This window comes from Sphaeramia orbicularis, chromosome 18 (genome assembly GCF_902148855.1).
Source record: "Sphaeramia orbicularis chromosome 18, fSphaOr1.1, whole genome shotgun sequence".
NCBI lineage: Eukaryota > Metazoa > Chordata > Actinopteri > Kurtiformes > Apogonidae > Sphaeramia > Sphaeramia orbicularis.
In genome coordinates this window covers 9199952-9272040 of record NC_043974.1, presented here as the reverse complement: position 1 = coordinate 9272040, position 72089 = coordinate 9199952, and the positions used below count along the sequence as shown (strand labels likewise).

Here is a 72089-nt window from a genome sequence, read left to right as displayed (position 1 = left end):
AGGATTCCTAAGAGACCAGAGACGTCTAACACCAACAGCCCTAAATGTACACGACACAAGGGTCTGACACATTAAGTCATAGTTATAGGAAAAAGAAAAAAACAGTCAATTAACGCTTTTAACTGAGAGGTTATAATTCCATCCATCCATCCATCCATCCACATACTTTCCACAACAAAGTGAATCTTAACTCAGTGCTACTTTTGTGGCAGTTCCAAAATGAATTTTTCTCTCCATTTAACATTTCTTACGTGATTTATCATCATTTATTGTAATGTTACCCTCTGTATTTTGTGCTTTTTGGTGAAAATCAGGTATTTTCTATATCTACTTTACGAAACATGTAGCTACTAATAAAACTCAGATTAAAGTTTAGGATTATTGTATAAGAAAACAGAAAAAAATGAAGAAAAAGTGACTTTTTCAGCAATGATATAAATAACTGAACGTAAAAAACAACTGTTTCCATCCACTGTCATTGATCCAATTCCATGGGTTTTACTGGTGAATGTGAACGTGGGTCCTACTTTATAACCTGTTCATAGGTACTAAATTTTGGTTTTCAGAATATTGGTTGGAAGGATTCCTAAGAGACCAGAGACGTCTAACACCAACGGCCCTAAATTTACAGGACACAAGGGTCTGACACATTAAGTCATAGTTATAGGAAAAAGAAAAAACAGTCAATTAACGCTTTTAACCGAGAGGTTATAATTCCATCCATCCATCCATCCATCCATCCATCCATCCATCCAACCATCCATCCATCCATCCATCCATCCATCCATCCATATTCTTCCATTTATCCGGGGCCGGGTCACAGAGGCAACAGTCTAAGCAGGGAAGGGGCCCAGTGGATACAGGTTAGAAGTTGTGAAAACTTTGTGTAGGGGTAGGGATGTAACGATTACCGGCATAATGATAAACCGCTATAAAAGTCCCAGTGGTTAATATTACCATTTAAATTCTAATTATCATGATAACTGTGTTTGATTACTGCACTTTAAACTCAAAAACTGATATGGAAAAATGGTCAAACTAGAGCCATAAGGAACCATCTTTAATGCACATTTGTATGTTTGATGTTTACATGTTAATATTTGAATGTTTCTGCAACAGAAAGTACATTGTGCCTATTATTTTTTTTAGTTTTTTTTTTTTTTTTTAATGCAGCTTGGTTAAATTATTTCAGTGTGCGTATAAGTACTTTTTAAACATTTCGAGCTCATTTCAACAATACAGTGATAATAATGATAGCCATGATAATTTTGGTCACAATAACCGTGATTTGAAATTTTCATATCGTTACATCCCTAGTTAGGAGGCTAACATTGAAAGCATGTTAAGTTTCAGTTTTCTTTTTAATGGAAAGCCAAATGCAATAATTTTTTCTGCAAAATAAATCTACCCATAGGTATAAATAAAGTAACCTTGAACCTCAAACCTTGAACCTGCATTTTCATGGTCTGTCAGACAGCTACCTGCAAAAAAAACAAAAACAAAACCATATAAACTTGACAATATAGGCATTAGTGCACAAAGGGAAAACATGCAAACTAATCTCTAGGCATCCCTCAGTTCATTATCAAAATATTGCAACCCAGGGGCTGAAATATGTAACTATATAAATATTTGAAGTTTGTCTCATAGACATACAGTCAAACCAAAGAGCTGAGTAATGATCAGTAGCATGCTCACTACTTGGCAGAAAGTTGCTCTTAGTGAAATCAGTGTTTGTCAGTTATATCAGGCTTACATCAGGCTGAGAAGTCTGAACTATAAATGTTGCAAAGCAAAAAAAATGGATGAAAGCTGTCAACAACCCAGCTTGAATTCCATCTTTATCTGGAAGAAATGTTCTTCTACCATCATATACATGTGTATGAGTCACACGAGGGGGACTATAGCCCATGCATGTCATTAAATGTAAAGATTGTACTACACTGTAAAAAAAAAAAAAAAAAAAAAAAACCCTGTAAAAAACAGTAATATTCCGGCAGCAGGGGTGCTGAAAAAATACTGTAAAATAACGGAAAATAACCATCTTATAAAAATAAGGGAATTTTCCATAATTAAAATGCAGGTTTTTGCCCTAACTTTACATGAGATTTTGCATATTTTTTTGACTTTTTAATGTTTAATAAAGAATATTTACATGTATTAAAACAACTAAATTACCCATAAATATATATATATATGTAACTTTCAATGAGACCAAGTTGTACAATCCACTGATAAAAACTGTATTTGGACAGTTTATCAGTGCTTATACATGTTATACATTCACAAAAATACATTTATTCAACATTTTTGTTGTCAAACCTCCTGTAATTACACAAGATATTTGTCAATTAACAAACAAGTCTTGTTAAACTTACAGAACAAATACTTCTTCAACGGTTAATTGTCAGTAATTATATCTGGTTTTAATATATATATATATATATATATATATATATATATATATATATATATATATATATATGTATATATTTACAGTATTAAACTTTAAATTAACAGTTTAACATCATAAATAGAAAATAAATATTTGTGAAATTATGATACATTTGCAAATGTATTTTAACTGTATTTTTCTGTGAAAAAAGAAAAAAATTCTTTTAAAAAATTGAAATTTTATGGTTATTCACAGTTATAGTTTTTTCATGTTGTTTTACATTTGACATGTAAAATCACAGTCTATTTTTGTCATTTCATTGATATTTTCCCGGATCTTAAAAATACAGGAAACATCTGTAAAATAAACAGTGAAAATTCTGTTAAATTACAGATTTTTTTACAGTGTTGATAAATTATGGCGCAGATGATGATGCGATCTTCATAACCCGTTTAGTACATTGTTTTTATGACTCATGTCTCATCTGATGTGTTCTTATTTCATCAAGACCATATGTTGTTGAGGATATACTGTGTAAGTGTTATTTAAATTACTTAGACTGACAGTGGGACAAAAGAATGAAAGAAAACAGAGTGAATAGAGTAGAAACATAATGACTGTTATAGATTTATTGTATGGAAGTCTGAGCTGTAGGAACCTTGGAATTTTATAAAACTCAGATTGAGGTTTTCATATAAATTATGAGTTGTTCAATGTCATGCACTTTTGTCATTTTGTACATCAGAAAAATAGAACAGTGTTCCCTTTTACCGTGACGAGGTTGAGTCCATTTACGAACCTTTACTTTCAGTGTGGCAAACACTTTGCCCACGCTGATGTGCAGAGTTTGGTATGTTTGCTCCCAGTGCAACAAATGAAAAGAGGGCTTTATTTTTATGTTTGTCCATCTGTGTGCAAGAGAAAATAACACCTCAGTAATCAATAAACACTAGTGCTGGTTCATCTATCTGCATCAAATGAACATCTGGAACAGTTTGTCTTGTGTCTTGCTTCAGGAAAAACTAAATTATGGGTAAAAATTCACCAGTCACCCTTTTTAAAGTGACGCTGTCAGTGCAAACACTTCTTGCAGTTGATTAAAATTAAAGGCAATGGACACAACTTCTTCATTTCTTAATAAGGCCTTTATTGTGAAATATACAGGAAGATGTTATCCCTGAGAGTTTTCTTGCTACGACGGCGCATTAGGGCCACATTACAAAATAACAACACTTGTCACTACGAGAATAAAGTCGTTATATTTCGAGAATAAAGTCATTAATTAACAAGAATAAAGTCGTAGTTTTAAAAAACTCATTATTCAACTAGAATAAAGTTGTGCTTTTAAAAAAGTCATTATTCAACGAGAATAAAGGCGTTATATTTCGAGAATAAAGACATTATGTAATGAGAATAAAGTCGTAGTTTTAAAAAACTCATTGTTTAACGAGAACAGAGTCATATTTCAAGAATAAAGTCATTGTTTAACGAGAATAAATTTGTTATATTTCAAGAATGAAGTCATTATTTAATGAGAATAAAGTCATTGTTTTAAAAAACTCATTATTTAACAAGAATAAAGTCGTAATATAATGAGAATAAAGTCATAGTATAATTAGAACAAGAAAAGCACTCGGAGAGTGCAGACCTCTGCCAAGGCAGATCAGTGGGCCCCTGTGGCCCCCCCTCCCCAAATCACCACCAAAATGTAATCATTTCTTCCTCGTGCCAGTTTCAACATTTCCTGAAAATTTCATGAAAATCTGTCCATAACTTTTTGAGTTATCTTGCTAACAAACAAAGAAACACACACGCATGCACGCACACAAAGCAAAGCGATCACAATACCTCCTGGCAGAGGTAATTATAATAAAGTCGTACCCACTCATTGAATAATGTAGAACTTGGAACATTTAGTGTAGTTCTACTTTCATTTGGGGTTTACGCACAAAGGCCAAATACTGAGTCTATCCTCCCATCAACACATCGCTGCTTCGCTTGTTGCCTTCACTGTAAAACTGGAAACTGTCGAATTTTCAAAATATTACGACTTTAATCTCATAGAAGTATAACTTTATTTTCGTTAAATAATGAGTTTTTTTTTAAAACTACGACTTTATTTTCATTAAATAATGAGTTTATTCCCTCAGTATAATGACTTTATTCTTGTAGTGACAAGCGTTTTTATTTTCTAATGTGGCCCTAATACGCCGTCATACCTTGCTGAACATCAAAGTATTTATTTATTTATGTTTTTTAAATTGTATGGGCATTTAATACACACGAAACTGACACTCTGAGAGCCCAAATACGCTAATCTTTGAAACCGGGTCCCAGAGTGAACAAATCTCCAAATGCCATTGTTGCATTTGCATGTTTACTACCCATACGCATGTTTTCTGAAATGATGACATCACAGCCCCACCATATGTGCAGACTTTAAGTTTTATGTTCATGCTCTTTGTCATCTTCACTGTTTTTGGTGTATTTCTGTGGTAGTTTTAAAGCACTGCTTACAGGCATGTGACCAAAACCTTCTGTTAGAACTGAGGTCTCATTAATGGAGAAAAAATATGGACCACCAGATCATTTATTAGATGTTTCAGATAAAACAAAGGAGACTGGAATGATTAATAGAAAAAATAATGACTTGGTATTATTAGAAAGAAGTTCATTGTAAGTGTATGGTTGTCAGGGCTTTTTGGACCCAACCCTAGTGGCCATCAATGGTATTACAACTTTGTTGTTGGCTTCATTTTGGAGGAGAGGTCTTTTTGTTTACTAGAAGCGATCACACCATTGGTCTGACACAATCATGTGACAGCCGCTTCACCATTCGAGGGGAAAAATGTTATTACACCTAAATTGAGCTAGTACTGAATTAAAACAACGATCACAAAAAAACTGCAGAAATTCAAGAAGAGGACTTTTAGTTTCAAACTTAACATGAATATAAGTTCAACATTGCATGGCTGCAGAGGGTTTGAATGAGATTCAATTTCTAAACACATTTTCGTGGTTCACCTTACAGCCTATTTACCACTTGCATTTTAACATTACTTTTTATTGAGGAAGTCAGTTACAACGTCCAGGGACTTCAGCTTATCTGTGTTCATATGGTTTTGTTTGCATAACAGTGACTACAGATGGGTCTTTTGTTCACAAACAAAAGCTGAATCCCCTCTCAGTTACATTTTTTATTTCAGTTGTAGAAATACTTTGTGCTCAAATTAATGTCAGGTGAGTGCTGATGCTGAAACACACAGTCCAATTTTCTGCTGCCACTTAAATATTATTAATACCACCAACAATACTCTGATGAACTTTACTGTTTTGTTTTTCAGTCAAGGAGACAAAAAAAGTTTCATTCACTCAACACTAGTTTGGTAAGTTTCACATTTTTAGAAGGCTTTATGACTAAACAAATGTCAAACACATTACAAAGATCTTGTGTGTTGTCACATATTCTTTTATAAAATATATATAGACCTCTATTAAAACTGTTAGTAAATATTTTGTCAGCGCTTCAGCCTCGTCTGTCATATGTTAGAAAGTTATTTCACATTTCAAGAGCCAGTGACAATAGAGTATATTCACCAAAACTACACAAGAATGGGCATAAAACACCCTTATGATTTTCCTTTTTCTCTGCATAAATATGACTAAAATGCAATCGCATTTTTGTCAAAAGTCTTAAAAATTACAGGGTTGGCAGATCAAATCCTGGCTCCAATTGTCCACATGTCAAAATGTCCTTGGGCAGGACACTGAACCCTAAATTGCTCCCAGTCGGGCCTGGCAGCGCCTTGCATAGCAGCAGCCACCCATTGGTGTATGAGTGTGTGTGTGAATGTGCGAATGTGAGGCTTTGTGAAGCGCTTTGAGCACCATGAAGGTGTGGAAAAGCATTATATAAGTGCAGTCCATTTACCATTTATATAGCACATTTACAGCAAAGTGCCAAAGGGCTGTACAAGGATGTCTGTAAAAATGAAAGCTATAGTAAAACTAATTACAATATATGGCTATAGAAGATAAAATATATACACACACACTTGCAAATAGGTGTTTATGGGTTTAACCCATAAAGACCCAGTGCTACTTTTGTGGCAGCTCCCAGAAGAATTTCCCCCTATTTCTACCTTCCATAACTGATTTATCGACGTTTTTTTTATATAATACAGTCACAGAAAAAATTATTAGACCAACAAAAGTCATCAGAAACACTGGTTATGCACCAAGTACTAACTCCTGTGTGTATCACCTGACTAAATCAGACAGAAAAGAAAACATGGAATGTCTAAAAGCACTGTTTTTGGCAGTACATAGCATACAATCCATAGCAGTTGATGTAAGAATTTAAGTGATTTTGGTTATTATCAAGAAAACATGGAAAATGGGTAGAAATCAGCTCTGAAATTAAACTACTATGAGGTATTTTTGTTATTATAATATTTGTCCAAACAAATGTACCTTTAGTTGTACCAGGCATTAAAATGAACAAGAAATTGAAGAAAACAAGGGGTGGTCTAATAATTTTTTCCAAGACTGTATTATCCTCTGATGCCAATCAACACAGCCGCAAAAAGTCTCCCCTTAAATACTCTACCATTTAAAATAGCCCTCGGCCAATTTCCCTACCCCGACTCGTACTAAAGAGGATTTGGAACGTTGGTCCCTACTCCAGATCGCGTTGGTTGCACGTATTAATTCTATTAAAATGATAACCTTCTTTATATTTACCTCCGTCAAGGCTTATGTTTTTGCCCACTTTGGTTTGTCTGTCTTTCTGTCTGTCCATATGCAAGATAACTCAAAAAGTTATGGGCGGAATTGGATGAAAATTTCAGGAAATGTTGATACTGGCACAAGGAACACATGATTAAATTTTGGTGGTGATGGGGGGGGGCACTGATCTGCCTTGGCGGAGGCCTGCTCTCCAAGTGCTTTTCTAGTTCTTTACCTTTTTCAGTGCCTCCCCATCTTTCTCACTCCTGCCTTCTAGATGGTCTAATATTGCCAATTATTTGGGACAAGAAGACCCCCAGGATACAGAAGTGTTACAGCCTGTTCTGCCTCCTCTCCTTCGTTTAGTTTGTCTTAATTTGAATTTGAATTGATTAGTTTGTCTTGTATTGTGAAAGGCTTTAGTCTGGGTCTTCAACTTCCTTCCTCCTCTGATCCTCTGATGTGGAGAACGCTCACTGGAAGATGCCAGCCCCCACCTGAGCCCCGCCTACCAACTAATTACATTTAAACGCCTCCAGCTGACCGCTTGGGGCGGTTGTAGCATGTACCTGGCTCAGTTCGCCCTGGAAGCCTTTGTGTGTGTTCTGCTTGTGTCTCATTGTGAGTTCTGACTGCTGGAGTTTGTTAAGAATAGTTCTTTTGTTTACCTATAGTAGGAAATTTGTGTTGTTCCTGTTTCTGTGTTTCACCAGCTGCTGTGAGTTTTCGTTAATTAGTCTTTTGTTTGTAGATTCTGCCCACTGGCGTCCAGTGTGAGCATACAGTTTTGTTTTGCCCTTTTTGCTTTAGGTTAGGTTATTAGTAACTGTTGGTAAATTTTGCAATGTCAAAGAGAAGCCTTCGAGAGAAGTAGCTGTTGTATTTTGTGTTTTCCTTCTGTCTAGATTAGATAGGTTTAGCCACCAGATACTGCCCCCTCTTTGTTGTTCTTCGTTTGCTTAGGTAGAAGTGGTTCCCTTTTTGTTATTGAATATTTCTTTTGGGTTCACCACTAACCCCTATTAGGATAACTGTTTTGATTTAATTTGACAGTAACTGTGTGGCCCTCTTTGTGTTCAGTGTTTGACTTTGGCTTATTTAACTGAGTGCTACAAAATAAAAGAATTGCACTTAACATCTGCTACCTAACAGTTTCTTTTGTTACTTCCTTTACTTGCTCTAACCCAGGGGTCAGCAACCCTGGTTCTAGAGAGCCACTATCCTGCATGTTTTAGATGTATCCCTCTTCCAACACACCTGATGGCTGTCATCAGTCTTCTGCAGATCTTGATGATGGGCTGATCATTTTGAATCAGGTGTGTTGGAAGAGGGATACATCTAAAACATCTTCCCCTGTAAGTAGCTTTGGAAAAAAGCGTCTGCCAAATGCATAAATGTAAAACATGCAGGATAGTGGCTCTCTAGGACCAAGGTTGCTGACCCCTTCTCTAACCCCTTCCAGAGCTGGGTTGTAACAGGAGGGAATTCCAGCAAACATTTAGACCAGAAGGAGGCCTTGCACTCCCTAATTTCAGATTTTACAACTGGGTGGCCAATGAACTCTATGCGCAGCCCCAACGCTTCCTGAACTTCAGGTGGGTCCTTCATTTCCTGTCTTTAATTGTTGGATACACAGATTAATCCAGGTGTCTGCTACTTGTTGGGACAACTGATTGATTAGGCACACCTGGATTAATCAGCGTGTCCAATAATGAAAGACAGGAAATAAAGGACCCACCTGAAGTTCAGGAAGTAGTGAGGCTGTGCATAGAGTCCATTCTGGCTACAGCACACATACATGACCTCACCTCCGATGTGGTCAGAGATGGAGGCAACCTCATCAGCACCTGTGTCACTCCTCTCTCTTGCTCAATCCTCAAGTTCAGGCCCTTTCTCCTCTTTTCTACAAAATGTAAGAGTGACCATGAAGGTCTGGAACCAATTTAGTCACCATTTTGGTCTTAACAGTCTGATTCTCTGCTCCAAAATCCTCCAACCCCACTTTTCAGCCATCCATATTCAACAATGCCTTTTCACTTTGGTCCAACTGAGGCATCAGTAGGCTCAGCGACCTTTATGTGGATAAAGTATTCACTACATTTGAACAACTTGTAACTAAATTTGGTATCCCTCAAAATAACTTCTTTAGGTTCTTGCAAATCTATAGCTATGCCTATAGCACAGGGTTTTTCAACCTTGGGGTCAGGACTCCATGTGGGGTCGCCTGGAATTCAAATGGGGTCACCTGAAATTTCTAGTGACTGATAAAGATAAAAACTTACTAATAAAAAATATATGGTGACTTGAGAGAGACAATAACAATCCATAAAAGACATGACAAGCTGTGAAACTAAAGCACTGTGGTACTGTTTATCTTTCAAATGTTCATTGTGGTCTGTTTCAGATGCTGCAGCTCTTTCATCATATTCATAGTTTGAGTTCTTGTTTGTTCAGTATTAATTGTCAGCCTTGTAAATACAAGCTGGACTGACTGTACATATCCTGACCAAGAAAAATAACATTTTCACTTTGTGCAGTAATCTACACCTGGCTTTTCTGCCTCCGTCCATAATATACTTTGTATAGACTAAAAATAATCTAAAATTAATGTTTATTTGCAACATAGTATAGTAAACTGTTTTAGTTTAAGCAAAAAAAAAAAAAAAAAAAAGCCTCTGTTTTGAATGTCTGGGGTCGCCAGAAATTTGTGATGTTAAAATGGGGTCACAAGCCAAAAAAGGTTGGGAACCACTGATGTGGCATAAACATTTGCTTCCCATCTTTGCCAGTTTAAACCCCACTAGACACTCTCCTCACCCTACTTCCCTCCCTTAGAGGCAGTCTATTGGTCATTTACAGTCAAATCTGTAATTTACAATCTATCTTGTTGATCAGTATTAAATCCTTGTGTGAGCAGGAACTGGGTGAGAGCATATCAGATGAGCTATGGGAGGCCACACTTAAGGGAGTGCATTCCTCTTCAGTCAGTGGACGACATGGCCACATTCAGAGCAGAATTATTCATGGGGCCCATTGGACTAAAGACAGATAGTCCAAAATTTATAATGCTATCAATTCTAACTGTGTGCTATGTTACCAATCCACAGCTAATCACACCCACATGTTTTGGTGCTGCCCGTCTCTAGGTGGCTTTTGGGTGGAGGTGTTCAATACAGTTTTGATGATACAACCCCTGGCAAAAATTATGGAATCACCAGTCTTGGAGGATGTTCATTCAGTTGTTGAATTTTGTAGAAAAAAAGCAGAACACAGACATGACACAAAACTAAAGTCATTTCAAATGACAACTCTCTGGCTTGAAGAAGCACAAAGAAATCAAGATAAAAAAAAATGTGGTAGTCAGCAACAGTTGCTTTTTTAGACCAAGCAGAAGGAAAAAATTATGGAATCACTCAATTCTGACGAAAAAATTATGGAATCACCCTGTAAATTTCCATTCCCAAAACTAACACCTGCATCAGATTAGATCTGCTCGTTAGTCTGCAGTTACACCGGAGTGATCACACTTTGGAGAGTTGTTGCACCAAGTGGACTGACATGAATCATGGCTCCAACACAAGAGATGTCAAGTGAAACAAAGGAGAGGATTATCAAACTTCTTAAAAAAGGTAAATCATCATGCAGTGTTGCAAAAGATGTTGGTTGTTCACAGTCAGCTGTGTCTAAAATCTGGACCAAGTACAAACAACATGGGAAGGTTGTTAAAGGCAAGCATACTGGTAGACCAAGGAAGACATCAAAGCGTCAAGACAGAGAACTCAAAGCAATATGTCTTGAAAACAGAAAATGCACAGCAAAACAAATGAGGAACAAATGGGAGGAAACTGGAGTCAACGTCTATGACTGAACTTTAAGAAAAGCCTAAAGGAAATGGGATTTACATACAGGAAAGCTAAAAGAAAGCCATCATTAACACCTAAACAGAAAAAACAAGGTTACAATTACGGATGCACCGATATCGATACGAGTATCGGCATCAGCTCCGATACTCAGTGTGTGTACTCATACTCATAAAAGATATCCGATACAAATGCACCGATACCCCTTATGGCCGTTTGACATTCAAAGTTCAGTGCAGCAGGTATGTGACGGTGGAATAATGTGTGGGGAGTGTGAAGAGTGTGGAGATTTTTCAAAATAAATGACAGTGATGAAAGTAGCGCTGACTGCAAGTAACGTTAAAGACACAGACAGATACAGACAGAGCGTTCTGTCCGTCCTCTGCGTACATTCCATCCATTTTCCAGGCGCTGGCGGATGCGTACCCAGAATAAGAATACCATCGGGAGTATGGAGCGGTGCGGACCGCCGCCAGCAGAAGTGAAAATGAAACTTATCACTCATTTCTCTTTTCTCTACCTGTTGAAGCTTCACTTTTAAACCTTACCAGTGAAAACGCTGCAATATTAGTATCACATTAGTGTTGCCTCTGTCGTCTCCATGTTTGTTATTACTGACTTTCTTCTAAACTTTACTTTTCTCCGTGGTATTTGTCCAGTATGGTTAATTCAGAGCGGTGCCCCCTGGTGGATTAATTGAGAAATGCTCATTCCAACACATTAAATGTCAGTAGCAGCACTTTGTTCTAGTCAGACTAATGACAACAACAATAAAGCACATTTACAAAAGGAACTAAGAACTGGAATGGGATTATTAAGTACTCGTATCAGTACTCGGTATCGGCAAGTACTTAAATGTAAGTACTCATACTCTTACTCGGTCTGGAAAAAAGTGGTATCGGTGCATCCCTAGTTACAATGGGCTAAGGAAAAGCAGTCGTGGACTGTGGATGACTGGATGAAAGTCATATTCAGTGATGAATCACAAATCTGCATTGGGCAAGGTGATGATGCTGGAACTTTTGTTTGGTACCGTTCCAATGAGATTTATGAAGACGACTGCCTGAAGAAAACATGCAAATTTCCACAATCATTGATGATATGGGGCTGCCTGTCAGGTAAAGGCACATGAGAGATGGCTGTCATTACATCTTCAATAAATGCACAAGTTTACGTTGACATATTGGACACTTTTCTTATCCCATTAATTGAAAGGGCGTTTGGGGATGATGAAATCATTTTTCAGGATGATAATGCATCTTGGCGTAGAGCAAAAACTGTGAAAGCACTTCTTGAAGAAAGACACATAAGGTCAATGTCATGGCCTGCAAATAGTCCAGATCCCAATCCAATTGAAAATCTGTGGTGGAAGTTGAAGAAAATGGTCCATAACAAGGCTCCAACCTGCAAAGCTGATCTGGCAAAAGCAATCAGAGAAAGTTGGAGCCAGACTGATGAAAAGTACTGTTTGTCACTCATTAAGTCCATGCCTCTGAAACTACGAGCTGTTAGAGAAGCCGGAGGTGGTGCAACAAAGTGGTGTGTTGAAGTGTTCTCTTTTGTTGTTATTGTTTTTTTTTCATGATTCCATAATTTTTTCCTTCTGCTTGGTCTAAAAAAGTAACTGTTACTGACTACCACATCTTTTTTTCTTGATTTCTTTTAGTGTTTCTTAAAGCCAGAGAGTTGCCATTTGAAATGACTTTAGTTTTGTCTCGTGTCTGTGATCTGCTTTTTTTCTACAAAATTAAACAACTGAATGAACATCATCCGAGACTGGTGATTCCATAATTTTTGCCAGGGGTTGTATGTGGTTCACAGGTGGAGCCAGACCCTCTGATTGCACTTTTTGGAACCTCCTCTTCTACACTGTATTAACTAAAACAAACCAGAACATAATTGTGGTTGTCACCCAGTTGGCAAGATGTTTGATCTTACTTAAATGGAAATCCTCAACTCCTCCATCCCATGTTCTATGGATTAAATCTATCCTAAACTGTATACATCTAGAGAAGATACAATACACACTTCAGGACTCCAAGACCAGATTTTATACACCATGGACCCCTTTTCTCTCATATGCTAGAAGTCTAAATTTCCCTGCTTTTCCTGATTGATCAGTTTTGTCATTTGTACTCACATATGTGGCTGTTAACCCGCTGGACTGGAATGAGCTAAACCTAGTTTACTTTAATGTCAAGGTACTGTTTGTTGTCTGGTTTGTTGTTTGTTGAAGTTGTTTTGTTTTGCATATATATGTTTTATTTATTTATTTATTTAGAACATGCAAAGAAACAAAATGAAGCAAATTAAGACAAAAACAACATAACATTTAAATGAACAGAATCTATCTTCAAGTACGTGGAAGTCTGAATTTTGCATTGTCGGAAAGGAGTAGGAGAAAGTATAAACTTATATGTTGGTGTCATCTAGGTAACTGACTTCATATTGTTTCATCTGTGAAGGCATGTTGTATACATGTAAGTTACCTGTGACTGAAAGAAATTCAATAAAATAAGTTGGAGAAAAATATTGTTCACTGTATTTTGCTTTTTTTGTGTGTAAATCCTGTATTTTCCTACGTTTAATTCACAGATCATGTAGATGTTCGAAAACTCAGAGTAAAGTCAACAATTATATCAAAGTAGAGAAAACTGAAGAAAAAGCTACTTTTTCAGCAAAGATAGTGCCAACTGAATGTAAAAACAAGCGTTTCCATCCACTGTCATTGATCCAACTCCATGGGCTTTACTGATGAATCAATGTTGTAGAAGATGATGGTGTTTCCACGGTAACTACGGAGCCTCTGAATGTCCAAATGGGTCATGTCTGATGACCATGAAAAGATGACAAACTGCATTTTACACCAGTTATTTACAATGGATCAACAGGTATTAAACTTTTATATCTGTAGATGGTTTGTGTCACCGGTGGATGTTTGAGATTTAAAGTCCTCAATGGACTATACACGTGACATGATGGGGCAGAGGGTTCCAGAGCCTTGGATGTCTAAAATCAGGCGATCTGAACATTGTTGTATTGCTCTGGCCAATGATTTATTTACTGTGGAAAATTACCATATATATCCACAAGTGGCGAAAGTGTGTGACTGACATAAAACAGTACAAATGGATTAATAATCTTCTTACACATTCACATGCTTTTTCCACAGGATCATTTTTTATTAATAAATAAGTGAGCAAGTGTAAAGTTTTTGAGTATGTTTTCTTAAATTTATGCGTCTTTGAGTAGTTTAAATTCTTGGACTAAAATCACATTTTGCTCATATTTATGCAGAAAAAAATTCACAACTGTCTTCTTTCAGATCCACATGTTCATCATGGGAGAGAGACGTACATCAGAACTCTCTCAGAAAAGGGAGTTGGTGATTATACAATCCTATCCAGACACTCAGATTCAGCGCTGATCGCTGCAGGCCGACTGCAGCCGATGCAGATGTATCTGAGGATCCATAGGTAGATGACGCTGGAGAGGACGGCGGTGAGGACCAGCAGCAAGATGCTGATGAGGGACTGAGGACTAACACTGAGCAGCACAGAGACCGACATGTGGACGAGGTCTTCAGGGGGTTTCTGGGCTGGAAGTAGAAGCAAAGAACAAGAACAAAAAAGAGAGGATAAAAATGAAAAAAAAAAGATATGTTTATTTGGTTCAGAACATTTTACAAATTAAGGTCATAAAATATTAGGAAAAAGTAAAAACTAACCTAAAAAAAAGTAACTACAAACAGAAATTGTTAAAATATGATCATAAATATTGGCAGTGGAATATAAAGTACAAGTACTTTGTCAATCTACTTATTACAGTGGTTTCCATCCTTTTTTGGTTCATTTTTGGCCATTTTAACATCACAAATTTCTGGTGACCTCAGACATTCAAAACTGAGACTTTTTTTTTTTTGTTGCTAAAATTAATTTGTTTTTGATCGTGTAATAGTTTCCTATACTATGTTGCAAATAAACATTAATTTTAGATGACATTTAGTCTATATAATGTTTATTATTATGGACGGAGGCAGAAGAGGCAGAAACACCAGGTGTAGATTACTGCACAAAGTGAGAATTTGATTTTCCTTGGTCAGGATATGTACAGTCAGTCCAGCTTGGATTTACAAGGCTGACAATTAATACTGAACAAACAAGAACTTATGAAAGAGCTGCAGCATCTGAAACCAACCGCAGTGAACATTTGAAGGTCACATGATCGGGTCAATCAAGATATGCCCTCTCATATGGTGTTTTAATTATAATGAAATATGTATTGAATCATTAAAAAATATTTTATATCAGTAATTTTTTAACAAATTTTTTTATCAATTACTAGAAATTTCGGGGTTAGGGTTAGGGTTACCCCAAGGTTGAAAAACACTGACTTAGAATTTTCATGTGTAAGTACTCAAGTACTTATATTTTTGATGACTTTTCATTTTCATTTTATTTGACAGCATCAAAACGTATTTTAGTTTCAATGCATTTGAAAGGAATTATTGATATTTCCTTTACATCATAGATAAAAGATAAAGCAAGATACTGCATCAAGATGAAAATGCAGTACAGCAGATACATACAGTTCAACTTCAGAGTGTCAGAATACAGTGTATGGTCAATGCAACATGTACAAATGAACTAAAATTAGCATGGGTAGAATGGTATGATTTATGCTTCTACTGCACTGCAGTTAGTAGTGTTACCTAATGAGTTATCTGCTGATATATGTACAAATATATAGTGGTGGTAGATAATTTTGTCTTGGTCATTTTAACCCATAAAGACCCAGTGCTTCTTTTGTGTCACTTCCCAAATGAATTTTTCTCGCTATTTAACCTTTCCTAAGTTATTTATCACCATTTATTATAATATTATCCTTTGTATTTTGCATTTTTTCAATGAAAATCCGGTATTTTCTCATATTTAATTCAGTGATCATGTAGATGCTCATAAAAGCTCAGATTAAAGTTGATTGTCATGATATCAAAAACAGAGAAAAAGAAAGAAAATGTGGCTTTTTCAACAAAATATAACATTAACTGAACATAAACCCGGTGTGTCCATCCACTGTCATTGATCCAGTTCCATGGGTTTTACTGGTGAATCAATGTTGTTGAAGATGACAGTGTTCCCATGGTAACTACGGAGCCTCTGAATGTCCAAATGGGTCATATCTGATGACCATGTAAAGATGACAAACTGCATTTTACACCAATTATTTACATGTATTGATAGGATTAGTGGATCAATAGGTATTAAACAGATTAGTTCAGTAGATGGTTTTGGTCGCTGGTAGCTGTTTGGGTCTTCATGGATTAAAAGTATGTCAAAAGCAGAAAAAGTGTGTTAAACCCTGCTGTTGGCTTTAGAATTCAAGGATCAGTTTAGAATAGATCATGGTTTGGATGAGTAATGCATTACTGTGGAAGCATTATGATGTGACGTCTGTCTATCCCAGGGATGGGCAATTAATTTTCCTATGGGGCCACATGAGAAACTTTGACAGTTATTAAAGGCTGGATCAATTCACTTGCAGCTCTGCTCAATATATACACCTCTATAAAAACAATAACAATACAATGATACAATGAAAATGTGGAGTACAGAATACAACTATTTAATGAATATTCAGAAAAACATTTTCGAAAATGTGCAAAACCAGCTCCATGTTAACTTTGCATGAAAAACCATAAATGCAGCTTTGTTTGTTTGCATATCTCAGTTCCTTTTCTAACTTCAGTGAAGAAATACTTAGAAGTCCATGTCTTGTTAAAATCTCTGCATTCTTAATCTTTTTTCTTGGCATTAGCTGACAACTTAATGGTCTGAAACTGACCAACAAACCAATAAGCTCCTCCTGTCCTAGCACTGTGTGATAACGTTGGTACAAACACAGAATCCAAATGCAGAACTCAGACAACAAAAATTAGTTCCAAAAGATTTATTATTCACACACAGGTGAAAAAATATTATGAGTGACAGAATCTTGAGGATAATGGTTGGAGATTTCCTCCTCTGATTCGTCCTCCGGATCGAGGGCAGCAGCCCGTCTCCCCGAGCGGTGTTAGGAGTATTTTCCCCGACTGGGGAAAAGCAAAGGGAGGTCAGGGACGGAAACAGGTCATACACAGGCAGGCTAACAATCGGGCAACAGGACATAAGGACTAGGCAAACTCACGTACCGGTAGTCAGGGCGAGAAGGTCAAAACCAGATCAGATGAGGCAGACAAAAACCGACAGGGATCAGGCAGAAGACGAGAAACCGAGGAATCCAAAACAGGTCAAAAACAGTCAGGCAAACGAACAAACGAGGTCAAGAACGCTGGTCTGAGCTACTGGAGTTACAAACTGGCGATTGACCAAAGGAAAAGACAGGGTTTAAATACACAAAAGGGAGGGAAGACAACTAGACACAGGTGGAGCAAATCAGGGCGGAGACAGGTAATCAGGACAGAGGTCAGGATGAACGGGGAACAGGAAGTAAAGACGACAGACAAGACACATGAGGGAAAACTTAACAAAATAAAACAGGAAATGACAAACAAAACATAAAAGACAGACAAAACCAGACTAGCGTCTGGCAGCAGGTATGACACACTGTCAGACATTCCATTTTAAATACAGTCTACTCTCGTTATACCGCCAACTTCCGTTCACGGCCAAATTGGCGGTATAGTGAAAATGGCGTTACAACGGGTTGCGTCCATAATGTGCATGTCTTTACTATATGATGTCTGTGCTGCCTCCGTTAACCCGTTCTAATTGCGTTTCTAAATAAATCTTGATTCTGTTATGTTGTAAGGGATCATTTAAAGTGGGGAAACATTTTAAGCATTATTATACCGTGTCGGGAAATGACACCCCATCATCTTGAGGCTTTGGCTTAATCCCACGTCCTCTTTCCGACATCCTGACCTACTGAGTGTTCTGCGATATATGAACGGTGGCCGTTCCGTAGACCTACTCGTAGCTTGTCGCGATCAGCGTCTGGCGTGTTTGTTTCAGTGCATTGTTAAAATTTATGTGTACTCGATGGCAATCACGCTGGCGGTATAACGGTCGGGAAATCAATGGTATAAGTGTTGTTTGTGCATGGAACTGGGCTGGCGGATGGCGATAGGCGGAAATGGCGGTAGCTAATGGAATAATGCATTGGGGATTTTTGTGCAATGGTTTTGGTTGGCGGTGAGCGAAAATGGCGGTATAACGGCGGGCGGTTTAACGAGAGTAGACTGTATTTTAATGAGGTTTTTCCCAGGATTATCACAGATTTTCCCAGGATTATCTCTGGACCTGCTTTATGTTTTTGACCTCTGGAGAAATGTATCTGAAATATACAGTTTTGAAATCAAAAGGTAGATAGGTATTAAGAATGATTTCTATGGCTTTATGTATTTCTTTCTAATAACAGTTAATGACTACATACCTTTTCAACATCATGACTGACATCAATCTAAATCAGTCGGATGAACAGATATACCATGATGGTCATCTGTGTTTATATGATGCAAGGCAAAAGTGAAACGATGAAAAGGTTGTAAAAGAAAAAAAAGATGAAATGGAAAATGTGTGTTTTGAGTTTTGTAGTGACCATGAAAAACTGACTAATTTGCTCATTAATGTCCTTATTGTCAGAAGGTCTTTTCCTTTGTTTAGTTGCCATCTCATTCATTTCATATGATGACAGGTTCAGTTATATTTTCACTGAAGGCAGTGGAAATGTCCTTCACAGTGCTGCTTTTCACATTTCAGAGCCTGAATAAAGAAGCTGACTAACAGAACTGCTTTCACCAGACTTTTCTTTTCTTTTTTCTTTTTCTTTAATGTAACTTCTCTTCTGTTACAGCAAGAACTTGCAGCAATAGAGCTTTTTGGAGACAGTCCAGTCCAGAAGTGACTTTCTGAGGCAGATGAAGACTCACGATCAGTGATTTACTCTGTGGAGGCAAACACCTTTCACCACACAGACACAAGATGAGAGTGTATAAAGACAGGACAGGTCATGTTTCTTTTAAAGTGTCCTTGAAGTCTTACCCTGCCATTATTAGCTGAAATCCAAAGCACTACATAAAATTGCTTTTGTAACACAGCTGCCAAGTAGGCGTTTGAAGTGAAACTGGCAGCTTCAAGTAGACACGCGCATGTGCACTACAGTACATGTGCTGTTTAAAAGTGACAAAGGTTTTTAGAAAGGTTTTTATTCAATAAATACTTGCAAATTCTTTCTTTCTTTCTTTCTATGTTTAGACTTGCTTTTTGCTTTTACTCCCTCTGTTTTTACACAAATATCTTTAATCTCTACTCATTAAATTCATTAGAAAGTGAAGTTTTCAATGTACTGGTCAATCTGTGTGTATTGACCAAAAGAATGAAATGAAAGAAAGAAAATACATGCAGCAGGGAAGAAGGGAGGGATGAATGGATGGAAGGAAGGAAGGATGGATGGACAGAAGGAAGGAAAGAAGGAAGAATAGGATAAGATAAGATAGGATAAGGTAAGATAAGATAAGGTAAGGTAGGAGGGAAGGAAGGATGGATGGATGGATGGACAGAAGGTAAGATAAGATAAGGTAAGGTAGGAAGGAAGGATGGATGGATGGATGGATGGATGGATGGATGGATGGATGGACAGAACGTAAGATAAGATAAGATGCGCAGTTGTGCTTTGAATAACCTAAGCCTCATGTGCGTTCAGTCACTTCACTTCTAAGCAGCTCCGTACGGTTGTCTTGAGCTAACCAGAGCGAGTAAGTAAGAAAATCCTCAAGTAACATCAAATATACTGGTGTATGGGTACTAATAATCTGTCGTAAACAGGCTTTACACCTTGGCAAACACCTGCGAGTTGTGAGAAGTGACTACTTGTTGAGAAATTACATGTGAAAATCCCGGTGAGTGTACAACATGTTCGCTATTAGCTGGAAGCTAATGTTATGCTATGAACTTGACATTCTTACCAGATATCATTCTAAAAAAAAAAAAAAAAATCGGGAGTTACATGACCTTGTCATAATTTTTTTTACCTAATGTTTTACCTGCTCTGGTGCATTTTGTATCACTACAAATTGTATGTAATGATTAGAATAAGCTAATGCACTAACGCTAGCGCTAGCTGTTGTTGCTAATCGCTAACGTGGTCCCTGCCCTTATCTAGGCCTGAGTTAGCATTACTGCAGTGTGGAAGCACGGGCTCTTTGCACTGTAAATAAGTTTTATGATAAAATATACAGCCATTCGGTTGGAAGATGGTTTTGGTGGTAAAATCAGAAATATTGTGTGAACACTGTTAAGATTTCATTTCATTGTTATTGTTAAATACAGTTAAAAGCCAACAAAGTTAAAAAGGAATGATATATAGTTTATTCTGATTAAGGAAATGTGGTTAATGTACAGTTTCATGTTAACCATTGTTTTATTTGTTAAAAATAGGAATTCTTTTGTTGTTTCGACCCCACAATGTGTGTCACTACTAAAACTACATGGTAAATCATCATAACCTTGTAAGCTGACAAAGTTAAAGTACCAGAGTACTGAGATGCACATTCATTTATTTAGATACAACTGTCATTATGACATTTGAATGTTAAATTTTAACGCATTTCAGACAGAAACATAATTATAAGAACCAGAATCAAATATTTACTTTCTGCACACTTTGTGTAGATTGGTTTTATGGTGATCTTCGGAATCTGATGGCGAGTCCAGCCCATGGTGACTGCGAGAGGTGTTAACGGTGTGGCCAGCCTGAATCCTCTGCTGCAGAAGAACTTCAACTTGAACTATTTTCATTGGATCCAGATAAGACACAACAGCACTGTAATACACTACTCGGGTAGCAACGGTTGCAACTAAAGAAACTTCATCAACCAAACTGAACTCAAATCATACTTTTTTGGGGAAAGAGCTCTATTTTATTTTGGGGTTTTATTGTTATATTTTTATTTTCATAACATTGTACTCAAACAAATGCATTTCTCTTGTGGTGGAGTAATAAATCACCATTGTTCATTCTTCTTAAATCTTGGTAATTCATTCCAACCTATCATCTCCTCTACTGAACCTAGTAGATGTGAGTGCCTCACCTACACTGGTCCACTCTGAGGGTGCTACAGTAAGGTAGGGTAGGATAGGGTAAGGTAAGATACGATAGGATAGGGTAAGATAGGATAGGAGGATAGGATATGGTAAGGTAAGATGCAATAGGATAGGGTAGGATAGGATCGGAGGATAGGGTAAGGTAGGATAGGATAAGATAAGATGTACTTTATTGATCTCCCAAAAGGGAAATTCAGATGTACCGCAGCACAAGACAATAAACATAAAATACAATAGAAAAATAAAGAGGAGATTAAAAAAATATAAAACAGTTGGTTAAAGTGACTGACTGACATAAATAGTAATAACAGTAAATGAAGCAACAAGTGTGCAGAAGGTGATCCTGACAGATGCAAAAGTCTGTTCAGAACAGGATGTACTTTAGAGATGAATCCTAAATACATTTGTGATCGTTTTCAGTGTTTGTTTCATCTAATAAAATATGGAATAAACTTGATGTAGAACAGACAGATAATGAAATGTTTGTCAAATCAGAGTAGAAAAGAATTACCTTATGTGTTTACAGGATAAAACATGTGAAGGTGATCCTGTCTTAGGTGCTTTTCCTTGTTGTCTTCCTTCAGACAAAAAAAAAGAGGGATCCGTGCCGCCCTTTGAGGACCGAGAACGGAGGAGGTTTTGTAACCAGACTCTATTCACACGACGACCATCGTTCAGAAGGAGGGAACTCTACTCGTGATGCACACAGCAGAGAACAGACCACAAATGATCTTCTTCTACACTGTTGTCTCCACACAGTTGCTTCAGAGGGGTGATAATGAGAAGCAGAGCTGCAGGAAAACATACAGTCTGAGTAAGCATGTGAGGCTGGAGGAGGGTGGGGGGGGTGTAGGGGGTTGAAACATTCACTACTCAATAAAAAAGAAAAAAATAAACAGCATTTTTTGCATTAGCTAAGAACTGCAAACTAACAGAAGAGGTCTGAAATATGTCTGAAAATAAAATAATGAATAGATACAAATGAGGTCAGTGGTCAATAAGAAATACATCAATTCACCTATTTTAAATGTATTATGTTTATTCTGTTGTTTTACTTGGTATTTTTGACTGTTTTTAATTGTACAGCTGTTTTTATGTCTTCCTACTCTATCCTTATATTTTAGGCTATCATTTTGCTTTTTTATTCTTCTGTACAGACACTGATTTTAATTGTACTGTTGCGTTATGTCTTTAATCTATTCTTGTATTTTATTCTTTTATTTTGGTCTTTCCCCTGTAATTCACTTTGGAAAAAAGTGTCTGCCAAATGCGTAAATGTAAATGCAATCTGGAAGTTAATGAACACAAAACTCCTATTCTAAATAGAGGGGGGAAAACATGTATAGCACCCTCTAGTGGTTTGAACTAAACATAAAAGTATGTTCGTTGAAAACACAGCAGGTCAGAAACTGCACAAATACTGTACATCACATATGACAGGGATATAATAATAATAATAATAATAATAATAATAATAAAAAACAGTTCTTGATATTTATTCATAGTCTGTTGATTATCACCAGAATATCACTATAACTCTAACATCAACACAACTATTAAAGCTCCATTGACTGCTTAAGTTGTCAGATATTACATTCATAAACAACTATTTTGATATTTAATCATGTGGAGTAGTTGTTTGATTAACCCATACAAACCCAGTGCTACTTTTGTGGCTGTTCCCAAATGATTTTTTCTCTATATTTAAGATTACTTAAGTGATTTATCATCAGTTATTTTAAAATTATCCTCTGTATTTTGTGGTTGTTCAGGTCTTTTCCTATATTTAATTCACTGATCATGTAGATGTTCATTAAAGCTCAGAGTAAATTTGAGGGTAATAATATCAGAAACAGAGAAAACTGAAGAAAAAGTGACTTTTCAGCAAATACATCAATAACTGAACATAAAAACAAGCATGTCCATCCACTGTCATTGATCCAACTCCATGGGTTTTACTGGTGAATCAATGTTGTAGAAGATGACGGTGTTTCCACGGTAACTACGGAACCTCTGGATGTCCAACTGTATACCAATTATTGGCATGTATTGATAGGATTAGTGGGTCAACAGGTATTGAACAGTTTAGCTCAGTAGATGGTTTAGGTTAAAGGTGGATGTTTGGGTCTTTACTGGTTAAAAACTTTTCTCAAATGTGAAGATTTTCTTGTTTATTTTCTCATCTATGCTGTAAACACTGAGACCAGGATGATTTAATACTTCATGATAGAAACATTTACTATTAAAATGAAATGAAGGTAGTTTGATTTAAACATAAATGCATAGTTTATCTAATTTTTACCTATTTCAAGGTGTAAACATCTAAGAATGCTGAACAAACTTTAATCTAGAAAAAGAAATGTAAGAAAATTATTGGATTTTACTCATTTTGTAACTATTTTTAATCAACTTGTCAATTTATCTCTATATGTGACCTTTCTGAAGTGACTTATCACTCTTTATTGTTATATTATGTTCTGCATTTTAGATTTTTTTGTGAAAAAACTGATATTTTCCTGTATTTCAATTTCTGATCATGCAAATGCTCATTAAAGCTGAGACTAAATATTAAGGTTATTGTAACAAAACTGAGAAAAAGTAACTTCTTCAGTAAAATATATCATTAGCGGAACATAAAACCAGTGTCTCCATCCACTGTCATTGATCCAACTCCATGGGTTTTACTGGTGAATCAATGTTGTAGAAGATGATGGTGTTTCCATGGTAACATACAGAACCTCAGGATGTCCAAATGGGTCATATGAAAAAATAAACTGTATTTTACACCAATTATTAACAAGTATTGATAGGATTAGTGGATCAACAGGTATTAAACAGTTTAGCTCAGTAGATGGTTTAGGTTAAAGGTGGATGTTTGGGTCTTTATTGGTTAAAAACATTTCTCAAATGTGAAGATATTGTTTATTTTCTCATCTACACTGTAAACACTGAGACCGGGATGATTTAATACTTTATGATAGAAACATTTACTATTAAAATGAAATGAAGGTAGTTTGATTTAAACATAAATGCATAGTTTATCTAATTTTGACCTATTTCAAGGTGTAAACGTTTAAGAATGCTGAACAAATTTTAATCTAGAAAAAGAAGTGTAAGAAAATTTTTGGATTTTACTCATTTTGTAAGTATTTTTGTCAATTTATATGTGACCTTTCTGAAGTGATTTGTCACTGTTTATTATAGTATTATCTTCTGCATTCTAGATTTTTTTGGCGAAAAAAATGTTATTTTTCTGTTAAATTTTCTGATCATGCAAATGCTCATAAAAGCTGGGACTAAATTGTAACACCACTGCTCAAAAAACCATCCCTCACCCCCACTCAAGTAGAGAATTATCAGCCGGTCTCACTCCTCCCATTCCTTTCAAAAACCATTGAAAGGGCCATTTTCAAACAAGTCACAGAATACCTCTCCCGAAATAACATCCTTCACACCAACCAATCAGGCTTTAAAATCGGTCACTCCACTGAAACAACACTGTTATCTGTGACAGAAGCCTTGAAAGAAGCTTTACATTTTACAAAACAACACAAATCAATGCGCTGAGAAAACTAATGTCAGGTTATCAAATATGACACTAATACGTAGTTGGAGCTCTGAAGTTTCATTTCATTCTGCAGTTCTTTCTCTTCCTTTATCTATCTATCTGTCTGTCTGTCCGTCCGTCCGTCCGTCCATCCATCCACATATTTTCCACAACAAAGTGAATCTTAACTCAGTGCTACTTTTGTGGCAGTTCCAAAATGAATTTTTCTCTCCATTTAACATTTCTTACGTGATCTATCATCATTTATTGTAATGTTACCCTCTGTATTTTGAGCTTTTTTCTGGTGAAAATCAGGTATTTTCTATATCTACTTTACTAAACATGTAGATGTTAATAAAACTCAGATTAAAGTTGAGGATTATTGTATAACAAAACAGAAAAAAATGAAGAAAAAGTGACTTTTTCAGCAATGATATAAATAACTGAACGTAAAAAAAAACCTTTCTATCCACTGTCATTGATCCAGTTCCATGGGTTTTACTGGTGAATGTGAATGTGGGTCCTACTTTATAACCTGTTCATGTGATGACATTGGCATCAGTAGAAAAGAACATGAGAGATGTTCATGCAGTTTATGAACTCAGTGACATTTTATTAGTTGGAATATGCATTTCCACCCACTGCTGCAGCATGAAAACATCATTAAACGTGTTGTTTTCCAGGATGGAATCCCAGTGGGAACATGAACGCTTTGTTACTTCGTACAGAGTCTCTCATGGCTTGTGGCTACATCCTGACAGATGCAAAAGTCAACACAAAACTCCTTCAAATGACAAAATCAAACCGCTCATGTCGTACCAAACTGTGAAATCCTCCTCTATTACTTCACATACTAAAACGTCACAACTAAAAATATGACCAAACAGCACTTTCTGGATCTTGTTTGGCGTATCTTGTAAATGCAGTGATGAATAGTCAGTTGTTTCACAGTTTTAATAATGCATTATCATGAAGCAGGTTGGTGTAACTACAACAATATCAAACAAAAATAGGAATTTGAGAAGGGAAAAAAAGGCAGCAAGAGTAAAAACAAACACATTTGCATTATCGTCACTATCAACTGTGCTTCTTTCCTTTTTTTAATGAGATGTTTCATCTACAGTTCCGTCTGCATGTTTGTCACCATCAGCACAAAGGTTAGACATGTGACGGGGTTTTCTTTTCTTTTTTTATTTATCGTTTTTGTGCTGCACCATACGCCATTTTTCCTGAAAAAAACATCACACCACTCTCAAGACTGTCCCGTCCATATCGTGGAAACTGCTGCATTAGTTTGTCATTATTGTTATGTCAATAATACAGTGAATCAGCACAGACAATACATTGTTTTGCACACTGTTTGGTAACACACTGTGTGTGTGCTTTCAGGTATGCATCAAAAAATGCTAAATCTCAAGCTTTGCATAGTCTGAGAAGACAAACACAGCACTCCACGACCTGATCACAATCAAGGTGTACAAGTATATTTGCATCAGTTGTTAATCAGTATTGCAAAAAGATCCCCCCAAAACCATTCCCAAAATGTTTCTTTGGACATCTTATTACTAGATCTTGCAATCCTCCACATTTGAAGAAAATCGGATAAAAACTGATAAAATGGCAACCTAATGAGCGTGAAAACGTGCACAATTTTATTGTTATAAGAGAGCAAAATGATTGTACATAATGTTTTGTAACACAAATAATTTCTACTCAACTCCTGTGTCTTTTATTACAAAATACACACATCACATTGCTTTTCATTTATTGATCATTTTTGTTGAACAGCTGTTTGATTATCAATTCTTATTTTCAGTATTACAACCATTTTGTTCTGAAAACCCTTCTTTTACAGCCCTTTAAATGTAATAATAGAATGGGAACCTGTTATTTAAGTATTATTATGACTAAATATGCACAACTAGACAGATTTTGGTATGCTCCCTGGCTGCAGAAAATTTGGTAACAATGTGGCAAACGGATGTTTACGTCGAACCGCATGTTTTCACATGTTGTTCACCAAAATTCATGTAGTGTCCGTACACCAATATACTTCCATCAATATGGCGTATTTGCCTTATAGATATATTGTTATAACTTGTTCACAAATGTTTATTTCCTCCTGTACCAGGAAGACTTAGTTTCAGATCTAACAGAGATGCGACCATGTGCTAAGCCAGATTTCCATTCCAATCTTGTAGAGTCCATACACCAAGTAGTGTCCGTACACTATATCAAAATATGTGGGTCTAATTTTATATTGTTTCCGTCAACATATAGAATTTTTCAGCACACATGCTTTGGACACGACATCTATGCAATAAACAATGCATGATTATCCTGAGTGCTGAAACATTTGTACATCTTTGTAGGCATTAAATATGGAGGCTATTAGGCTGTAGTGTCCGTACACCCAGTAATTTCTGATTTGACAGGGGTACAAGCCTGCCAAATTTTTACTAGACACCATAATACAAAAATATTTTCGACTTTAAAAGAGAAATATCAGACAAATAAAATGGCCTGTTGGATTTTTTGATAGAGCATTATTATTTTTTATCTATATGTGCACCCTTTCTGGTACCCTTGATTGTGATCAGGCTGTCTACACTTTTTTTTATTGCTATAATAATGGAAATTATTACTCTACCACCTGATTTTTATGTAGAAATTCTATATAGCAATCCTTAAATACAGATAATTTTATGTGAAATTAATCAAAGTTGTTAAATCAGTAACTTGTAACAGGCATTTGATGCATTAGTTTTGATGAGTAGGGTGTAACAGAAGTTCCTTACAGCAAGAATAAGTTTTATTAGATTAGTACTACTACTACTGCTGGTAATACTAATACGACTACTTTTTAAATTAATTTAGCTGTTGTGCTGATGTTCAGCACAATTCTGACTCTTATGAGAAGTTAACCTTCTGGCTTTTCTGGCAGTCTTTTGTTTCCTCAACTTAACAAAACAGTGTTTCCTAAACTGTACCAGCTGACTGAAAATTGAATGATAAAAACTAAAATAATAAGGCACAAAAAAATAAGTTTCCCTTAAAACACATCCTTGCAACCTATGTAACAACCTCGTGTGCAACACATTCATCTACAACAGGGGTGTCAAACTCATTTTGCCACATTTAGCCCAATTTGATCTCAAGCAGGCCAGACCAGTAAAATAATGACTTAATAACCTATAAATAATGACAAATCCAAGTTTTTCTTTTTGTTTTAGTACAAAAACACCCCAATTAAATTATGAAAATATTTACATTTTACAAAAAACGTGAATAACCTGAAAAAACAGAAATTTCATTTGAAAAATCAGTGCAATTTTAACAAAATTATACCTCGACTTATTATTTATACATGTACATTACACACAATATTACATAAACATTTGGTAACAGGCAGAATATTGTTAAAATTTTGGACTTTGGAACTAAAATTTGAACAATTTCTACAATATTACATCTGTTATTATTAACACAACTACAGATCACAGTGGATCCATAAATGCACAAAACATTTAGTAACAGTCAGAATATTGTTCAAATTGCACATTTCAGGTTGTTCATCTCTGTTTTTATTTATGTATTTATTTGCATTTTATTGTGAAAGAATAGTTTTGTAAATGTTAATTTAATGTTAATTTTTTTCCACATAATTTTTCAAAAAGAAAATTTGTCGTCATTATTTATGGGTTATTGTGTTGTTATTTTTACTGGAGATCACATTGGTCTGTATGTGGAACCTGAACCAAAATGACTTTGACAACCTTTACTGTTCAGGTTCATTTCTGCACTTTCATACCGCGGGCCGGAATGGAACCTTTGGCGGGCCAGATTTGGCCCCCGGGCCACATGTTTGACACCTGTGAACTACAAGAACAAAAACAAAACTTCATTCAATTGAACTCAACTGATTTCCTGAAGCTTTTCTGCCCGAAAACCTCGGTGGTTAACTTAAACTACTATGAAATGTCACTTCATTCATCTCACAATAAATATCACTAGCAAATGGGGCGGTAATTGGGTTGGAATCACAAAAGTCTAGGAAAAAAAACAAAAAAGTATTGAAACAAAGACAACAGTTTTCACTCCAACTGCTTTTACGCACTGATGTTGCCGTGAAAAATACAATTATCTTTCATTTTTTTTGGGTCAAGTTTTGTTTTGTAACTATAGCAGACAGGACAGACTGAAAGAACAGAGCAAAAGAAGAAACTGCAGTGCTTTTCAAGAACAGCATTAGCGATTCTGTTTCAATGCAGCAATATTTTAGCTTGGAGTTTTTATTTTAATTTATTTGGTGTAACTTTAAAGTTATAGTGAGGTGAAAGTCCCATTCCATCTGGCTGTGCACTACTGATTAGCCAAGTCATGTAAATTGGGGTAGGACAGTTTGGCTTCTTTCTACTCCTTTTGGACATAAAGTATTGTTAAAGAACCACAATGAAAGGGCTATACATTGTGTGACATTTGTTTTTCTTTTTTGGGTTGATTTATTTCTATATATTGGAGTGTCCTGTTTTAATAGGTCATTTCTGTTGCCTACTTCCCAGCCAGTATGTCCATGTGGGCCCCAGAAGGGTTACGTTTGGGCTCCATATAAGGGTCCCATTTAGGTTTGTCCGCAGTTTCCATGGTGACCCCACGTTTGCCCATATCAGAATCAAAATCAGAGACCTGAATATCTCCTATTTTTTTATTCTTCACGCTATGTTATCCCACAATATTTATCTTTCATGTTATTTGCACTACTTAAATTCTATGTTTTATAAATATTTTAGTTTGCAATACTTTTACTTTTTAAATAAATAACTGCCTTTTACTGATATTTGTTGTTTTACTGATATTTGTTATTGTTTTAATGATATTTGTTGTTGTGTTACTAATATTTGTTGTTTTACTGATATTTGTTGTTGTTACTGATATTTGTTGTTGTTTTACTGATATTTGTTGTTGTGTTACTAATATTTGTTGTTGTTTTACTGATATTTGTTGTTGTGTTACTAATATTTGTTATTGTTTTAATGATATTTGTTGTTGTGTTACTGATATTTGTTGTTGTTTTAATGATATTTGTTGTTGTTTTACTGAAATTTGTTGTTGTTTTAATGATATTTGTTGTTGCGTTACTGATATTTGTTGTTGTTTTACTGAAATTTGTTGTTGTTTTAATGATATTTGTTGTTGTGTTACTAATATTTGTTGTTGTTTTACTGATATTTGTTGTTGCATTACTGATATTTGTTGTTGTGTTACTGATATTTGTTGTTGTGTCACTGATACTTGTTGTTTTAATGATAATTGTTGTTTTACTGATATTTGTTGATGTGTTACTGATATTTGTTGTTGTGTTACTGATGTTTGTTGTTGTGTTACTAAAATTTATTGTTGTCTTACTGATATTTGTTGTTGTTTTACTGATTGTTTTACTGATATTTGTTGTTGTGTTACTAATATTTGTTGTTGTTTTACTGATATTTGTTGTTGTGTTACTGATATTTGTTGTTGTTTTACTGATATTTGTTGTTGTGTTACTGATATTTGTTGTTGATTTACTGATATTTGTTGTTGTTTTAATGATATTTGTTGATGTGTTACTAATATTTGTTGTTGTGTTACTGATATTTGTTGTTGTTTTAATGATATTTGTTGTTTTAATATTTGTTGTTTTACTGATATTTGTTGTTGTTTTAATGATATTTGTTGTGTTACTGATATTTGTTGTTGTTTTACTGATATTTGTTGTTGTTTTAAAGGTATTTGTTGTTGTGTTACTGATATTTGTTGTTGTTTTACTGATATTTGTTGTTGTTTTAATGATATTTGCTGTGTTACTGATATTTGTTGTGTTACTGATATTTGTTGTTGTTTTAATGATATTTGTTGTTTTAATATTTGTTGTTTTACTAATATTTGTTGTTGTGTTACTGATATTTGTTGTGTTACTCATACTTGTTGTTTTAATGAGATTTGTTATTGTTTTAATGATATTTGTGGTTGTGTTACTGATACTTGTTGGTTTACTGATATTTGTTGTTGTTTTAATGATATTTGTTGTGTTACTGATATTTGTTGTTGTCTTACTGATACTTGTTGTTGTTTTACTGATATCTGTTGTTGTGTTACTAATATTTGTTGTTGTTTTACTGATACTTGTTGTTGTTTTACTGATACTTGTCTGTCTGTAAATTCTTGCACTGAACCGGAGAGCTTTACCTCAGTTTTGTTGTACTTGGTACAATGATAATAAAGAGATTCTGATTCTGATCTGGGCAAACACATGTGTGGTCACCATGGAAACTGCGGACAAACCCACATGGGACCCTTAAATGCAGCCCAAATGTAACCCTTCTGGGGTCCACGTGGACATGCTGGCTGGGTTATGTTCAAAATAAAATCAATCAATCAATCAATCAATCAATCAATCAATCAATCAATCAATCAATCTATCTATCTATCTATCTATCTATCTATCTATCTATCTATCTAGCTATCTATCTAGCTATCTATCTAGCTATCTATCTATCTATCTAGCTATCATCTGAGAACCTCATTGAAGAAAAAAAAAGTGAGAGTAAAATAATGTTTTCATTTTTATGTTGTCATTTATACTAATGCTAAAGTTTTTACAAGTCATGAAAGTCACAGTTTATGTTCCAACATAACCAGACTGTAGTGATTGTCACCTCTGTTGAATACTTTTTCACCTTTCCATCAGAGAATGATGTCAAATACGCTGATGCAGCAGCTGTTTTGATGTTGTGTATCACACTGCAAAGGCAGCTGGAGTCACAACCTGCAACCTTCTTGGCTGATAAAATCGTCTTTCACACTAGCAAATGTCACATGAAAAAGATGTCAAAACAGAAATGCTAAATAGTTATCCGTCTCCTGTCATTGACTTGTGCTCATATTGTTTCTGTTAGATCCCATGGGGCACAGTGGCAGAATGGGCGGGACTTTGGCGCTCTATACATTTAACACAATTTGTTTGCAAGTTACAATTTTTACTTTTTTGCTTAACTTTATTTTCTCACAAATTCTTGTTTTTGTCAAATATTTGATGTTTGTTTGATAAATGCAGCCACGAAAAGAGAAGGAATCCATCTTGTTAAAACTGTCCTGTTCTTTATAAACATAAACTATTGTTTTTTGGGTTGTTTTTTTTTTGTTTTTTTACATGAATAATTTTGGTTGAAAAACAAAAATCTTCTCACAAAAAATACTTTAGAATAATATTTCAGTTATTAAAACCTACTTTATAATTAAAACCCATATGTTCACCACATTCCTCATGTGCGGCATCTATGAAGACAGGAGCTACAGGTCGGGTTGAAGTCCCAGCATATTCATTATTTAAAATATAATGTCCTCCCTCCTCTCTGTCTCTTTCCAGAAAACGGTGTCAAAACAGAAATGCTAAATAATTATCCGTCTCCTGTCATTGACTTCTGTTCATATTATTTCTGTTAGATCCCATGGGGCACAGCAGCAGAAAGGGTGGGACTTTGGCACTCTATACATTTAACACAATTTGTTTGCAAGTTACATTTTAATTTTTTTTTTTTTGTTAAACTTTATTTTCTCACAAATTCTTGTTTTTGTTTCATATTTAATGTTTGTTTGATAAATGCAGCAAAGGAAAAGAACTGTCCTGTTCAAACATAAACCAATGTTTTTTTACATGAACAATTTTGGTTGGGAAAAAAAAATCTTCTCATAAAAAATACTTTAGAATAATAGTTCAGTTATTAAAACCTACTTTGTAATTAAAACCTATACTTTAACCACATTCCTCATGTGCAGCATCTATGAAGACAGGAGATACAGGTAGGGTTGAAGTCCCAGCATGTTCATTATTACCTCTGCCAAGGAGGTTATGTTTTTGCCAGGGTTTGTTTGTTTGTTTGTTTGTTTGTCTGTTAGCAAGATAACTGAAAAAGTTATGGACAGATTTTCAGGAAATTTTCCGGAAATGTTGATACTGGCACAAGGAACAAATGATTAAATTTTGGTGGTGATCGGGGGGGGGGACGACAGATCTGTGCTCTCCGAGTGCTTTTCTAGTTGAAAATATAATGTCCTCCCTCCTCTCCGTCTCCTTCCAGAAAACGGTGTCAAAACAGAAGTGCTAAATAATTATCCGTCTCCTGTCATTGACTTCTGTTCATATTGTTTCTGTTAGATCCCATGGGGCACAGCAGCAGAAAGGGTGGGACTTTGGCACTCTATACATTTAACACAATTTGTTTGCAAGTTACAATTTAATTTTTTTTTTGTTAAACTTTATTTTCTCACAAATTCTTGTTTTTGTTTCATATTTAATGTTTGTTTGATAAATGCAGCCACGAAAAAGAGAAGAAATCCGTCTTGTTTAAACTGTCCTGTTCTTTTATAAACCATACATTTTTTTTTTGTTTTTTTTTTTACATGAATAATCACTTCTCACAAAAAAAAATACTTTAGAATAATATTTCAGTTATTAAAACATACTTTATAACTAAAACCCACATGTTTACCACATTCCTCATGTGCAGCATCTATGAAGACAGGAGATGTAAGGAGGGTTGAAGTCTCAGCATGTTCATTATTTTAAGTATAATATCTTCCCTCCTCTCCGTCTCCTTCCAGTCTCTTGGTTTAAATCACCTCTCCTTTCAGTCGTCTGCGTCTCTGGACTTTACGGCGGTGCATCCTGAACACCCGCTCAGTCTCCTCTCCTTCACGTCGTAGTCGAACCGAGGCAACACCAGAACGCTGCCTTCTGGTTCACTTTTCGTTATCGCATCGACGCCGGCTTTCTCCTCTTCTGCTGACATGATGTTTTTCACCAGACAGGTGATGGCTGCGTCGATGTTTGTGTTGTCCTGGTTACAGAGGGGAAAAAAAAAAAAAGAAAAACTTTAAGGGGAGATAATGGCTCTGAAGAGACATGAACACAAAGAGGGAAAAGAAATGCAACAGAGACCAGACTAAACCTTCAGATGCTGTTTTCATGTGAACATGTTCCACCAGAGGAGCGTTTTATGTCTTGCATCAGTGTTTCTCTTGTCAATTTCATCTCGGACGTTTTCACATTTATTCCATCTGGGTTTTTGAAAACTCTTTTTCTTGTTTTTTGTGAGAGGATCCACACATGCGAGGATGAAACAGAATGTTTTCAAGCCTGGTAGACTTAGTGTCAGCATACACATTTATATATAGGAGCAATAATCATACAGAACATCACATAACGTTAGCCACAAAGAATAACTGCCTTAAGCATTAGGGGTGTTAGAAAATATTGGTTCTGCAATATTTCGTGATATTTCATTTCACAATACTGTATCGATATTTTTAGGTATTTATTCAAATGCAGATATGGCGCAGGTTCATTTTTGTTTTCTGGTTTTCTTTATTGCTTTTATCTTATTTATTATAAGTTAAGACTGTTTTATTAAATAATGTTTTTTTGAATCATCCTAAAAGCACTTTTTACTGAGAAGCAGATGTTAGTTCCTTTTTTGGGACTGCGCAAAAATAATGTTCTGATGTTAGTTATGAACTAATAGAATATGAACATTTGAACAGAATATTAAACTGTAATGTCTGTAAAACAGAATTTAAGTTTGAACACAGGAACATTTTGTTATATAGCATTAGATCTGGTTTTGATCAAATAAAAATGTGTTTAGAACTTAGAATTTATGCATATTTGTGGTTTAATTCAGTTCTTCCTGGAAAAAATCTTAAAAATGTATAAAAATCTTAAAAGTATAAATGAATAAATGAATGTAAAATGAATAAGTGATACTAAAAATAATTTTAAAAATCTAACAAAAATCTTAAAAAAAAAAAAAAACAATAAAAAAATTGCCTTTTTAACAGTATCGTGATATATCGTGATGTATTGTATCGTGATTCTAATGTTATGATTTATATCATATTGCCAGATTCTTGCCAATACTCATCCCTATTAAGCATACACTATATGGACAAAAGTATTGGGACACGGTGAATTCAGGTGTTTCTTCTCTAACAGGGGACAGAGATACAAAAGAATAAAGACAAATGTCATAATATAATTTTATATTGGGATAAATGGTTAGTGTGGTTTAAACTGATATCTTTGCTGCCAGAGGTGGTTTTCACTTAATGACTCTCAACATTTTTTTTTGTGTCATTATGTGTTTTTTTTGTTTGTTTGTTTTGTTTTATCCATGACTATGATTTTAAATGTTCTGTCTCTAAATCTCTAAAATGTTTTCCATGCTCTGACTGCAAATAATAATTCTCTACCACACCTAACCATGTACTTTCTTCACATCTCACTGAGGAAGAAAAATCTCCCACTAAACTTTAAAGAAATTTTGATGTTTATAAACTATATGGACAAAAACATTGGGACACATCATGTCTACTGCTATAATAATAATATAATAATAATAATAAACTTTATTTGTATAGCACCTTTCATACAGAAATTGTAGCCCAAAGTGCTTCACATTGATTGAAAAAATACAATATTAAAATACATTAAGATTTGATTAGAAATACAATAAAATAATAAATATAAAAACAGCGCACATTAAAATATTTGATTATGCATAGAATTTTTGAAGTGCAAGAAATAAGATGAAATTTGAGAGAAATACAATAAAATAAAAATAAAAGCAGCGCACATTAAAATATTTGATTATGCATAGAATTTTTGAAGTGCAAGAAATAAGATGAAATTTGAAATACAATAAAATAAAAAATAAAAACAGAAATACAATAAAATAAAATAAAAATAAAATCTGCACATTCCTGGTTCCTGAATTGTGACCCCATTTTTATCTCCTTTCAAAGGCTAATGAGAATAAAAATGTTTTTAATTTGGTTTTAAATATATTCAGTGAACTGGCTTCTCTAATGTCTTTTGGAATTGTATTCCATAACTTTGGTGCATAGTTAGTAAAGGCTGCGTCCCCCATTTTCTTTGTAATATTTCTGGGAGTCACTAGTAACCCTGCGTTTGATGACCTCAGTGTTCTAGTTTGTACATAATTGATCAGTGACTTTGCAATGTAACTTGGTCCGGTTCCATTTAGAGCTTTATACGTGAGGAGTAGTATCTTAAAATCAATTCTGTAGGTTACCGGTAGCCAGTGCAGGGAAACCAACACTGGAGTAATGTGCTCTCTCTTCTTGGTTTTGGTTAATAACCTAACTGCAGAGTTCTGAATCAGCTGAAGTCTGTCTGTGCTGCTTTTTGGGAGACCTGTAAGGAGTGCATTACAGTAGTCCAGTCTGCTGGAGATAAAAGCATGGACCAGTTTTTCAGCATCCTTTCGATTTATAACCGGCATTACTTTGGCTATGTGTCTGAGGTGGAAGAATGACGTTTTAGTGACTTTCTTTATGTGGGACTTAAAGTTTAAGTCTGAGTCTATAATGACTCCCAGACTTGTCACTTCTGGTTTGATCCAGGAAGTGAGTTTGCCCATCCTACTCATCAGCATTTCCCTTTTTGCTTTTGGGCCAACAAGCAGGATTTCAGTTTTTTCCTCATTCAGTTTCAGAAAGTTCCGGCACATCCATTGATTCATTGCTGTGAGGCAGTTTGTAATGGAATGGATGGCCGTCACGTAATTGGGTTCTGCGGAGATGTATATTTGTGTGTCGTCCGCGTAGCTATGGAAGCTAACATTATGTTTTCTGATGATATCTCCAAGTGGTAGCATATATAAGGAGAATAGTAGTGGACCCAGGCAGCTCCCTTGTGGAACCCCATAGCATGTATCATGTGTGTTTGACACGTGATCTCCAAGCCTGACGTAGTACTGTCTTCCCTTAATATACGTTTTGAACCACTGTAGTACACTGTCAGAGAGACCTACGAGCTTTTCTAGCCGATTAATCAGGATGTCATGATCAATTGTATCAAAAGATGTCCTGTTCATGATTATTTGAGATATAAACATCAATATTAACCCTCTCATGCATGATGTCCACATTTATGGACACATAGTTTCAGTTCACTGTCCAAAGGTTCTACAGGTAATATTCTCCAAACCACATGGGGGCAGTGTCTATAGACCCTCAGCAGTACAATGAACTCAAGGATGATCTGACTTTTAGAATGTGGACTGATCTGTGATCTGCTAAAGTTAACCTCCTCAGACCCAGTTATGAGAGTTCCACAGCTTTATACAACAACAAAACAAACAAAAATGTCCACTGCAGAGGACATTCAAAAAAATAAACAAATAAATAAATAAAAGTGCATCTGAAAAACTGTTGCATCAAGATGGTTCCAATATAGCAATTATTTCTTTAAAAAAAAAAAGCCAAAAAGTGAACTTTCCTGGGTCTCAGGGGGTTAAATATGTTCTTAATAAAACCATATTTTTTAAAGAAATTCAAGATGCATTTCAACTTTAGCCTAATTTGGAGAAATAAAATCCATCTAAAAAAAACCCCAGGTACTTTTATTCATAATTCGTGCATGAAAGGGTTAGTAATCAAAATGCTATTTATCACATTATAAAACTATATTATGACATTTGTCATGATTGTTTTGTATCCCAGACCCGTTAGAAAAGAAACACCTGAATTAAATGTGTCCCAGTACTTTTGTCCATTTGTGTATGAGTTAGGCAGTCATGCTATGAGACTAACAATATCTTCTAAGTTTTGAGGCTGATTTTTTTCTTCCTGTCTTTGAGTTGATTAAACTAGACAGTTACTTGTAGTTTAAAATGATTATTTACCTGCAAAACATGACAGACGCTTCTATAATCCAGAGGCAGAACATTGAAAACAATTATAGTGATAAAAAAAAAAAAAAAAAAAAAAAAAACAGTGAGTGAAATTATGTAAAAACAAACTGAAGTATTTTTTTTTTTAAAGCAATTTAGATGAGACAAAAAAACATCCCCAAAGATGAAATAAAATCTATATTTCAATTATATTTATCATGGTATATAATCATATCATATTGTTCTATTTTTCATTTTATAATGTGATAAATACCATATTGATTATTAATATTGATTTTTATATCTCAAATCAGTATGAACAGGACATCTTACAGCTGTAGACATGATGTGTCCCAATATTTTTATCCATATATTGTACTTTATAAACAACAACATTTCCTTAAAGTTTAATGGGAGAGTTTTCTTCCTCAGTGAGATGCAAAGAAAGCAGATGATTAGTTGTGGTAGAAAATGATTATTTACAGTCAGAACATGAAAAATATTTAAGAAATTTTGAGGTAGATCATTTAAAATCATTCACAGATTTAAAAAAAAAAAAAAAAAAAAAAAAAAAATCAATGTTCAGAGAAATTAAGTAAAAACCATCTCTGAGGCATTTTGGAAACAGAGATAACAATTTAAGCCATAACGATATGTACAAATACTGTGTAAAAGTCTTAAGCAGCTAAAGACTTAAGGCTGCCTCAGACTGTTGCACACACATACACTGAACAGCTGTAGACTCCACTGGGTGACATACAGTGGATGGTCAATAGGGGGCGCACAGGTACCACACTTAAACATCTTCAGTTATTTTGATAAGATACTTGGGTAACACTTTATTTGAAGGTCTAGTTTATAATGCATTAAGCCCACATTCATAAGACATTATGATGCATTTATAATGCATTATAAAAGTCATTACAACAGTTTATGATCATGTACAACTTATGCCAAGGTTAATAAAGTATTAGAAGTGTAGACATAATGGATTATAAATTCAGCTTTCATTATGTTTTATACATCCATACCAAAGCAGTGTGAAGGAATTTATTTTTTTTAGGTGGGGAACTTTTGTTAGGTTTTGTCACTGGTCCATATACCCATCTATTTTAGGGATTTCATGTTTATTAAAAAAAAAAAAAGTATGTGTTTGAATTAACAAAGATTTAGAGCTGCCACATTATTTTTTATTTATGTATAAAACAACATGTAACACTTCTATTTACTGTCTCTGTTCTTTTAATGTTTTGTTTTGGCAAAATAAAGAGTTATTCAGAATACTTTGATGTATAATTTTTGACTTACACTTTACTCAGAACCAGCAGATACTGCTCATACGTCATCATCCGTGTGTTATAACATCATCAGTCATCCTGTAAGTTATTATCGATATTTATAAGGCATTATTCAGTTTCAGAAACTACATGTCACAGCAGTTGTCTGTGTCTTTATAACTGGCTACAGTTATGATGGTTAGAATGTGTTCTGTAACCCAGGACTGGAGATTCTTCCTTCAAACACTGTTGTCACTTTGGTATGGATGTATAAAACATTATGAAAGCTGAATTTATAATACATTAGGCCTACACTTACAATACTTTATTAACCTTGGTATAAGTTGTTGTGCATGATCATAAACTGTTGTAATGACTTTTATCATGCATTATAAATGCATTATATTGTCTTATGAATGTGCGCTTAATGCATTATAAACTAGACCTTCAAGTAAAGTGTTACCGATACTTGTTCTGTAGTTGATGCCAACATTTATTGAAGTAGTTTCTGGTCAAATGAGTGCGTTTGTGGCTCCTCAACCTTCTGGAAATCAGGTGACATAAGGCTGTGCTCTCATTGGAGGAGCTTCTTTATCATTATTTAACCCTTTGATGCATGAATTATGAGAACCTTAGTCAATATTTTTTTCCTGAATGTTTTTATTCCTCTTTAGACATAAAAAAAAAAAGGAATTAAATTTTTTTTAATAAACCTATTTTTTTATGGAGTTACAAAAATGTCAACTCAGCTGGACACTGTTTTTAATTTCTGAAGCAAAGAAACATGCATTTAAAATGCAATATCAGAAAGTGAGACACTGTGTGAAAACTATGAAATAAAAACATTTTTAATGCTGCTAATCTGATATTTTCTCAAATTTTAATATACTCTAATACTAGTTATTACACACTTCATGGAGATAATATGCAAAAAAAAAAAACAAAAAAAAAAAAACATTTTGTTTAAGAAAATTGTTAAATACAGTCTAATAACAACCAGCAATTCATTCATCCATTTTCTGAACCCGCTTTATCCTCACTAGGGTCACGGGGGTCACTTGGAGCCTATCCCAGCTACATAGGGGCGAAGGCAGGGTACACCCTGGACAAGTCGCCAGTTCATCGCAGGGCAACCAGCAATTGATCTACACTCAAACATGTTACTGCAGATCAGGTTTATCTAGAACAGCAAAGTTACAGTAATGGTATGAATGTCAGTGTATGGGATGATGCATGAGCGTCCACTGTGTTGGCTGATATGGAACTAAAACAACAAAATCCATGAATATATAAGAGAATAGCTTTGAATAGCAGTCCACTGTAGTGACCGCTATGTGTGAAAGGGTTAAAAAGCATCTGAAAAGGACTCTAAATCATGAAAAAATATAAGGCTGTATATCATTTGATTTGTATTTGATGATTTGTAATTTGATTTGTGTTTTTATTGTTTTCATTTAAGTTTATTATTTCAGCTGTATTGTATTTTTAATTCTTTTGTCTTTTTTTTTACCTCCGCCAGGAGGTATTGTGATCGCTTTGCTTTGTGTGCGTGCGTGTTTGTTTGTTTGTTTATTTGTTTGTTTGTTTGTTAGCAAGATAACTAAAAAAGTTATGGATGGATTTTCATGAAATTTTCAGGAAATGTTGATACTGGCACAAGAAAGAAATGATTAAATTTTGGTGGTGATTGGGGGTGGGGGGGGGCTTGCCCCTATACATCCAGAGAGTGGGTTTAAAAAAATAAAACCATTTACAGCAGCTCATCATTGTCTTAGCATACAGGATTTCAGAATAAAGAATCAATATATACGTAGATAAATACTAGAATACTGCACAGACCTCCGCCAAGGCAGATCATTTGTTCCTTGTGCCAGTATCAACATTTCCTGAAAATTCCATCAAAATCCATCCATAACTTTTTGAGTTATCTTGCTAACAAACAAACAAACAAACAAACAAACAAACATGCACGGGAGGCAGATCTGTCCTGGCGGAGGTCTGTGCTCTCCGAGTGCTTTTCTTGTTTTTCTCCTGTGTATTGTTTATTTCCAGGGAGGTATTCACATAAGCCTTTTTTGGCTTCTAACCTCTCGTACACAATGATGTTACTTGTTTGAATGTTGTTTTTTTTAATTTTCTCTTGCTGTTTTATGATGTGCAAATAAATAAATAAACAAAAAATAAAAGAGTCACCCCACAGTGCACATTTTTGCGCCCTGTAGCCAAAGAGAAATGCTTTTATTTTCTTGTTCTGATATAATTGGATCGTTTTTACAGGGTGAGTGAGATACAAACACTTCCAGAACTCCAGAATGAACACAAAACAGACAATTAACCTGCTCATACTATCATGGATAATAAAGTGTTTTCCTGTTCAGCCACTTACACCTGTGTGTTTTACACGGGAACTGTAGTTTAACGGAGTGTGAAGCCAAACACGACCTGATCTCATCAGCTGATCTGTGGTGAGGTGGTTAGGCTTTGAGGTTACTACTCAGGAGACAGGGGTTTCAGTCCTGTGATCCTGCACTAACCTTACACTAAGATATGAACAATCCTTTTAGTTCAGGTTCCACATTCAGACCAATTCAATCTCAAGTGGGCAGGACCAGTAAAATACTATCATAATAACATATAAATAATGACAACTCCAAATTGTTTTCTTTGTAAATGAAAATATTTTAATGTATTTACACTAAAAACAAAGTATAATTTCACAAAAAATGTGAATAACGTGAACAAATATGAAAAACCTGGAATGTTTTAAGAGAAGTAAGTGCAATTTCAACAATATTCTGCCTGTTACTAAGCGTTTTTGTGTGTTTGTAGATCCACTGTGATCTGTAACTTATAATTTACATGTGTAAATGATAAACTGAGGCAGAATATTGTTAAAATTACACTTATTTTTTCAGTTTGTTCATGTTATTCTTATTATCTGAAAGGATAGTTTGTAGATGTAAACCTTTTCATCATGTAATTTTACTTTTTTCACTCTTAAATATAGAGAAAAGTTTGGAGTTGACATTATTTATATATTATTATGTTATTATTTTACTGGTTCGGCCCACTTCAGATCAAATTTAGCTGAATGTGGCCCCTGAACTAAAAAGAGTTTGACACCCCTGTTGTAGAAGATGACAGTGTTTCCATGTTCACTATGGAGCCTCTGAACATCCAAATGGGTCATATCTGATGACCATGAAAAGATGAAAAATTGCACTTTACACCAATTATTTACATGTATTGATAGGATTAGAGGATCAGCAGGTATTAAACATTTATATCAGTAGATGCTTTTGGTCACCAGTGGCTGTTTGGGTCTTTATGGGTTAAATGTGACTATTTGTGGTATCTTTCCTCCTATATGTAAACAGAGTATCTTTGGGTTATGGACCAAACCGTAGATTTGACGATGTCTTCTCACTATTTCACTCTATTCTGATATTTCATTTATCTAACAAATATTGATTGACAGACACACACAAGAGATTTTAGGGCATAACAAACAAAAATCCTTCACATGGTCTATTATTTAGGTTTATTTATGTTGCTTTTTTGTTCTGAAATACTTCAAACATTCCCTTATCAAGGCTTTTAGAAACATCTGACACCACGCAGGTCCAAAGAAATGGACTTACTGTCAAATATACACTGAACAAAAATATAAACGCACCACTTTTGTTTTTGCTCCCATTTTTCATGAGCTGAACTCAAAGATCTAAAACTTTTTCTATGTACACAAAAGGCCTATTTCTCTCAAATATTGTTCATAAATTTGTCTAAATCTGTGTTAGTGAGCACTTCTCCTTTGTCCTTTGCTGAGATAATCCATCCACCTCACAGGTGTGGCAGATCAAGATGCTGATTAGACAGCAGGATTATTGCACAGGTGTGACTTAGGCTGGCCACAATAAAAGGCCACTCTAAAATGTGCACTTTTACTATATTGGATGGTCCAGGGGGGTCAGAGAACCAGTCAGTATTTGGTGTGACCACCATTTTCCTCGCACAGTCTTCTTCATGAATTCTCTGAAACAGCTTTGGAGATGGCTTATGGTAGAGAAATGAACATTCAATTCACAGGCAAAAGCTCTGGTGGAGATTCCTGAAGTCAGTATGCCAATTTCATATTCCCTCAAAACTTGTGACATCTGTGGTATTGTGCTGTGTGATAAAACTGCACATTTTGGAGTGGCCTTTTATTGTGGCCAGCCTAAGGCACACCTGTGCAACAATCCTGCTGTCTAATCAGCATCTTGATATGCCACACCTGTGAGGTGGATGGATTATCTCAGCAAAGAAGAAGTGTTCACTAACACAAATTTAGACAGATTTGTGAACAATATTTGAAAGAAATAAACCTTGTGTGTACACAGAAAAAGTTTTAGATCTTTGAGTTCAGCTCATGAAAAATGGGAGCAAAAACAAAAGTGGTGCATTTATATTTTTGTTCAGTGTAGTTCCATACAGGGGTTGGACAAAATAATGGAAACACCTTCACCTCAAGATGATAATGCCCCAATCCATACAGCTAGAATTGTTAAAGAATGGCATGAGGAACATTCTAATGAAGTTGAGCATCTCGTATGGCCGGCACAGTCCCCAGACCTCAACATTATTGAGCATTTATGGTCAGTTTTAGAGATTCAAGTAAGACGTCGATTTCCACCGCCATCGTCTCTAAAAGAGTTGGAGGGTATTCTAACTGAAGAATGGCTTAAAATTCCTTTGGAAACAATTCACAAGTTGTATGAATCAATACCTCGGAGAATTGAGGCTGTAATTGCCGCAAAAGGCGGACCTACACCATATTAAATTATATTTTGTTGATTTTTTAAGGTGTTTCCATTATTTTGTCCAACCCCTGTAGTTTCCGTCAGTGAACACCTTATTAAACAAGGGATGCCAGGCACAACCCCCCCATGTCTTGTAGCTTATTTTGGCATCAATCCAACTGATGTCATCATGTCATGTCAGCTTATCAACTGCCTCTATATACACTACCAGTCAAAAGTTTGGACTCACCTTCTCATTTAAATGTTTATGTTTATGTTTATGTTTACGCATTTGGCAGACGCTTTTTTCCAAAGCGACTTACAGGGGAAAACCAATTAAATCACTCAATCAATCAAATTTTATTTATATAGCGCCAGATCACAAAAAAGTTATCTCTTGACATTTTATATATAGAGTTGGTCAAAACCAGACTCTAAGTCAATTCTACAGAAACCCAACAGAATCCTCCAGGAGCAAACACTTGTGACTGGTGACAGTGGCGAGGAAAAACTTCCCTTTAACAGCAGAAACCTCGAGCAGACCCAGACTCCTGGAGGATGGCCGTCTGCCTTGACCAGTTGGGGTTAAAGAGAGATGGCATGAGATGGACTACAGATGTCCAACCAGTGCTCAACATCACGGGGAACTCCTTCAAGAAGAATGTGCAAAGCAGGAATAAAAGCAAAATGTGGCTATTTTGAAGAGTCTATAATATAAAACATGCTTTGAATTATGTCACTTTTTTTTTTACTACATAATTCCATATGTGTTCATTCAAAGTTTTGATGCTTTCAGTGAGAATCTACAATGTAGTCATGAAAATAAAGAAAAACCAGGTGAGTCCAAACTTTTGACTGGTAGTGTATGTGACAAGTTTGAAGTAAATTGAAACAAAATTAATGTTTTTATAGCAGCTAAAATTTGCTTAGAGGTCTTTTTTATGTCCTTGTGCATAAGAAATCAATCTAAGTGAATCCCCAAAGGACCTTTGTGTTGGTAAATGCAAGTTCTGCAAATTTACAGGATTTCAGTTCTGTTGCTGTCATGTCTGCTCCCAGACTGTGTCTGTCTTTTCTGTTTTGTCTGTCATTTCCTGTTTTATTTTGTTAAGTTTCCCTCTTGTGTCATGTCTGGTGTCTTTACTTCCCCTCCTTGATTGTTTCACCTGCTCCTGATTACCTGACTCCTCCCTGATTATCTCCACCTGTGTCCAATTGTCTTCCCGCCCTCTTGTGTATTTAAACCCTGTGTTTTCCCCTGTTCTTTTGCCAGTTTGTGTTCTACCTTTGTGTGCTCACTTACCAGCGTTCTTGGATACCTGTCAGTCTGTCTGCCCGTTTTGACCCGTTTTGCCTTCCGACCACCGATTCTGCCTGTTCCTTGTCTGCCTGCTCGTCTGGTTCTGACCTGGTTTGTACATCGACTTCTGATTCTGCCAATTCCCTGATTACCTCAGCCTCCAACGTGTTACCTTGTGTTTCGACCCTCGCCTGAACTTTGACCGTGAGTAGCCTTTCCCTCATGTCCCGTTGCCTCCTGAATTACCCTCCCGTGTATGACCTGGCTTGTTTTTTGACTATCCTCTGTTTTGCCCTAGTCGGGGTGTTGACGGGAATCCTCCGGCTCGGCCGTGCTGACCATCCATATTCCCCGCTCACAGCCCGGACGAAGAGTCTAGTATCACACGCCTTCATAGACGTGTTAACTATTTTGTGCTGTGTTTTTACTACTGTGATTGTGTTTAATAAACACTCTCAATTGGTCATCTGTGTTCTGGTCTTGCATTTGGGTTCAGCCTTTGTACTAGTCCCATTACAGTTGCGACATGTTGATGCTCATATGAACTATGTTTTCAGGTCAAATGTCCAATTTCATCACAATTAATGCTATATTTTCATGTCACAAATGGCCAAGTTACATGTGAACCGAATTTACCTGAAAAACAAATATTCTATTCTTTTAGATTCCCCAATTTTTCTTACAAGATTATATACTACATATCACGTTTTATTTTTACAGGTTCAATATGCAGTATGGTGCTGATCCATCCTGCTTATGTTACGCCAATACATACATAAAGAATGTCACACGTCACTTTTTAAATCAACAGTTTTCTAATAATAAGCATTTTTATAAAGGAATAACAATTCTATATTGTTATTTCCTCTTTAGTATGATGATAAACTATACAATAAATAATTCTGATCCTAGTTTTTGCACAGGGATCATTTGTGGAAACGGTGACACGGCTGCCGAGCATCAGTATGATGGGATCTGTAACAACCATGTCACATATTGTTTTAGATCCACAATACTAACATTTATGAATAAGAGGAGAATTAGCAATATAAGTCTATAAGTTTATTACTAATAAAGTACTGGTACTGACCAGAGCATCATGGGTAATGTCACATCCGTCCACCAGCAAAAGTTTTCACATACACGTGCTATTCAAAATCCAATATTTCTGAAAATAGAGCTTCCACTGTCAAATAATATCAGTAGTCTGTGCACAAATGGATTAGCATTATTTCAACACAGTTCTATGCATTTCTTACAACTTTTTTTTTTTTTTTTTTTTACAAAAATGGCCACTCATTTGACCCCCTAAGTAAATCTTAGCTGATAGACATTTGAAATTTTTCCCATTATAAGTAAATGGAAAAATTATTGTTACCTCCGCCAAGGAGGTTATGTTTTTGCCAGGGTTTGTTTGTCTGTCTGTTTGTTTGTTTGTTTTTTCTGTCTGTCTGTTAGTGTGCAACATAACTCAAAAAGTTATGGACAGATTTGGATGAAATTTTCAGGGTTTGTTGGAAATGGGATAAGGAAGAAATGATTAAATTTTGGTGGTGATCGGGGGTGGGGGGGCCCACGGGGGGGGGGGCCACTGATCAGCCTTGGCGAAGGTCTGCGCTCTCCGAGTGCTTCTAGTTATTTTTTTAATTGATAAAAAATAGGAACTTTGACTTACTTTTCACAAAATGTAATCACATCTATTCTGGGTCACTGGCAATCTATAAAGTCAATTTGGTATGAATTCAATCAATAGTTTTGCTGCTAGAGTGTTAACAAGCAAAGAAACAAACAAACAAACCGAACCGAAAACAGGACGGGCAGGGTATATCTGTTCCAGTTCACAGTAACCACAGATAAACATCTTTTTCTGTCTTAGAGCCAAAGGGGATTGTCTTATGAAGACCAAATAGTGCTACCTTAAAAAAAAATTCTTAACTTGGCCAGAAGTAGACAAATCTTTAACTCATTACTTCTATAAATCTGACTTTTTTGTGTCAGTGAATCCATCAGGGTCAAGTGATTGAAGTTACAACAGAAGTTCACTGTGCTCTAAGAAAAGCTCCAGGTCCAACTTCAAAAACAAATTAACTCTAGAGGTAGACGGAAAAAATCTCATCAACATAATGTAGCACAATGTGTTCCTTGTTCAGATGATAGACATGAACTTTCTGAACTTACTTTAATGTTACAGTGCAATTTCAGTTGTGTCTTGGTAATTCTGTCTATAGCAGTGTTTTCCAAACTTGGGGTCAGGACTAGACCTGTAACGGTACACAAAATTTTTGGTTCAGTACGTTTTTGGTTTTGAAGGCCTCGTTTTTTTTCGGATCGGTACGGGAAGAAAGAAAACCTCTCAAAATGTCTTTAATGCATTTATTATGAATTTTTGAACATTTTTCCCCCAATTTTTGGAGACAATAGAATATAGAAAAACAGGAGTAATATAATTCTGCTGCTATAAATCAAATATAAAATAAAATAAAATAAAATAAAAATATTATTAAATGTATTTTAAATATTAGTATTGCACTTTTCCTGGAAAGGTAGTTTTGAACAAACAACAAAAATCTAATCCCAGTTCTGTCAGTTCACATTTTGCATAAAAATAACGACAAAAATTCCACATGAAGTGCAACATTAACAAGAGGGTAAACTCATATTCTCTTTTAGCAAACTTAAGAGCAACATTGACAACAAAATTAACCAAATTATTTATTTTAGGACAGAGAATAAACTGTTTAGGAAACTGTGTGTATGTGCGTGTGTGTGTGTGTGTGTGTATAGGTGTGTGTGTGTGTGTGTGTGTGTGTGTGTGTGCGATTTGTCAAAAACAATGTTTACCTCCGCCAAGGAGGTTATGTTTTTGCCAGGGTTGTTTGTTTGTCTGTTTGTTTGTTTGTTTGTTTGTTTGTTTGTCTGTCCGTTAGTGTGCAACATAACTCAAAAAGTTATGGACAGATTTGGATGAAATTTTCCGGGTTTGTTGGAAATGGGATAAGGAAGAAATGATTAAATTTTGGTGGTGATCGGGGGTGGGGGGGGCCCTTGGGGCCCACGGGGGGGGCCACTGATCAGCCTTAGCGGAGGTCTGCGCTCTCCGAGTGCTTCTAGTTTTTTTTTGTTTTTTTTTGTCGGAGCCGGGGGGCGGGGGGCATCAATATACATGGGGGTGTGGTCCATAACTAACGCTGGCATGAAACAAAAGTGAAACTTTACATACTTTCAACTAGGGCTGCTCGATTATAGGAAAAAAAAATAATCACGATTATTTTAGCAATAATTGAAATCACGATTATTAAAAACGATTATTTTTTAACCTTAAAGTTGTTTATTTTTTTCTTGCAAAACAATGTAAAATATACTCTTTAAACATAAATAAAGCTTTTAACCACTAAAACAAAGTATGTTCACTTTTGTACAAAACAAAATTTTTGAATGCAAATAAGTGTACTGTAAATTCAAGTATGTTTCCTTTTGTAAATAAATAGTGCACTGTAATTAAACTGCTATAGACTTGCCATAGAACTGTAGCAATAAAAAAAAAAAACTCACGTAAAGTGCAAATTATAAATTCAAGTATGTTCAATGTAGTATGAAACATAGTAAATTCAGTGGCGTGCCGTGAGGTTTCAGTTCAGGCCTTCTGTATACATCAGCCATCTAGAATACGCACGTTAGGGTTATACGGGTTAGGGTTAGGTTAATACGGGAGTTGCAGCATAAAGAGATTCGGAGACTGAAGATTGCATTGCGGACGAAGTTGTTTTTATGCGTTTTAGTTTTTCATAAGATTATGATAAAGGTGGCAGTGGTTAAACTTTAGATGGTTACAAAGGTTTGTTGTGTTCGCGGTCGGTGCGGACACAACTACCAAACACTTTTTGCACGTGATGTGTTTTTGCTCTTCGTCTTCTTCATCAAACCCAAAGTGATTCCATACAATTGAATTTGACTTGCCTTTTTTGTTTACCAAGCACTTCTGTTGTGATTCTCCTGCCATTTTTCCAGACCGCTAGGTACAACTTTCCTTTTGGGGTGGACCTGCCGGCTAGCTGGCAGCTGTAGCTTAGAGGGGGCGGGGCAGAGCAGCTCATGGTAGCTTGCGTGCGCGTGAATTAAAACGACTCAAAATTAATAATCGTTTTTTCTCGATTACATAATTTTTGTAATCGTTGCGTGTAATAATCGAAATCGTAATTGAATTTCGATTAATTGCACAGCCCTACTTTCAACGTCCAACTCCTGGTTCTGTTCCTCTATTATACAGCAAATGTGTGGGAGAGAGAGAGAGAGAGAGAGAGAGAGAGAGAGAGAGAGAGAGAGAGAGGGAGAGAGAGTCAGTGTAAGTGTTTGAGAACTACCAGACATAGGTGGTTGTCTTTCACTGGGAACCCAAAGTGATCCCAAACAGGACGGTAATGATGGCAGAGGGTTTTCCATCTCTTCCTTCCAGGTTGACATCATATTTGTTTTTTTTTTGTTGTTTTTACCTTATATCAACTGCTATTTCGTATTTCGTGTCAATGTACGCTCCTTCAATATGTCCGTGGGGAATTTGCACGGATTTAAAGTTCTGCATCGACCAACATCTTTAGTTATTTATCTTTTTCTCAGCATTCTGTGCCGTTTCGGTACAGCTGTGTACCGAACTGAACAGGTGTGTACCAAAATGGTTCGGTTCGGTACGTGTACCGTTACAGCCCTAGTCAGGACGGCAAGTGGGGTCGCCTGGAATTCAAATGGGGTTGCCTGCAATTTCTAGTAAGTGATAAAAAAAAAAAAAAAAGTAAATAATTACTAATAAAAAATATTTTTTAATGATTCAATATATATTTCATTGTAATTAAAACACCACACATTTTTCCTAATAAAAATGAAGTTCAAATAAAATGCAGGATATAACCTCTGAGAGGGCATATCTTGACTGACCCGATCATGTGACCACATACGTTACTACGCTTCAACTTGCCCGGACACAGTTGAAACTGGACCGAACAGAGACTGGAAAGATTTCTTCACCCGACTGGCCCTGCTAAGACATCTCCAAGAGAAAAATGTCTCCGTTTTGATTGCCTGGGGTTGCTAGAAATTTGTGATGTTAAAATGGGGTCAGGAGCCGAAAAAGGTTGGTAACCACTGATCTGTAGTCAGTTTACTGAGACAGATTTACTGCTTTTGCCACAAATGGCAACAAGAGGAAGTGACTTAAGTGGAAATCGTGCAGTCAACAATTAATGACAGACTGTGGCTTTGAGTTTTCTTATTAATGTTGGAGATGTAACACACTTTACTGGGTCTAACATCCTGAGGTTTAAAAGTATGCTTTTGTCATTAAGAACTTTTTCCCCTCCACTTATTTGCAAAACAGTAAAAATACACTAATAATTTATTATGAAAAAAAAGGGCAGATTGTGTGTGATACAAACACACAAAAGAGAACATTTGTTTATGAAGAAATTCCATGAAGACAATAGGGGTGGGTACTTAAATGGATGGCAAAAAATAAAAATGCATATGTCTTGTTTCACAAAGGAGTAAATCTCAGCGACAGCAGGACCGTCAGCACATGCTCATGGATTCGATGCATGTTCATTCATATTATATTAACAGACAACTTAAGGCTGTGTGTAAACATATTTGTTTTTGTTCTGTTTTTCATGTTTTGATTAGAAAATATTATTAGGTGCTGAAAACCTTAAAACTAGAAAGAGAGCTGTAACATTCAACTTGACCTACAGTGTTTTTAGTTAACCTCACTGGTCAAAAATTCCATAGTCCTTTAATGACGGTTGTATCTATGGTGCTACATTTTGCACTTAACAGCATTCAAATGACTGTAACTCCTGAACCGTTTACACTATTCACAAAATGTGAACAATATCAGAAAGCTGAGATTCTGATCGAGGCCCGCAATGCAATATGGGGGAGGGGTGGAAGAGAGTGGAGCAGAAAATAAAAGACCGGAGCAGGGCAATAACAGGTGGTAAATGAGAGACACTTCCTTTAGCAGTGCTTTAGCAAGGTTTTAGCAGCATTTTTGTGGTGAATTCTTGTAAATAATTGTAATAGTGATAGTGTTGTTTTGGAATGTTCTACTAGTGTGGTTTGACATTTTTTTGTGGAGTTGAGCCTTTTTTTTCCTTTTTTTTCCTTTTTTTCAATGTTTTTATTTGTATTTTCTAGGCTTGTACATACATACATATATATATATATATATATATATATATATATATATATATATACACACACACACACACACACACACACATATATATATATATATATATATATATATATATATATATATATATATATATATATACACACACACACACACACACACATATATATATATATATATATATATATATATATACACATATATATATATTAGGCCTGTAACGGTACACATACCGAACCGATTCGGTACACACCTGTTCGGTTCGGTACACAGCTGTACCGAAACGGCACAGTATGTTGAGAAAAAGAAAAAGGAATGAAAGACGTTGTTCAATGTGGAACTTCAAACCCGCGCAACTTTCACACGGACATATTGAAGGAGCACACACTGACCCGAAATATGAAACAGCAGCTGATATAAGGTTGTCTGTCTGTCTGTCTGTCACGCACACTGTATAATAGAGGAATAAATAGAATGTTTAAAGTATGTAAACTTTCACTTTCGTTTCACGACAACGTTCGTTACGTTAGTTATGGACCGCACCCCCAGGTATATAACTGCGCCCCCCCCCCTACCCCCCCGGCTCCGACAAAAAAAAAAAAAAAAATCCCCCGTGCACACAGGCACACACAAATACACATAGTGTCCTAAACAGTTTGTTCTCTGTCCTAAAATAAATAATTTGGTTCGTTGTGTTGTCAATGTTTCTCTTCAGTTTGTTTCAACAGAATACCAGTTTATCCTCTTGTTACTGTTGCACTTCATGTGGAATTTTTGTTGTTATTTTTATGCAGAATGTGAACTGACAGAAATGTAATTAGATTTTTCTTGTTTGTTCAAAACTACCTTTCAGGGAAAAGTGCAATACTAATGTTCAAAATACATTTAGTAATACTAATAATTTATTTTATTTTCTATTTGATTTGTAGCAGCAGAATTATATTATTGCTGTTTTTCTATATTCTATTGTTTCCAAAAATTGGGGGAAAATTTTTAAAAAAAAATCATAAATGCATTAATAGACATTTTGAGCCGTGGCTTTGAAAACCGAAAACGTACCGAACCGAAAATTTTGTGTACCGTTACAGGCCTAATCTATCTATCTATCTATCTATCTATCTATCTATCTATCTATCTATCTATCTATCTATCTATCTATCTATCTATCTATCTATCTATCTATCTATCTATCTATCTATCTATCTATCTATCTATCTATCTGTGACTAGAAATAATAAAAATAAGAAGCTATAACATGAAAACAGAATGCTCTTGACAAAAAAATACATTTGATCCCATGTAAAGTAGTTTATTTCCATAGTTTCATAAAATTTCATTACAAACATCTACAGTTGTTTTTCATAATATGCTAAAAAATGCAAGTCTGTTTTTTTATATATATAATTTTATGGTATAACACTGTCTTAAGCATTTATTCTATGTAATAATGATAATTAATGGCTAGATATTGAAAATGAATTTGTTCCTGAAAAAATGTGCAAAACAATTTACAAAAAAGCAATTTTCTGACATATTTATTGTAAAAATAAATACATAAAAAATTTGTGTGTGTGTGTGTGTATATATATATGTATATATATATATATATACATATATATATATATATATATACACACATATATATATATATATATATATATATATATATATATATATATATATAAAGAAATCTAGGTGGTCTGTTATAATGGTAGTCTAAAAAGGGATAACAGTAGTCTATAATATTGTAACTGAAGTGGTCTGAGAGGCTTTGTTTTCAGACTGTAGAAAATTCAGAGGTGTTTTCCAACAGGTACGATGGTTAAATATGTGACTGACATTTGTAGGTACCAATTACTGATCAGATTCCGACAGCAAAAAAAAAACAAAAACAAAAACATGAGCTTCATCAATCATTATATTCAGTCTTTAAATCTCTAGTAAAAGGAGAGCTTCAGGAGAAATGTATTTTCTGATTATGGTTTTATTTTCCCCGATATCACATCCTGTAGGTGTAAGCCAAGTCACATTGTGCTACAGGTTTAGAATTTTATTTTATGACACTGCTTTATTGAATTAAAACTAAATAAAATGAACAGTGTACATTTCTGTTTGCAGAAATGGGAAATTGGAACAGGAACAAGTCTTACATAGTAAATAGTATCAAAGCCAAGGTACCAATATTGGTACAGAAAACACACAAAACAAACAGTACACTGTAGAAAAGGTCACTCACTCATCACTGTGCAGATGAAACTTAGTTAAAAGTAAAAAAAATAAATAAATAAAATAAATCGTTAAAAGTAGAAAAAAAAGTTGAAAAACAAAACAACACAAAACAAAATCTCAGGTTGCTGGCAATGAAATCTAAAGAAAAGCTATTATGGAAAAGTGAAACCATTTGTGGACAGGATAGACCTGACTAGTTCTGAACAGTGATTGGTAATTACAGCTGTCAATCACATATTTAACCCTCCTACCTGGATGAAAATGCTTGTGACTGGCCAAAATGCACAAGGTATAGTTTCTACAGCCTGAAAACACAGAATAGATGTAGATTTTCAATGTGCTGATGGTGAATTATTCGTATGAAACTCTTCACTGCATCTTGTCTTACCTTCGCAGAGGTTTCAAACCAGCCAACAAATCCATATTCCTTAGTGAAGTTCTCCAGTTTGGGTAATTTGGGACACAAACCATGACGCCGCTGGTCACACTTGTTAGCCAATAAGACGGTTGGAACAGGCCGACCGTTGCTCAGAGCAACCTGACAGAACCAGATAAGAGACAAGTCAGAAAAAAAAGTAGAAATGATGCAGAATTTCAACTTTTCTTCCTTTTGTTTCTGATTTCTGATGTTCACTTGCTCCACAAAAACGCTTGTTTACAGGCAGATAAACTACAAACCTAAAGACTGACCTCACTGGCTTTTAGCTTCTCTTTACGTCCTTTTCGATTCTATTGTTCTCTGTTCCCTAAAGCTTCTACTGTTTTGTCCTGCTTCCTTATATTTTTTCTGTTGTTGCCTGCCTGTAATAATCCACCTTAGAGTCCAGGTCTCCTTTCCACTTCAGCACGGCCTGAAACGTTGACAGTCGGGTCATGTCGAAGACCACCAGCGCTCCCACTGCCTCTCTGTAGTACACCCGGGTCATGTTGCCATAGCGTTCTTGTCCTGTTGAGTAAAAACAGGAGAGTCAAGCAAGGTTATTATTGTAAACAAAAACTAACGAAATGACGAAAACTAGAATTGTAAAAACATTTTCGTTAACTGAAATACATAAAACTGTCATTCAAAGAAAAAAACGATAACTGAAACTGTATTGTGTGCTTACAAAACTAACTAAAACATAAAAATAATGGAAAAAATTTGCTTCGTTTTCGTCTTTGTCAACGGCGGATTGATACAAAAGCGACTTATTTCGCTCTAGCAATTTTATCTAGTGGTACTTCACGGTCCGTCACTTCTCGTCACTTGTTGTTTAGTCGTCTTCTCATCCCCACTCTACCTGGAAACATGGAGACTAAAGTTGGGAAAAAGCAGCAGAGTCCTGTACAGGATTTATGTGAATACCATGGCGAAGAAGAGAAAAGATACGACAAAACTAAAATTAATACTAAAACTAAACTAAAACTAAACATTTAGAAAAAAATTAAAACTAATAAAAACTGGCAAACCTGCTCTAAAAACTAATTCAAACTAACTGAATTAGAGAAAAAAAAGTCAAAACTAAATAAAACTAAACTATAATGAAAAATCCAAACTATTATAACCTTGGAGTCAACATAATAAATATCATTTTTTTCTACCTAAATTTCAGTTATGGTTACATACAGCGGATCAAAAGAAAGTTACACAACCAGACACAAATGTGATTAAAGCAACATCAGAGACAAATACGTAATCAGTTTAGTTCATTTCACATGGTGTTCTCAAAAATCAGAAGTTATTACTTTGTGAATGAGCTGCAACACAACATAGATTTGATATGATGTGGTTTGATATTAGTGGTACTAATAAGACATTTTATAAACTGTCAGTAGAAATCAGCTTTAGTGTGTTCAGATCCAGACACAGTTTCTACCGTTGAACAATCAGGCTTAATGGCTGAAGTCACTCACCGAGGGAAAATGAATGCTACACAAAATAAAAATCACTGCCACTGGTGATGGATTTACTTTTTAATTACTCCTTTTTTCATCTTCCTGTCTCATCTGACTAGATGGACCCCCTCATGTGCCCCCACCCTACTGCATCTTTATAGACTGGAACAACATCTGCAAATTAGATTTAGAAATTAGAAATGAGAAATATTCTGTCTAAAAATGATGCTGAAAAACTAATTCATGCATTTATCACATCTAGATTAGACTATTGTAACTCCCTACACCAGTGTTTTTCAACCTTGGGGTCGGGACCCCATGTGGGGTCGCCTGGAATTTCTAGTGATTGATAAAAATAAAAACTTACTAAAAAAAATATATGGTGAGTTGAGAGAGACAATAACAATACATAAAAGACATGAAACTGTGAAGCTGAAACTGAAGCACTGCGGTACTGTTTATCTGTCAAATGTTCATTGTGGTCAGTTTCAGATGCTGCAGCTCTTTCATAATTCATAGTTTGAGTTATTGTTTGTTCAGTATTAATTGTCAGCCTTGTAAATCCAAGCTGGACTGACTGTACATATCCTGACCAAGGAAAATCAAATTCTCACTTTGTGCAGTAATCTACACCTGACTTTACTGCCTCCGTCCAGAATAATATACATTATTTAGACTAAATGTGGTCTAAAATTAACGTTTATTTGCAATATAGCATAGTAAACTATTTTAGTTTTAGCCTCCATTTTGAATGTCTGGGGTCGCCAGAAATTTGTGATGTTAAAATGGGGTCATGAGCCAAAAAAGGTTGGGAACCACTGCCCTACACACAGCGTGTCCTAAAAGTTCCCTAAGAAGTTTTCAACTGGTTCAGAATGCAGCAGCAAGACTATTAGCAGAAACTAACAGAAGAGAGCACATCACCCCTGTGCTCCAAACACTTCACTGGCTTCTAGTTGAGTTTAGAATTACATTTAAAATCCTCCTTCTTACATTTAAGACCATTAATGGTATGGGCTCTTCTTATCTCACAGGTGCTCACGTATCGTACCATCCCAACAGAAGACTTCGGTCTCTGAAAGCAGGTCTACTGGTAGTTCCCAGGGTCTGTAAAAGTACAGTAGGAGCTAGAGCAGGGGTGTCAAACTCATTTTAGTTCAGGGGCCACATTCAGCCTGATTTGATCTCAAGCGGGCCGGACCAGTAAAATAACAGTATAAAAAAAAGCAAAATTCTATTATGATCAGGTTTACGTCTACAAAGTTTCCTTAAAAATCTGAATAACATGAACAACTTGAATTGTCTTAAGAAAAACAAGTGCAATTTTAACAATATTGTACCTCGGTTTATCAGCTTATCATTTACGCATGTACATTACAATCACACAAAACATTAAGTAACAGGCAGAATATTGGTAAAATTGCATTTACTTTTCTTAAGACATTTCTGTTTCTTCATATTTGTTCAGGTTATTCACATTTTTTGTAAATGTATAGTTTGGTAATGTAAACATTTTCCTGTAATTGTACTTTTTTTACACCAAAAAACAAAAAGAAAATTTGGAATTGTCATTATTTATAGGTTATTAAGATAATATTTTACTGGTCTGACCCACTTGAAATCTAACTGGACTGTATGTGGAACCCTGAATTAAAATGATTTGGACACCATTGATTGTTCATATCTTCAGTGTAATTTTTAAAATTTTTCACAAATTCATCTCACGGGCCGGATTGGACCCTTTGGCAGGCCGGATTTGGCCCCCAGGCCGCATGTTTGACACCCCTGAGCTAGAGCCTCTAGTTACCAAGCTCCTCTCTTATGAAATCAGCCTCAGCTAATATTAAACAGGCCGACACAGTCTCTACATTTAAGATTAGACTGAAAACATTCATCTTTGAAAGGGCTTATGGTCAGGCTAGTTAAAAACAGACTAAACCCACAGTTCAGTCTAAGCTGGCCTAGGAGCCTGTTTCTGGTACTACGGAGCAAGGTTATAATAGTTTTGGATTTTTCATCATAGTTTAGTTTTAGTTAGTTTTGACTTTTTTTCTCTAATTCAGTTAGTTTTACTTAGTTTTTAAAGCAGGTTTGCTAGTTTTTATTAATTTTCGTTTTCTTCTAAATGCTTAGTTTTAGTTTAGTTCTAGTATTAGTTTTAGTTTCGTCATATCTTTTCTTTTCTTCTCCGTCGTATTCAAATAAATCCCGTACAGGACTCTGCTGCTTTCTCCCAACTTTAGTCTGCGTGTTTCCAGGTAGAGTGGGGACCAGAAGATGTCTGTAAATGACAAGTGACAAGAAGTGATGTACCGTGAAGTGTCGTACAGTGCTGCTAGCTAAAACTGCTCAAGTGAAATAAATCAATTTCATATCAATCCAAAATTGACAAAGACGAAAACGAAGGGAATTTTATCCATAATTTTTATCCGTTTTAGTGAGTTTTGTAAACACACAATACTGTTTCAGTTAGTCATCATTTTTTCTTTTAATTATAGTTTTTATTTATTTCAGTTAACGAAAATGTTTTTACAATTCTAGTTTTCGTCATTTCGTTAGTTTTCGTTAACGATAATAACCTTGCTACGGACCACTTTTGTCTGTACTTACAATTCACAATTTATAGTTTACTTAGTCTGTTCATCACATTATGTCCCTTTTCCCCACTCCCCTCTGGGGGAGTGGCTACTGTTTCAGTTGTAGCCATCTGGGGCCCAATGAAGACAGGATCTGAGATGGACCCGCTCATGTGCCCCCACCCTACTGTATCTTTACAGTCTGGAACTACATCTGCAACTGGACGTCCATCAGTCCTGGTGCATCTACAGTCTGTCCATCCATGGGATTGGATCTCTCCTTCACTGTGGTTCTCCCTGAGGTTTCCCTTTTCCCACTGTTGTTTTTGTAGTTTTTCCTTGCCAAGAAGGAGGGTCTACGGACAGGGGATGCCCGGGACATTAATCCATTCCCTTCATTTACTATTTATTTGACTTGTTTGTTTTCATATCCAACTAATTCTGTAAAGCCCTGTGAGGCAACCTTGTTGTGATATACAGTGGTGTGCAAAAATATTAAAACACTTGTCAAATCTTGAGAAACTGGTGATTTATTTGTTCCCAGAGCCTGAATGTCACTTTTTTGCCATTGCAAAAGGAAAAGGCAAAGGTACTGAGAATATTTCACTTACAAATTTATCAGTCCAGTCCTTTTTTTTTAAAAATTTTACTCTAATGTTTAGCGTAGCCCCCCTCGGTAGCAATCACAGCAGCGTATCTTTCTGGCATTGTGACAATGTATTTTCTGAGAGTTTCAACCCCAATGTCATTCTACACTCTCAGAAGCTCATTCCAGAAAGTTTCCTTAGATTGTTGCCAAGGGGGGCCACACTAAATATTAGAGTAAAATGAAAAAAAAAAAAGGACTGGACAGTAGCTTTGCCTTTTGCAATGGCAAAAAAAGTGACATTCAGGCTCTGGGAACAAATAACCCACCAGTTTCTTAAGATTTGACAAGTGTTCTAATATTTTTGCACACCACGATAGGGCTCTACAAATACAACTGAATTGAAATGAATTGAATCTTCAGTTGCCATTTTATAAATATACAAAGTGTTCACAAAGTCTTTTTACAATTCAAAAAATCTATTACAAAAGCACTTGATGAGGTATGTTAATCAGATTTGTTCTATGCACTCCGTGGTTACCAAAGATTTTAAGCACATTGCCTTTGTGTATTTCAGGTACTCTGTTGATGAAATAGGTTCTGTTAAATAAGCCCCTAAAAAATGTCTACTCCTCAAGAAGAAACACAATGTGTGTTGTCGTTTATTGAAACAAAATTGGATATGCAGACTCAGCAAATAACTCACTGTGTGGGTTCCTAAATCAAACATTTCCAGACCAGGGACGGCCCAATTCCCCGGACACCCCATTCACCAGATGTCACTCCACTGGATTTGTTTCTATGGGGTCATGTTAAAGATACTGTGTACTGAACAAAAATATGGGACATTAACACCCTGAAGTAAAAGATCACTGATGCCATTGACACCATTGATGAGTCTATGATAAAGAAATCCAGAACCAACTGGATGTGCTTTGTGAAACTAATGGTGTAAATATAAAGGTGCATTAGATGAAGCAAAATAACGTCAAGATTAACATTTCATTTTGTAATAATTTCCACAGATTTGTCTTTCCATTTCCTTTTGTAGTAAATTTGTTAAATTGTAAATAGACTTTGTGGACATCCTGTATTTATGTGTTGACTAAAATTGAGTTTTTCATTGGACTTGAACTGCTTGAATTTCAACACAAAACTGGAAAAATTGTGGTGTTCTAAAACTTTTGACCGGTAGTGTACTTTAAACCCTTTAACCCCTGAGACATTATTCCAGGTAAACATGCTGCTGTGAATTTGTGTCTGTTTCGGTGTCATTAAAGCTGCTGTGAGTATGTGTTTGTGTTCCTTTTCTTCAGTGGTTTTGGTTTACTGTGTGTTTTAGGGTCAAAACAGGGTGGAATAACAGAAAAAGACAAAGAGAGGAAATAAAGTTTTACAGGTTTTGCTAAATAAGACACTCAGAATGCACATCAATGACACATTTAGGATGTTGAACATGAACTGTGAACTGGAACACACTGAACAACAAGGATTTGAATTTTGACCCAGTAGTTTTTGTTTTCGGGCTAGTTGTTTTTTGGCACCTAGTTGAACTCCAAAAAGCAATTACGAGGCTGAAACTCGGTAAAAACTAAATAAAAGAAATAAAGGAAAATCACCACAACATTGGAAACAACAGTAAAAAAAAAAAAAAAAAAAAAAAAAAAAAAGGACAAGGAAAACTGACTATTTTTTTAACAAGTTGGTCTCACTCACTGCTCTGTGTTTAGCCCACCATTATACAGGTGGGGGGGGGGGGGGGGTACTGAGCATGCTCAGATGTCGGTGGAAAGAACAAGGTCTATTCTATCAGCAGGATTTGAAATGTTTCCTGTTGAGCAAATGGTTGAATTTTTATGAATATTTAAAATAAATCATGCATTCAGAACATTCACAACAGACACATCAGGGGTTAAAGGGTTAATTTTAGAGTTTTTCTGTGCTTAGCTTAACATTACACATTTTTGCTGAATCACGTGCAGATACACGCAGGAAAAACACATCTTCTATTGCATGTAAGTATGAGTGTGTGACCACGGCTGTGTCCGTGTGGCTGAATACATGAATACATCTCTATCCCAGCCACTAACTTCCTCCACATGATCCTAATATAGAGGTGAATCAGCATATGAGCATCTGATACACACAGACACACAAAACACACTCACACACATGATCTACACAGCAAGATCGCAAAAAAAGTAGAACAAAAAAACCCTCTGGCTTGTGTGTAAAACACTTACAAGTTAAAGCAGTTTGGAGGTTGTTTCCATACAGCAGATACCATCTTTCCAGCGACGCTAAACCTCTGTTAACGCGATCTGATCAGCGCTAACTGCTCACTTCCAGGTCAACTATTACACATTTGAGTGGTTTATCTCCAGGCTCTTACATTTACATCCAACTCCTGTGACCTTAAAGCCCTCTTCTGCTCACAAACACACATTTCTCAATAGGTGTTCATTGGAATATGTGACTGTCACTGTGCAGAATTATGTCTGAAACTGAGGGTTTTCTCACACTGATCTGCTGGAGGAGGAATGACAATGATATGACAAATGGGATCACAGATATTTCCCAGCTCGTCTTGATCTTCTATACAACAGAAAACTGACTGATCACTGCACAATGATGTAAAGTGAAAGGGGAGCAAGAACCTGGATCTAGTGTTCGACAATGAACAAATTTTAGACATCCCAGATGAGATTTAGTTTAATATTTTTAGAGGTTTTGAAGTTTTTTGGAGATAATCTTGTTAAAATGTAATTATTACAGATTAATGAGTATTGTCGTTTCATCCTATGTAATTAGCTGATTTTCCATTGGACATCTGCACAAACCTTTACTGATATTTACTAAATGTTGAAAAAACAGAAGTGCGTGATGTCAGTTTTTCCATTCAATCACAAATGTGATGCTTTCTTTCTTTATTATTGCGAGATGACAACAAATGTCATTGCAGAAACATGGCGACGAGCATAAATATGGTGTTGATTTACAGATATATTCCTTATTATTATATATTACCCCTCTATTTTGTACTAAATTAAAAAATGATTGGGTTTCCTGGTGTGTCCACACATAACACGACATGTTTCTTCTTCTTCTTCGCTTGTTGTTACGTCAGTCAATGTCCGTTTTTTTAATTCACCTGACTCTAGTTGCGAAAAAAAGTTCTTTCCATTGCAGTTTTGCGTGACATTCCATTTGCGCTACGCCTGAAAAACTAACTCTTGCCAGCGCAAAAACTTTTAATTGAAAAATTTGACTTTTGGGGAAATTGTCGTTTTTCCATTAGGTAAATTTTTATGTGCAAGTTATATTTGCGCAATTTGAGGGTCAATGGAAAAGCGACTACTGACTCCTTCCTGCAAGATTAAAAAATGTTTTTTTTTTAAGACCTTTATTTAGCCAGTTAGAATCCCATTGAGATCAGGATGTCTTTTACAACAGTTACCTGGCCAAGATGTCAGCAGCACATGCCATGAAAGCAAACAGGTTTTTACAGACAAGTAGTAACAATAAATGTAAACAAACAGTAGTAATATTGTAACAACAGAAAAGTTAGACAGTTTTTTAAAGTGCAGTTGATAAAATGCAAAATTTTTGTTGAGATCACAGCAATTTAAAAACACAGACATTGTCCAATTGACTCTCACTGTCTTGTTCATAAGACGGAGCGAAAGGCTTGAAATGACATGAGTTCTGGTATTTTCAGTTCCACTTGAAGTGTGTTCAAGGTAGAGGGGGTGGCACAGCTAAAAGCTCGCTTCCCCAATTCAGACAAAGAATACTGACTGGTTGATCTTTGGAGAAAACAGGATAGGTATGACGGTACCATACCTAGAAGAGCTTTGTAGGTTAAGGTTAACCAATGGGTCAACCTTTGCAAATTCAAAGACGGCCTCTCAGCTTTAGCATATAGTTCACAATGATGAGTGAGATGATTTCAACCAGTAAAAAAGTGTAGTGCATAATGGTAAACATTCACTTCAACAACACTTCAGTTCAACAACAACAACTATTAAAATTGATTGAACGTCAAAGTTGATTGAATTAACTGAATACTGAACCAACAGTAAAAATCTAGGTAGTTGTAGGTGTGACTTTCATTTTTAAGCAAATATATTCCTCTCAAAATCAGAAATTCAAGATTAGAAGTCTGATACTTGTTCATCATAGGAGAGTCCTCTTGATATCAGTTAATGAAATCTGTATCTGTAAATTTACTTGTACACGATGGTCTAAACTACACAGGCTGGTATAAAAAACAAAACAAAACAGTGACAGTCATTTATTTGTTAAAATATGAAAAACAGCACTTGTTTTTATGACAGAAACTGAAATCAGGAGAAAACAACAACAACAAAAACACCAGAATTTTAAAATAAACATTTTCCTCTTGGTTGAAATCATAGACTAAACATAAAGATCGATGAACCTGATGTCGTTTTATGCTGTTATGGAGAAGTGAAATGAGACTGAGACATGGACTAGAGCAGGAGAGTTATGTCCAGGTCAGGCTGACAAAAACTGATCAGTGACTGGTAATAGGGGTGTGTGTTGGCAAGAATCTGGTGATACGATACAAATCACAATACTAGGATCATAATACAATATATCACAATATATCATGATACTGTTAAAAAGGCAATTTTTGTTGTTGTTCTTTTTAAATGATTATTTCCTTGAAGAATTGAATTACACCAGAAATATGCACAAAAACTAAACACATTTGTATTTGATCAGAACAGGATCTAATGCTGTGTCACAAAATGTTCCTGTGTTAAAACTTAAATTATATTTTACAGACATTACAGTTTAAGATCCTATTCAAATGTTCATATTCTATTAGTTCATATCTAACATAATAACATTACTTTTGTGCAATCCCAACAAAGGAACTAGCATTATTTAACAAAAGAGTGTTAAATAATAATAATTTTATATACATATATATATATATATATATATATATATATATATATATATATATATATATATATATATATATATATATATATATATATATATGTCAGGGTAGAGACTGCGATCTGGTAGGATCGGCGATTCTACCAGTAGAGACGCCGATCGTAGTCTCTACCAGTAGAAACTCCGATCAGAGTCTCTACTGGTAGAAACTCCAATCCGAACCCTAACCCTAACCCTTCTACTGGCAGGATTGGAGTTTCTACCAGTAGAGACTCTGATCGGAGTTTCTACTGGTAGAGACTACGATCGGAGTCTCTACTGGTAGAATCGCCGATCCTACCAGATCGCAGTCTCTACCCTTACATATATATAGTGAACCTCCACAATATCTGCCTTTGAATAAATACTTAAAAATGTCAATACAGTACTTTTTAATATCGATACAGTATTGTAAAATTAAATATCACAATACACTGCAGAACTGATTTTTTCTTACACCTCTAATCGGTAATTATATCTATCAATCACATGTTTCACCCTCCTACCTGTCTAAAAATATCTGATTAGATTTAGGCTTTGTCCACCCAGAGACAAAAACGATTTAACGATTTCTTTTTTGTATTAAAAAAGTTTTTCTGTAAACATGGAATCAGCTCAATAAATGTGTGCCCTCACAAACCACTACAAATGCTGTAATACATATATGTCGAGGCCCAAAACGGAATCTGGCCCGATTCTGAATCGGGCCGGCCCAGAATGGAATTCTATTCTAGGCCGGCCTAGAATGGAATGCTGCTTCTATAATGTTATTTTTATACCATGTTTAATGCAAATGATCCATAATTCCATAATTTGTCATAATTTTACATTTTCAGTCTTACATACCTTGAGTAACTATTGTCAATTTCAGTCGATTTCACTGTACCATATATTGGTGGGGAGTACCACTAGGTTCTATTTGTAAATAAAGTGTATTATAGTTTACAATTAAAATGTTGTTTGTTTCATTTTTTTTCACATATTTGCAAATTCCATGTATTGATTTTTGTAGTAATTTAGATCATTTGCATTAAACATGGTGTAAAAATAACATTATAGCAGCAGGATTCCCTTCTAGGCCGGCCTAGAATAGAATTCCATTCTGGGCCGGCCCGATTCTGAATCGGGCCAGATTCTGTTTTGGGCCTCGACATACATATTCAAGACCTATAGATGGTGCTGAAAGGCCAAAAAAAGACACCAAATATAAAGACAAAGACGTGGAGTCTGTGCATAAAACCATTGTTGCTGTTGTTGATGGGTTTGCCGTGTGTGGGACAATGGAGTCATCCTTTCAAAAAAGAAGCGAATGGGTTTTTATCGGGAATTTTTATAGGAAATGCAAGGATGGCGTTTTGAGATTTGTTCACCTGGTGACCCAGTTTCAAAAATGTGCACATTAAATATAGGAAAATACATGATTTACACTGAAAAAATACAAAAAGCAGAGGATAATATTATTCTAAATGGTGATAAATCAATTAAGAAAAGTCAAATATAGAGGAAAAAAATGTTTTGGAAGAGCCACAAAAGTAGCACTGAGTCTTTGTGGGTTAATTTGACAAAACACTACAAACATGTTCTGAAAAATGGTGCAAAACATCATCACAGCTGACACTGTCCTTTCCTGCTGTATAAACTGCTGTGCAGAAGGTCGGCTGATGACATCACTTTATCCTTATAAATGACCAATCAGTTGTTCACGGTCACAAACAGCTTTGCGATCATTACTTGAACACACTAAGAAGGTTCATTAGTGTGTACATGTGTGAGGTCGTCACCGGTCCTTTGTCAGACTCATTTATGTAAACTCTTATCAGTGACACCAGAGGAGGCAGAATGTACTGTTCATTAATGTGGGCATGAGACGCACATTTGAGGGACAAGGGAGACGAGTGTGTTGACAAGTGGATACATGAGGGTTTTATGAGCTGAATACAAAGAGGGTTTCTCCTGAGAATGAATACTCGTTGATAAGGTCATCGTATAAGCTGGGAAACTCAGCATTTAATCAGCAGAAACAGAGGTTAACCACATTGTATAAGTAGTAACTTCTCATGTCATGCATTGTCATTGTGGGATGCATCTGCAAGATACAAACATGAATGAGAAGCTGCAGCTGTAGTTTTCAGTAGTCGCACTTTACCAGAATTGATGTATAATTAGATGTCAACTGACAAAATGACACAGTTAACCACTGGCCTCAAACTGACTGTAGCGGTCCTTCAGATTAAAGTCGCAGATCCTGAGCGTTTCATACAGATGCTTTAATCTCAGTTTGTAACACTGTGAAAACTATACAAAAAACACAAAGCAACACAATATACAGTTTAACAAATAATTCACACTAAACATTCACAATAATTAACACACTAACACAACACTGCACCTCGCTCCGCTCTCCGAGGGCGCTATCTAATGTCCCGAATGAAGCCGTCTATGCTAGCCAATGTTTAGCTCTGTCTACACATTACAACGGTAAACCGGACAAACACGGCGATACACAAACAGAACAAAACAAACAAAAGGCATACAAAATGGTTCAAACAAGTCTCAAACAAATAAACAATAAATTATATTTTACATTTTTTACCACATTCTCAAATCCCGGCTCCACACTATGAGGTAAAAGCTGGAAGTATAACTCAACAAAAAACACACGAAGAAGAAAATATGAGACCTTCAAAATAAAATAGTATACACTAAAGAAGGTGCTATAGGATCACAATCTGTTGTAATCACTGCACATCAATATAAATCATTTAGTGCAAAAGCCATTTACACTGACATCACATTTTTAATATGGATGCACCAATACCAATACCAGTGTCAGGTATCGGGTCCGATACTCAGCGTGTGTACTCATACTTGTAAAAGTACTTGAAAACAGCCACGCCGATACCACTTACAGCAGCGTGACATTTGCAGTTCAGTGCAGCAGGAGCAGTAATGTGTGGGAAGTGTGAGGAGTGTGGAGATTCTTCAAAATAAATGACGGTGACAAAAGTAACGCTGACTGCAAGTAACGTTAAAGACACAGATGGAGCGTTCTGTCTGTCCTCTGCGTACGTTCCATTCGTTTTTCAGGTGCTCGCAGATGCATATGCAGACGGAGAATACCACCGGGAACCGTGGAGGTAGAGGATCTGTTCAAAGAGCAACTGTGAGTTAGTGAAAAACTGCTGACATATTTATGACAACTACCCAGGGCTCGGGCAGTTTCTATCCTACTTATAATACTATGGGGGTAAGGAGTGGTGTGGACCGTGCCGCCAGCGGAAGTGAAAATGAAACTTAACGCTCATTTAGCTTTTCCCTACCTCCTGAAGGTTCACTTTTAAACCTTACCAGTGGAAATGCTGCAACATTAGTATCACATTAGTGTTACCTCTATCGTCTCCATGTTTATTACCTCCGCCAAGGAGGTTATGTTTTTGCCGGTGTTGGTTTGTCTGTCTGTCCGTGTGCAAGATAACTCAAAAAGTTAGGGACGGATATGGATGAAAATTTCAGGAAATATTGAGAGTGGCACAAGGAACAAATGATTAAATTTTGGTGGTGATGGGGGGGGGGGGCACTGATCTGCCTTGGTGGAGGTCTGCGCTCTCCAAGTGCTTTTCTAGTTATTACTGACTTTCTTCTTCTTCTCAAAAAAGTTTACTTTTCTTTGTGGTATTTGTCCAGAATGGTTAATTAAGAGCGGCGCCCCCTGGTGGATTGATTGAGAAACGCTCATTCCAACGCTTTAAATGTCAGTAGCAGCACTTTGTTCCAGTCAGACTAATGACTACGACAATAAAGCATATTTTCAAAAGGAACTATTGAGAATTATAATGGTATTATTATGTACTCATATTGGTACTCGGTATCGGCAAGTACTCAAATGTAAGTACTTGTACTTGTACTCGGTGGTATCGGTGCCTCCCTAATTTTTAATATCATACAATTAACATGAAGATACATTGCATTTATGGAAACTTCAACTTAAGGTGGCTTGCTAGATTTTGTTGTATGTCGTATAAAAATTCCAAACTCTCAACAGCAGGGGAAGTCATGTACCTGAATACACTTATGACTACCAAAACCAAGAGACTCAACACTACGTATCCACAGACTGTATCACTCACTGAATAAAGTATAAACCTCATTGTTTGCGCACATCTGTATTACAGTATTACCAAGTTCTCCTCTTCAAACTAGAACTCAGCCGGTTACTTTGACACTCAGTCAAAATAACACTGTGATATATAATCATCACATGCTGCGTCAGCTGATAGTTTACATCAGTGTTTCCTAACCACTGTGCTGCGGCACATAAGTGTGCCATGAGAAATCATTAGGTGTGCCATGGAAGATTACCCAGTATCTCCTGATTGGTACTCTAAACAAGCAGTGTGGTTTAGATACGTATGACTGCATGTGCCAGTGATCCTCTCTACAACAACCGTCTACTGTTTCCCTTTGCAAAGTGAAAGTGAACCGGCCCTGATGTGGTGCATTCTGTTGATAAAGCCCCCCTCCCTAGTGATGCGTGGATCAATGGGTTACCCACGGGCTCGCGGATGAGGTTTGGGGGGGGGGGGGGGATATGCCTCTATTATACTATTATACCCCATTCTGGCAAACAAAGCTACTTCAGTTCTGTTCCCTTTCTCCATCTATGTGAGGTGGGCTTTTCAAGCATGACTGCTGTAAAAATGAAAAAAGAGAGACTCAGAGCTGTTGAGGAAGATCTTCGTGTGTGTCTTCCTTTGATTCCTGCAAGAATATCAGCTTTGTGTTCAACTAAACAGGCCCAGGTTTCACACTGAGTAACTAAATTGAGACTAGATTTGCATTATATTTTAATAAATATACTTTCTGTGACATTTTTGTTTGGTGTGCCTTGTGATTTTTCTGCTATAAAATATGTGCCGTGGCTCAAAAAGGTTGGGAAACACTGGTTTACATTATAGCTCTGTTAGCTTAGCTAACAACCACAGTAAAACCACAAACCACCTCTGTTTTCTGTTCAGTTTGTGTTGTCAATAGCTGCACAAACAATCTGTTTGGAATTGAACAAACAAGGTCAGAACTGTTCCAGTTTAGTCTGAACTGTGGATCAATAAACGGCAACTTGGCAAAGATAAGACCATGACATAACTACTTTATGCCTTCATAAACCTTATAATCAAACTCACATTCAGGGTGCTTACTCTTTATGCAAATAAAACTTCCAGGCTTTTCCCAGACTTTTTAAGAACTGCTATTCCCCCCCCCCCCCCCGAGGCCTTGACTTTATGCACTTGTATATTTGCATTCCCACTCTTTTGGTTGAGATTGTACCTGTTGTGTTTAGTAGAAAAGTTCATTTTAATACATGTATGTATGAATTAATTAATGCATAATTTGCAGTAAATTATGTTTTACTGACAGAAATGTTTTCAAAACATATGAAAATCACAAAAGTGCATAGATATCACACAAGTGTCACAAGAATCATTCCAGAACCAACCATACTCTAAAATTCCACTATGAGACAAACTTTTTTCCATACTTTCTTGAGAGTTTCACACTAAACACCAGACTTTTCAAGGTCTAGAAAACAGCGTTTCAAAATTCCATATTTTTTAAGACTTTCCAGACCTGCACAAGCACCCTGTGTGTAGAAGAAATGTTGTGATCTTTTCATTTCCATCTGTGTCCAGTGGAGAAAACAAAAACAGTGCTTCTAACCTTTGCCACTTTATCACTATCTTTGACTCTAAAACTTGTTTCTTAGTGGTTCTTATCCCATCTGGTCACTTTCTGACACTTCGGTCAAAGGTCCAGTGGTGTGAGTTTTCATCAACATGAGAGACCAACAGAGTGACTCACTGCTCCCTCTAGACATCTTCAGAAGTCTTCAATCTAAACACACTAATGATTATTTTAGGTCATTTTTTTGTCCCTTTTTTTAAAAAAGTATATAACCATTCACAACAAAATTCACAACAAAATGCACTTAAAGTATGAAAAGTTAAAGCAGTCACTGTGCTATTAAATGGTCTCCGTCAGTGTTTTACTATTACATTGATGTTTTTGAATTTATTTTACTGCTGCATTAATGTGTATGTTGCATTTTACTTCCGTACATGTTTAAAGTTGAGCTCATTCCAATTTCTTTATAAACCGTCGCTAGAAACTACAACAATGCATCATATTCTTTACGATCATCATATGTTTGCAGCACTGTTGTCCTGATAAAACAGGCCTGATTGCTGTTTGATAATACATTTTCCAGTGAATTGAAGAGGATTTTTAATGATTTTATTACGTCTGCGAAGTGTAACAGCGGAGGGGTTTGTCTGTCTGTCTGTCTGTTTGTCGGTTAGCAAGATAACTCAAAAAGTTATGGATGTATTTTCATGAAATTTCCAGGAAATGTTGATACTGGCACAAGGAACAAATGATTAAATTTTGGTGGTGATGGGGGGGGGGGGGGACGGATCTGCCCTTGCAGAGGTCTGCGCTCTCCGAGTAGTTTTTTAGTTTGGCTAAATAAGGAGGGATGTTTCAAAGTCAACCCATATAGTAACATCATCCTTTAGTTCATCACAAACATTAAAAAGTTAACACATTTGGAGATGCGTGGTTGCCACTGAGCAGGAAGTAGATCAACCATTGTCATCTTAACCTCCGAAGACCCAGGAAATGTCAGCAAAGTACAAGCTTTTTTTTTTTTTTTTTTTTTTTTTATTAAATAAGTGCCTATATTGGAAACATCATGATGCAACAGTTTTTTCAAATGCAGTTTTTAAAATTTTTATGGAATGTCCTTTGTGGTGGAGAGTTTTCTTTTTTTTTTTTTTTTGTATAAGGTTGTCAAACTCTTGTCCATAAATGTGGACAGAAAACCCATAGCTGGGTCTTAGGAGGTTAAGGAAGTAAAACCAAATGTACTGGAGTAAAAAGTTCAGTTTTGCTCCCGAGATGTAGTGGAATATTAATAAAGTCATTGAGCCAATGCACATAATTCCATCCCATCACTGAACACATGAACAGAGGTGATGAGCTATGATCATGTGGGGCAGGATCTGCAAAAAGTGCACACACACACACACACCTTTGTGGACTGTAAATAACAGGCTTTAGTGGCTGCATGGTGCTGTTCATTTGCGTAAACCTGATGTCCTTGCCTCTTATTAAAAACCTGGACCCAGATGGATGACAGGTCTGCTTTATTACTGCTACCTAAAAACCCGCTCCTTTTCTCTCATAAATAAGAGGAGTGGTATTTGTCTTTGTAAACTCAGTGTGAGCTTAAGCTGTTTGTTAAACAACAGTGTGAACTCACCGGCTATGTCCCAGAGCTGCAGCCTCACCACTGTCTTATGATCCCAGTTGAGCACTTTGAGGGCGAAGTCCACCCCGATAGTGGCCCGGTAATGCTGGGAGAAGACCTGGTGCACGTAGCGTTTGATGATGGAGGTCTTCCCGACCCCCAGATCACCGATGACAAGAACTTTAAGCAAACGCTCGTGTTGCATTACTGCTGAGGTCTGCGCGTTAAATGGATGGATGAGGTGATGTCTCCAATTATTGGATCCGCATGAAAACGGCTGCAAAAATGCGCACTGTCAGAACCCAATTGTAGGATAAAAATAAGCAAATATTGCAAAAAAAAAAAAAAAAAAAAGTCCAACAAGTTACATAAAATCCTAAAAGTATATACAGTAAAAATTACGCACTTGGAATACAACGCGCACCAAACTCACTGTAGACGCCAAATACAAAATACAAAAATACGCACGCACAAAAACTGCACTGTGTACTTTTAAATTGTTTTTGTCGTACTCTCATCGTTTCACAAGTGTTGGTTGTAAGTTGTAAGTTGTAAGTTAGCGGAAGAAGAACTTGTTGCTGGATGCAGAGTAAAGCGCAAAGAACAACCAAAAAAAAAAAAAAAGAAGTGTTGTTATCTGTGCAGCCTGCGGTTTATGCGCTCATCTCCTCTCATTTGCTGCGTTGACATGTCCTCTGAAAAAAAAAAAAAAAAAAAAAAGACACAAACATAAGGAGGTCGCGGTGAAAAGTCCGTCAGCAGTTTGTCGAGCCGGAGCTGTGCACGCGGACGACCACGCCCCCTGGCCTGTCAGTCACTCTGCGTGTCCGTCCGTGGAGCGAGAGAGAGAGAGAGAGAGAGAGGAGAGAGAGGAGAGAGAGAGAGAGAGAGAGAGAGAGAGAGAGAGAGAGGAGAGAGGAGAGAGAGAGAGAGAGAGAGAGAGAGAGGTCGTTCCACCTGCACTGGAATGACACTTGAGTGTATTCTGAGTGACACCAGGGGTGAAAGGACTGTCTGCAGAGACTTACCAGACAAACAAAGGGTCATTTAGTGCGTTTACAATTCACAGAATTATATTTTTGTTGAGTGCATTTATTTATCTCATTTGACTCATTCTGATATGAATCTGAGGAAGTGGTCTCCAGCCTAGTGTTTGTTGACATAAAAACACCAGAACAGTGAAGTTTACTTTTAGTTTTACCGAGACTTTTTTCCTTTGTGAATTTTGTAGCCCCATAAATAATAATAATAATAATAATAATAATAATAATAATAATAATAATAATAATATTTTTGAAGATTTTTGCTTTAAATAATGCAGAAGAAACATTTAAGGCCAAATGAATCACAATTTTAAAAAATACATTAAAATAATAATAACAATAAAAAAAATAATAATAATAATAATAACATTCTTATTCTTATTATTATACTTTTGAGGATTGTTACTTTAAATAATGCAGAAGAAACATTTAAGGCCAAATGAATCACAATTAAAAAATACATTAAAATAATAATAATAATAATAATAATAATAATAATAATAATAATAATAATAATTATTATTATTATTATTATTATTATTATACTTCTGAAGATTTTTGCTTTAAATAATACAGAAGAAACATTTAAGGCCAAATGAATCACAA

General features: G+C 35.7%; 1 protein-coding gene across 1 annotated transcript; it reads right to left on the bottom strand.

Moving 5' to 3' along the window:
• Nucleotides 1-32164: 32164 nt before the first annotated feature.
• LOC115438197 (ras-related protein Rab-38) lies at nt 32165-71188 on the bottom strand. The gene is made up of 4 exons (XM_030161631.1): nt 70453-71188; nt 53945-54075; nt 53518-53667; nt 32165-33509 (listed from the first exon to the last, which is right to left on the bottom strand). Exons 1-4 carry the CDS (start codon nt 70643-70645, stop codon nt 33300-33302), a joined length of 684 nt encoding a protein of 227 aa, XP_030017491.1. The 5' UTR covers nt 70646-71188; the 3' UTR covers nt 32165-33299.
• Nucleotides 71189-72089: the final 901 nt, after the last annotated feature.

Excerpts from the sequence above, each read along its gene's own strand:
- LOC115438197 (XM_030161631.1), bottom strand. The coding sequence starts at position 70,645 with ATGCAACACGAGCGTTTGCTTAAAGTTCTTGTCATCGGTGATCTGGGG. Across the intron at positions 54,076-70,452 it reads GCAGCTCTGGGACATAGCCG|GACAAGAACGCTATGGCAAC; the intron begins GTGAGTTCACAC and ends TTTACTCAACAG. Across the intron at positions 33,510-53,517 it reads GGTTTGAAACCTCTGCGAAG|GACAACACAAACATCGACGC; the intron begins GTAAGACAAGAT and ends CTCTGTAACCAG.